Here is a 72089-nt window from a genome sequence, read left to right as displayed (position 1 = left end):
ACTATTTTGTCCATCACTGTATCCCCTAGTGCCTGAAAGAGTACTTAGCCTAGAATAGTAGATAGTAGCTATCAGAGAAATATTTATTCAATGAATAAATATCAAACACTGTGCAGAAAACCAGGTTGCATTGTGTCCATAGCACTCTCCTGATCAAAGAGTCTAGTAACAGACTTTTAAAACTCTTTTTAAATAAATGTTAAGGCATTGAATTTAGTTTAGCATGACTTGCTTTCAGTGCACAAAAAATTTTATACATAATAAAACAACTCTGTCATTTTGTACTACAGAGCATGTGAAGCCCTTTTAAACCCCACTCTGCTGCATTTGAAGATTTTTGCCACAGTCTTTGGCTCTGTCACCAGAAATCAACTCTAGCCAAATGGCCTTGCACCATCATTGACAGACATTTCAGTTCTGCTTCAGCAGGTCTTCACTGGCACCCCAGATAAAATAAAGGTAGAAATTTTCAGTACTCTGACCATAGGGTTAAACAAGGGCATCTTATTCCTGTTTCTATTCAACCTTCACATTAATGACCTACTTAATCTTGAAATCTGATTATAGGGTCTATTTCATTACCCCCATACAAATTCTAAATCACTCTTATATGCAGTAATAAACTGCTTTTAGCTTGTTTTTATTATTCAATTTATTTACTATGTTGATTCTTTCTGGTAAATTTTACCCTTAAATATTTGTGCTTTCCTCCTAATATCTGTCATTTTTTGAAAAGTTAGGTGGTCTTGGGTCCTGGTCTGTCCTGACAAGGTAATAGTAGATAGTTTTTCAATGTGTTACTTACTGAAGGGGTTCTAAAAAAACCAGAGTAGATACTGTTAATAAAGCTTATTCACATTATTGATAGAAAAATCAATAAAATACAGAATAAACAATCATGAGATTTTTTTTTCCTTTTGAATAAATATTACATAAAATAGTATGGAATAGCCTTATTCTATACAATCCAGGATAGCTTTTGAAATTTTGGTATTAGATTGTTATCTTGCCAGGAATTTTTCCTCTTTGCTGAACCTGGAAACCTCTATTTCTGTGTTTATAACTATTTTATAGAAGCTTGGAATATTTATATCCCTGGAATTTTTAAAAATTTTTATGTACTTTTTGTGTCTTCCTATGAGTTGCTTCCATGCCTTTGTGAAATAAGGTGTGATATAACTACATTTTTAAAATTATATATATAAAAAGAACCATCATTAAATATTAATTATCCAAAAAAGGAAATTTATGATTGGGCGAAGGACAAACACATAATTTGATGGTTTCTATACTATCAGTCAATTGATAATACTGGATATTTAAATAGCTAGGTATTTATTTTAGCTAAGCACTTTCCTGGAAATAACATGCTAAGACAGTAAAGGCCACAGTCACTAAAGCCATAGGAGCCAAACTCTCCTGAACCAAAGGGGGCCACTTAATTGATTTTCCTCTTCTAGAGTGTATGTAATTCAGTGGCCCAAATTCTATCTAAACAAAGGAATGGGGCTAGGATATAAAGAGTGCAAATCTGAAACATTACTAAATAATTTTCTAAAAGCAAGCTTATTTTATCACCATCACCTCCTCCCCAGTATGTTGGAAGCACAAATTTAACCATTTCAGAATCATATCACATCTATATTCCTGGGACAAAAACAAAATGCCTAAGGAAACTGTAATTTTCCCTTGAGAACCAGGTAGCAAATTGATGTCAGGATCAGCCTCATAACAGCAAGAAAAAAAATTTACAAATAATCTGTGCTGTGTCAATTGTATTTCATTATTGTTGATCTAAGGGGTCAAAGTAGTCACTGACCTATTGGTTCAATTCACTTATTGACTCTCTCTAATACATAGTGACCCACAGACTAGGGATACAAGAGGAATATGACACATTCCCTGTCCTCAAAATGATGACAATTCAGTTTGGAATAGAGAGAGATAGAGAAACAAACACTTAACCAATTTTAACTAATCTAAAACATGATCAATGTTAGAACAAAGATTGAGCAATGGGCTTCGGGAATCCCAAAGGACATTATAGGATCTAGAATGATTAATGCTGGGCAGGGAAGGATGAAAGGCATTTGGAGGTCAGAGCAGTGGGAACAAAATCAGAGGCATAGGAGCCCATGGAATGGAGTGCTGAGGGGGAATGGTGGTGGGTGGAGCATAAAAGTTGGCCAGGACAACATCTCCAATAATATCAATGTCTGACAAATGACTTTGAACTTCACCATAGATGTTTTGGGGAGCCAGTGAAAGGTTTCAATGAGAATATCATAAGATTATATCAGCAGAGAGAAGAGTACATGCTTGGAGGATGGGAGGGAGTGAAAAGTACTTCACAAGATGCAGATATCTTCCACCTTGGCTGTGGAGAGCCATGACAGAGGATGGGAGAGCAGTGACTGAGATGGGGGGTCTCTGATGCCCTCATGGCTGTGGCCTGCCCGGTGCCTGGGAATGTTCCTCATCAAGGGCACAGGATGCTCAGCTGCTGAGGCAATGCCCTGCATGAGGAGGCTGTGCAAGAGTCCTGTCAGCTCTGGCCTTGATCTCAGGCACACAGCTCCCGGGAAGGAAGGAACTCTTATGCTAGCCAACCACAATGTTTCACAAGATCTTTCCTGCCCACATTACAGTGACTTTTAACAATGGACTTTATTGAGAGATACACAAAGTTCCTAACATTGCACTTTGCAACTGTGAATTGCAACTGTGGAAAAGTTACATAGATGTCCTAGCTTCTGTAACTTTCCTGAGTACAAAGAATAATGGTCGCATAGTCTTTAACCTGATAATGAGACATATAGAAATAAAGATTGCTGGTGTTAATTCTTTAGATCTGCATCTCCATCAGAGAGCAGAGCTCCACCTGATCCCAGCTTCATCTTCAAGATCTGTGTCTGTGAATCTTTATTTTCCAATCCCCCTTCACCCCTTGCTGGACCCAAGAGTTTGGTTGCACTCATTGTGGCACTTGGCCACAAATGAGAACATAGGGATTTTTTTCTTAACATACCTCTGTGCTGACCAACTGCAAATCAATTGAATGCAGTATCTGGAAGTGATCTAAGATATCAGGACATTCTTGAAGCTCCCCTAGATGATTCCAGTCAATGATGAGACCTACTAGGACTCTAGTAGCAAGAGATAACAGATGTTACAATGGTGATGGAGAAGGAAGTAGGAAAAGTAGGCAGAAGACAGAATAAAGATTTCTCACATAGAATTAAAGAGGTTCTTACTGAATAGATGTAGGGGAGAGAGCAGAAAGGTGAGATCAGTTAGAAGTCTGGTTAGATAATGGTGTTTTTCACTACTGCTATAGAGAACTAAAAAAGTGAAAAGGGTTTTGAGGAGGACAAATTTGAGTGCAGGCTCAGGTCTGTGGAATCTGAAGTACTTAAATAACATGTAAGGTGAATCCATTGGACAACTGGATGGGTAGATCTGCAGCTGAGGTGAGAAGTGGAGACAAAGAGAATCTTGGGAATTGATCTTTAATCAGTTCCTCTGTTAGTTGGCATGTTTCTTTTGGAGGGATCTAGATTCAGGTTCAACTTGAAAACATATTGATGGAATACTTATTACATGTCCAGAACTGCTGTCATTCCATATATTATTACCCAGGTGGTTGTGGAAAAATGAAATAGAATGTAAAACTTAATTTTCAGGAACAAGTCTCCATAGTACAGTTCTTAATTTTAGATGCTCATTTGAATCATTTAAAAATCCAAATGCCCAGGATACATGCCTATTCAATAGAGTCAGAATTCTAGGTAGTGAGACCCAGGAAACAGTATTTTCTACAGCTCCTGCAGGTAGTTAACATATACAGGTAAGGTGGAAGACCACTGGTGCCTAGTACCCTTTTGCAAGTCATGTTTACTTTAATGATCAAAGGCAGAGCAAGCCAGAAACACCTAGCCTGAGAAAACTGTACATGTGGGCCAAATCCACCGTTGTACACAAAATCAACTATTTCTGGAAAAAAAAAAAAAAACAAAGTTTGGGGGCTAATTCTAACCACGTGTGTCATTTTGCAGGCATATATTTCAAGAGTCTATTTGTATTGGATTCTTCAAATGCCAAAGCATAAGCTAGTGAAAGCTCTAGTTTAAACAGTGGAGGAGGAGGATTCCTTTTATGAAACAATGCTAAAATGCTGCCAAGTCTTACACTCAGAGACTCAGTCTTAGCTCTGTTTTGATCTTTATAATTTCTTTAAAAATACATTGTATCTACCCTTTGCTCTATAAGTCTCACAATGGCCTTTGGCCAAAAGCAATAAAATTCTGACCTGAAGATATATAATACGAAATGCTCTGCTGTTCTTCCCCCAGCAACCCAATAAAAGCCATAGCACAGAGAGCAAAAGTCTTTATACTCTTTTATGATGCCAAATCAAGGGTGTCTCCCCGGGTTGGTGGTAGTGATTTTTAGAACCTAGAAAAACAAGCAAGGAGAAGGAGTTTCCTCCTTTGCACATTTTCCCTCAGAAGTAGGCTGCGTCTAGGACCTCTTAAGTCTGCACAAGGAAAATATTCCTGAGATGCAAGCCATTCACCAAATTCATACCTATTGAGCCCATAATATTAAGTTCAAGGGCCACTAAAGTATGTTTTAGTTCATACCAGCTAAGCCCTCTTGCAAGAGCTTTGAGCTGAAATGACCTTTTGAGATGATGAAGTCTTAGTCTCTTCTTACACACATGTCCAAATGAGATCCAGAGAAGGGAAAGAACTTGCCTAAAGTCACACAGGATTAGAACCCAGTCCTCCTGATGCATCACTCCTCTTTTTTTCAACTTGGCTGTAGGTAAATCCAAGATACCCAGACAGATAATGTGGTCTGGCTCTAGAAAGAAAGTCATCCTCAAAATCTGAAATATCTTCCAGTCCTATGATGAGTGTCTATGCACAATGGGAAGTGAAGAATCCTGGGGAAGGTCCTCAGGCTTCCAGCCATAATTCTATTATTCCTCCTTTAAAGCAATTGGACAGAAACTAAGACTTCAACATATGAGGTAATCAACTATCCAGGGGGTCCAAAGCTGACATTAAGGCCCACTCTGCTGATCTCACTGAGTGACAGCAGAGGGGAAGAAGGTTGGGACTGTGTCACACATTAGCTTGTGATCTTGAGTGAACCACTACCTCTCAGAACCTCAACTTTCCCACCTGTTAAATGACAAAGATAATGGCACTTGCCACATGGGATTATGAGCAGTGGCTCTCACGTGGTGATTAATTTGTATCCCCAGAGGACACAGACAATGTCTAGTGATATTACTGTTTGTTATGACTTATGGACTGGGTTGAAACTGGAATCCAATGTGTTTTAGTCAGTTTTTTGCTGCTGTGACCAAAAGATATAATAATAATTGTAGAGAAGGAAAAGTTTATTTTGGGCTCATGATTTCAGAGTTCTCAGTCCATAGACAACCAACTCCATTGCTCTGGGTCCAAGATGAGGTAGAACATCATGGCAGAAGGACATGGTGGAGGAAATCAGCTCAGGATATGACAACCAGGAAGCAGACAGAGCTCTGCTCACCAGGGACAAAATATAAACTCCCAAGGCACACCCCCAATGACCTATCTCCTCCAATCACACCCTACCTACATACAGTTACCACCCAATTAATCCCTATCAGGGTATTAATTCACTGATTGGGTTAAGGCTCTGTCTGATAACCTGATCATTTTACTTCTAAACTTTCTTGCATTTTCTTGCACATGAGCTTTGGGGGAACACCTCACAGTTAAACCATAACTATGGGTAAAAATCAAGAACACTGCTCCCTCCTACAAGACACAGAACAACCCCTCATAATAGTTTTCCAATCCCAAATGTCAATAGTGCTGAGGTTGGGAAATCTTGCACTAGAGACCTGTGTATGGCAATGAGGTCGATGTGTTTGGAGGGCTTGGTAATGGAAAACAACTTCCACTTTTTCTGTAAATATTCAGTTTCTCAATCTGCACAGGTGAATAATCAAGTTGTTTTTCCAAACAAGGATCAGAAAGTACATCAATCAGATAAGCATTCTAAAAAGTTATTTTCCCCCAACAGAACCTAATTTCTGGGCAAAGAAACACCTGTATTAGCTTGCAAATCAGGTAATCCCCATGCATTGTCACCAATTTCTCAGTATAGACATGACTTTTACTCCAGAATTAGGCACAAGTCTCTGAAAATCTGGCTCCAAGAAAAAGAGGACCCACAACCTGGTAGGAAACAGGCAAAGGAAATGTTTTCCTAGATAGAATAGTTGAAGAAATTCCCAATACTTTCTCCATATGAATTCTTTACAAAAAAATACTGCAGTTAAAGCTAGAAACTTCTGATCAATTTTTCTTAAAACACTGGCATAATTTTTTCATTCATGTCATTGAGGGGTGTGTTTATGTTGTTCATGTGTGTATGTGCACATGTCAAAAGCAACAGGTCTTGACAGTTCTAATGTGAAGTCTATTGTTTAGAATTGGCAAGCAGTGTTCATCTTCAATTTCTACAACAGTAAGGACTTTTTCCAGGTATGTGGGAGGCAGGCTGCTTGGAGCCATTATAATGCTTGTTCCTGGCATGATCTCCTTCATTAAATAATCTTTTAATGCACCATTAATAGCAATTACAAGATTACGGTTCAAAATATTTGATAACAACCCACTATGGAGCTGAAATGTTACCATTCTTTTCTCTAAAGAAGTCAGTGGGAAGGAGGCCTCCTGCACAGTGCCCCCAAAACAGTATCCAGATGCAGAGGAACTCAAACCATTTGCTATTCTTACACACAGACATACAGACATACACACACACACACACACATACATACACGCAGACACACAGACACACCCACACAACCAAATTGCTTACGCTCTGATGGATAGGTGGGCCTATGAAATATATCTGTTTCAAAAAATCATATACATACATAGACACATGGACATAAATAATTCTGTCTTTCCCCTTTCCCTATCTTCATGCCCACCCCCTAAATTTAACAATTTCTTTAAAAAAATGGATCAATGTATAGTAGCTTTAAACTTATTAAAGAAGTGATACCATACCACCACATTGTGCCAACAGTGACATTTTTCGTTTTCAATGCACTAACTTTATAATTATTATAAATCAGGACATGATTATTGTGCTCCATGCCTTTCTTCCTTAGTGGTTTGTGCATGTGAGAAAAAGTGAAAGATCACTTGATTATTTAATTTTGCTGACAATGAACTGGAAGGGGAAGAACCTCCCAATGCTACCAGCCAGTCGCCTGGTTCCTCCTTCCCCTTTGCTCTGTAGGCATTGTTGTACTTAAGGTCCAGAGCTGCACCCAGACTTTGCCAACCCCACAGAGTTGCCAGCTGCTTGTATAGTCACTGCCAAGTCCTCACCCTCCAAGACGAATTCCCTCTACGCCATCTTCATATCCATTTCTGGAAGGACAACAATGCAGCCTTTTGTTTCCTTTTGGTTGATCCTGGCCCCGAGGCATTTTCTTAGCCCAGAACTCTCAGGGGTCCAGGATCATCACTGCAAGAGTCTGGAGATAAACCTTTGTTCAGGTATCAAATAGATGAAATTTCTGCAGGTCCTACCCACACTGCCCACACTCAGTAAGGTTTTGAGGAAACACAGAATCTGGCACCCGGCAAGGGCACCACTCTCTTGTTAGGCAAAGGGGGAGCCGCTACTCAGGAATGATTGGCTCTGGCAGAGTTGTGGAGGAGAGACAAATACAATGCCAACCTTCATTTTGCCAGAATCTAACAAACTCCATCAGTTCCTGCCTTTGTAGAAAGATCCAAGTCTACTCAGAGAACCCCAAGTAAACAGTCTCCTAGATGCTGCAATTGATCTATGCCAGTTTCCCTGTCAGAGGGCAAAGCCTGCATTTCATACTGTCAACACAAGCCACATGGCTGCTGAGAGATGCCTAAACTCTGCCACTGGCTACTGTTTCCCAGATGCATTGCCACGAACAAATCTGCAGTCCATCCAAGTGTAATTAATCAACTGGGCCATTTTAATGTTCCCTCAGTATCTTAAGGCTTCTCATAAATGAAGATACAATTTCACAAATAAGGGCTCATTATACTGAGGAGTCCATACCCCACAACAAAAGCCCTAGGTACTAAGCTGTATTCATTTTATTGAACTGTGTTCAAAGAAACAGGATCTTTATTGGGCTCTTTAATCTATTTTCCCTCCTTGATATTCATGGTTGATCTTGATTTAACATAAGGTTACAGTAAAGAGATATCATAGCCACAAATACTCTAGAAACAAGAATTGCAACTTCCCCAAATGACTTCAACCATAAATTTCAAGATAACCATGATGTGGCAGCAGAAGTATTTGCATGTGTAGTATTGATCCATTCCAACTAGACTTAGACACACAAAAATACCTTAGTACTATACAATTTATCAAATCTTCCACCATGAGCCTGACTACCCTCAAATACCTAGATATTAGCAAAAATACCTTGCAGTTGAATAAATTCAATTTAGTCTCTTGTAACTTTAAAGGTCTGTTTTTAATTTAGTCTCTTTCAGATTCCTGCCTCCTTTCCTTCTTGTCTTTAAGGTAGTATACAGGTGTAAGAGGCTGAGGCTTCTGTGATCTTATATTTTCTTTATATGCTGCATAACAAATTATCATAACATCTGTGGCTTTAAAAACTCATTTATTATCTCACAGTTTCAATAGGTCAGAATACTAGAAATGGCTTTATTGGGCCCTGTTCTCATTCCCATTCATAAGGCTGCAGTTAAGGGTATTGGTAGGACTGGATTCTTTTCTGGGGAAGGATCCACTTCTAAGATGACACACGGTTGTTGATATAATTTATTTCTTTGTAGTAGTAGGATTCATGACATCTTGCTTCTTCAAAGCCAATCACAGAGAATAAGAGACTCCATCATTGATGTATTACAGAATGTGGTCATAGGGATGACATCCTCTGACTGCATTTGGCATAGACTTTTGGTTAGCAGCAAGTCACAAGGACATGATTAAGTGGAAGGGATGATACAAAGTTGAGAGCACCTACAGATAAGGATCATGGGGACCACCTTGGATTCTTCCTGCTATACCCATGATGGTGGGACAGAGAAGAAAATCTCCCTGTGTTGACATGGTATCTGTAGTAGAGCAACTATTCTATTCTGCTCTTTAGACTGGTGACATTTAAAGTACAATGGGTTCCATCTGACCTTTAATGGCAACCACGTGAAACCTGGTAGTATAGTCCATACCCTACTTAGTCCATAGTCATAGACTTGACATCGTCATTAATAGAGTCATATTTGAACCAACTACAGGCATTTCCAACCCTTCCTCAATCCCTCCAATGTATGAATCATCATCTGGTATTCCTCAAGGGGCCTGAGGCCTCCTCAAGCTATGAAAAGAGTATGCAAAACAAAAACTCCAACTTTGAACTCTTCTATCTTCCCATCGCCTCCCTTGTTTCCCCTACCCACTATGGCCAGAAGGAACAGAATTTCTTCTACTTTGCTCATTTCCTGAATTTTCTCTATTTTTAGAATATAGTAAACCTCCATGATCTAGTCAGCTATGCTCTGTTTGTCATATGTTAATTGAGAGCTAAAAGGATTTAAAAATTATCTTCATTATTAACAGAATTGGACTTTCAAGACAACAATATTTTCATGGTCTCAAAATGTTCAAATAGAAGACAAAGGGTACCAAGAACCTCTTTGTTTGGGGCAGGTTTTGCCATATCTTTCCTGGGAGCAATAAGCTTCATGATTCTGTCTTAGAAGTAGAAGGTTGAAAGAGAAATTATAGGGGGGAAATTGAAATGCTCTCAGAGAAATATACTCATATGTGCACAAGCACACATTCACAACACACACACACACACACACACACACATCATGGAGGTTAAGTGAATAAATGTTTCTGATAGAGCGATTCCTTCTAAGACATTTCTAAACAAACTGAATCCAATTTTGTTGAAATACTCTAGAACAGATCCCATAAAACTAGGGTGTTGGAGAGGTGTCTCTACATTGATCACTTCAGTTTTCAAGGTGTTTGGGTAAGATCTGGGACAGCTGGAACCTCCATAACTGTCACATTCAATAATTAACAGCCTCATCTGTTTACCCAAGGTGCTTAGACAGACATTCTCAAATCCTACTTGTTTCATAGCATGAAAAATTTGAGAATCACTGCTCTTTAATGTTGTTACTATACAACTCTAAATTAGCATAGTATTAAATTTGGTAAAATCACTTGTTCATTTTATAATTTTTATGAGACTAGGTTTTAATCATTTAACTTGCTACTACATTTGCTTTCCGGATGTTGGGAATAGTCTGCAATCTTCCATTTCCATTACATCTTTGATTCCTTTGTTGGTCATTAGTGGTATAAATAGTGAGGAAGCCATATTTCCTCTATGCAAAGTCAAGTGGACCACATTATAATATCATACAAGATTGGTACATTACAAGTGGGTTCTCACCAAACCCATGAATTTATGCAAACAAGCAGACTTACAGATCCAGATTGCCTAAAGCATGTCAAGAATAGTGCCATTGGAAAACTACAGAACACTAAAGAAAAAAATTGAAGAACTTAGAAGATAGAAAGATTGCCCAGGTTCTCAGATAGACAAAAGTAATGTTAAAATGGCCATACTACTAAAAGCATTCTAGAGATTCAATGTAATTCATAGTAAAATTCAAATGATGTTCTTCATAGAAATAGAAAAAAGCAGTCTTGAAATACATTTGGAAAAACAAAAGGGCCAGAATAGCCAAAGCAATCCTTAGTGAGAAAAGTAAAGCAGGCAGCATCACAATTCCAGACCTTAAATTATACTACAGAACAATAGTAACAAAAACAGCTTGGTATTAGCACCAAAACAAATATGAAGACCAATGGTACAGAATAGAGGACAGAGAGACAAACCCACATAAATACAGTTTCTCATACTAGACAAAGGTGCCAAAAACATACAATGGAGAAAAGATAGCCTCTTCAACAAATGATGCTGGGAAAGCTGGAAATCCATATGTAGCAAAATGAAATTAAACCTCTCTCCCTCACCCTGCACAAAATTCAACTCAAAGTACCTTGAGGACATAGGCATTATACCAGAGATCCGGTGCCTACTATAAAAAAAAGTAGGCTCAACTGTCCTTTTTGTTGGCTTAGGAACTGACTTCCCAAATGTGACTCCTTAAGCACAAGAAGTCAAATGAAGAAACAATAAATGGGATATGACCAAACTAAAAAGCTTCTTCACAGTAAAGGAAATAATCAAGAATGTGAAGAGAGAGCCTACAGAATGGGAGAAATCATTGCCATCTGCACCTCACATAGAGCTTTAATCTCAAAGGTATATAAAGAACTCAAAAAAACTTTACACCAAAAAAAAAAAATAATAACCCAAACAATAAACGGGCAAAGGAACTAAACAGGAAATTCACAGAAGAAAAATGAATGGTCACCACATATGTGAAAAAAAGTTCAACATCTCTAGCAATTAGATAAATGCAAATCAAAACTACTCTAAGATTTCATTTCACCCCAAATAGAATGGTGATTATCAAGAATTCAAGCAACAATACATGTTGACGAGGATATGGGGGAAAAGGTACACTCATACATTGCTGGTGGGACTGCAAATTGGTGTAACCAATGGGGAAAGCAATATGGAGATTCCTCAGAAAACTTGGAATGGAACCACCTCTTGACACAGTTATGTCACTCCCACTCCTAGGTTTATACCCAAAGGACTTAAAATCAGCCTAGCATAGTGACACAGTCATATCATTGTTTACAGTAGCTCAATTCAAAATAACTAAACTATGGAACCAACCTAGGTGTCCATCAAAAGATGAACGAATAAAGGAACTGTGTTATGTATACATAATGGAATATTAGTCATAAAGAAGAATGAAATTATCATATTTTTCTGTAAATTGACAGAACTAGAGACTATCATGCTAAGTGAAAGATGTGAATTCCAAAAAAAAAAAAAATCAAAGATCAAATGTTCTCTCTGCTTTAAGGGTGCTAACACACAATACATGGGGAGGGAAGAATAGAAGTTCAGTGGATTAGACAAAGGAGAATGGAGGGAAGGGAGAGGAGATGGGAATAGGAAAAACAGTAGAACAAATTGGACATCACTTTCCTGTTTATATATGAATACATGACCGGTGAAATTCCACATCATGTGCAATCACAAGAATGGGAAGTTATACTCCATGTATGTATGATATGTCAAAATGCATTCTACTATCATGTAGAACTAAAAAGAAAAATTTTTAAAAAATGGTGCCATTGGGGGTCATGTGCTTGCACTACTGGTATCTTATTGCCTTCCATGGGAATCACTTCTACCCCTACCTCACACCATTTTGATATATTTTTGTCTTATTTTTCTCTAATTTTCTCATCACTTCCCCATATTAACATGGAACTGTTGAGTCCCAGTCTAACCAAGCAAGCCCATGGAGAAGCAATACTGTTATCTCAACAACAGCAATGAATAGTTTTGCAGTGCCAGGATAATAATTCTTGGTTAATGGTAACATCATTGTGAAATCAGTCTTATACAAAATTTGGCTCACCTTGCCAACATTCCCACATCTACATTTTGGATCTGGAGTTTGGATGTTCAGGAAAAGTTAACATTTAAAATGATATCCAATTATTAACTTTGTGCATAATCATGTATGAAAAATGAAAACCATTGACAACTCTTCCCCCAAAAAACACACACCTCCCACATAAAAACACAAAGATTTGGGGCAGAAACATGAAGTAGTTCTACTCATTTTTAAGCAGATTTTATGAAAAAGGGTACCAATGGAATGGAGCACATGAAGTTCTAGTCACATAACTTGACTCAGTTCTCACATCTGTAACCACATCCTCTTGTTCCTCATGGCATGACAGTTAGTGCTGTCTGAAATCTCTGCATAATCTCATACTCCCTAAATATAATGAAAAACAGGAGAGGCCTTTGATGAAAATGAAAAAAATCCAAATCAAGGAAATCCAGCTGCCCAGATCCCAGGGAGCTCATAATCACAGTCTTTTTGTACAGGAAGCAGTAGCTGGAAATTAAAAAAAAATAAATAAAAAAGAAAAAAGAAGAGAAAAGAAAAGAGTGGGGAAAAGCCATGATAATTTATTTGTTATATACATAACACTGAGGATGAGGAATTCTTTCTGCATGAAAACCCAGCAAGTGGCACCTCATTAAACAGGACCTAGACTTGATCTAACTTGGAATAGATAAAAAAGAAAGGATTCATATGAAGTTCTCCAGCCTGGGGGCTTAATCTCAGAGCTTCAGAGTATAATGAATGAATTAAGTAGGGCAAGTGATTAACAACAAAGAAACAATTGCTTATTTTTTTTAGACTGAAATATTGAATCTAGAGTAAGAAGTTCATTGTTTATAGTCAGGGTCAGGCTGTGATTTTTTTAACTAAGAGATACACACTAGAAAAATCACAGATGGGTAGATGACTCTAAAAAGATAACATAAGTAATTTCCAATCTTTTTGGAGCACAGAATGTTATCTTGTTACTATTTTATTTGATGTCCTACTTATCTCCTCTCTCAAAGAATGGTTTTGTTTTGTTTTTATTTTAAGAAATACAGTCATTGAGAATGAGTTCTGTAGCACGTACATGGTAAAAAGTATGATAACATTCCAAAAGTTAAATTGAGACACTTAGGAATATAAGGCAATGGATGCTGGAAATGTCTCTGCTAATACTGAGATAAAAAGCCATGACATTGGGAATATAGTTAAGTAAAAATAAAAACTGCAAAGCAATAAGAATTATTTGATAACAGAATGAATCAAAAACTATTACCCTAGGTAAATGTATGCCTCTACTTCATGTTCAAACTGAGAAACAAGGTGTATCCCATTTGTTTACAATAAAAATGAATTTAAAAAAAGAATTATTTTGAGGCCAACCATGACAATTGGAGAAAATGATCAATTTGTAGAACAAATTATAGCTGTTTGTATGTGAAACAACAAGTTTGTTTATTTATCCTATAATTCTAACTAGTTATATTTTAACAAAAAGCCTATATCTAATATTCAAAGTATATCTGTTCTCAATTATCTTTGGAGCCCTAATGATTGAGTTCTTAATACATTTTTGTTAAGTACATAGATGTATAGATTTGTAATAATAAAGTGAAAAAATAAAGAAGTATAACTCCCACAGGTATAATCTCCAAGCAGCTATCTTGTTGAGGTGAGTCATGACTATTGATGTATGTTTTACATTTTCCCATTAAAGAGCCTCTGGCTATAGAATAGTATGTCCTTATTTTCCTTTGGCAACAACTTTAACTGTTTTAAAAGTGTCATAATTTGGCTTAAATTTGCACATGAATTTTGCTTATATCTACTTTACAAATATTTATTGAAAGCATTATATGTGGAAGACAGTGCCCCCACATATCAAGGGTGCATCGGTGAACAAAACAGACATAATTCTGGCCATCTTGGAGTTAACATTCTAGAGCCAAGAGAGACAACAAAGATACAACACAACATAAAAATAACAACTGTGGTAAGAGCTATGTGGAGAAAGAACAGTTTTGTGAGACATACAACAGAAAGATTTGAGTTAATCAGGGAAATGCAGCAAGTACAAAGCTCTTGAGGTATGCAAGACATCTTTTTGAAAATGACAAAGCTCAATAAAACTAGATCAAAGTGACAGAGTATAAGCAATTCTTTGAAGGTTCCCAGGACTAGTGGAAAGTATTTCAAATAGGCAGAATTTAGGAAGATTCAAAGGGTTATGGAGCAGGAAGTCCAGAAAGAGTTGTATAATAGGAATGGTCAGGTCTGGGTGCTGCCCCGTAGATGAATTTAATTTAATTCATTTCTGCTTTTTTGTCCCTCTGTTCAAATTCCAGAGCATTCTACTGGTCTTAATTTTAAGGAGTGTTCAACCCATGCAAAGGGTCTGATTGATGAAAGAAGTGATTTCCTAAAAGAAAATTTGGATGAAGTTACAAATGATGAATGGGTATTAAGCATCTTAAAACCAACAACATCCAGGGACCAGACCATGAGGATTATAAAGCCATATTAAGGATGTTGGCTTTTGCAGTAGGAAAGCTGTAGAGTCTGTTAGCAAGAGGGGAGGTGATATGATCAGGTTTACATTTCTAAAGGACACTCCAGTGGCTTTGGAAACACTGTATTAGAGGGAGACAGAAGTGCAGGTGGAAGAAAAACTAGGTTAGAGTGAATGAAGGTTTGAATTGCAGTCATAGCATGGAACTGAGAAATGGTCGTATTCAAAATATATTGGATGTAGAGCCCACAAAAGTTAGGGATAGGTTTGAATGATGAAGAAAGAGAGGTTTCAGGTTTGGTACAGATGATTTATGTGCAAAGTATCTGTTTTATTTGGAAAGTATGTCCTAGTTTGGGAACACAGTCTCCTGAGAGGACTTACATGACTTTATTCAATCAACTTATTCACTTGATGAGAGCAGACCCCAAAATGATTCCTAAGGGAATGTCTGGCTATCCCTGTAGATCCTCTACAAGAAGGTAAAGCATCTTCAACTTGAGAGGCAGGTCCCCAATTTTACACAAGAAAATGCAGTGTTAGGTCTCTAAGGCATATGGTTTTGTCTTCAACTAGAAATATAAAATTCCAGTGCTCTAGGCCTCTTCTGAGAGGACAATCTCAAGCAGTCTGCCATTCTGCACCTCTTGGAAGTTCAACCTTGGGATTGATTGTTAGAGAATAAAAAAATATTATTTGTGGTTAATATTTATTATATGTATAATGTGCTAGGCACTGTCATCATAATGTTCTAGGATATTATGTCACTCAATCCACACAAAACTCTTAGAAGCTACTATATTTTTCCCATGCTATATATGGGAAGATGGATGACCAGGGTGGCTAAGGAAAGAATATATAGGAAATGTCTCATTTATACCATTGATGAATAATTGTACATGCCAAATATTTTACCTAATATCATGTAATACTTACCTCATATAGTAGTATGAAGAGTATTATCTCATATTTATTTACAAATGAGGAGCTGAAAGCTTTGACATGGAAAGTCATTTGCCTGAACTTATCAAGCTAGTATGTTGCTATAATCAGATTTGAATTAAAAAACTCATGTCCTACCCCAGGCTGCTTCCCAGAATGCTTCTGTGTCTTGCCCTTGATCATGCAGAATCCCATCAGTGGATTCTGTCTATCCTCTACTGATTTGCATTAATAGCCCTGTGTATTTCTCAGGGTTCTCTGGAGAGACAGAAACAATAAAATACATAGAGAAATATGAGAGAGGGGACTTATAGGGAATTGGTTCACATGATTTTGGTGGCTAAGAAGTACCATGCCAGTCTGTCTGCAGTCTGGAGAGCCTAGAATTCTAGTAGTAAGGTTCAGTCCAAGTTTGAAGACCTCAGAACCAGGAAAGCCAATGATATGATACTCATTCTGAGGCAGAAAGTCTGAAAACCAGATATTGATGTAAGTCTTAGAATTCAAAGGCCAGACAGCCTGGATTTTTGATGTCCAAGGAGGGAGATGAGTGTATCCTAGATTTGGGGGAAAGAGACCAATTCACCATCTGTATTTTTTCTCCCCAGGCCCTGGTCAATTACATGGTGCCTACTCACATAGAAGGCAGGTCTTCCCCAGCTGGACCACTCAGAATTACATGCTGACCTTTCCTGAAAACACCCTCGCAGACCTATCCAAAGTAATGTTTTTCCAAGTTTCTAGATATTTCTTAATCCAGTAAATTTTGACACCTAAAGTAAACCATCACACCATTTTAGGCACAGTGATGGTCAACTTTATTAAATTACAATGCCCACTGATAACATCAAGCATTAATCCAGGTGCTGCTGTGGAAGTATTTTTGTAAATGTGATTAAAGTTAAAGTTGATATTAACTTAACTTTAAGTAAGGGAGATTATCCTTAAGAATCTGGGTAGACCCAATTCAATTCAGTAAAAGACCTTAAAAGCAGAGCTGATTAAAAAATAATAAAAATAAAAGGAAGACCAGCAGAGTAGAGGGAGGTGATCAGGGAGAGGGAGGAGGATAGGGAAAGGGGAGTTACTAGGGATTGAAAATGAGCAAACTTATGTTACATGCATTTTATGATTATGTCAAAATGAACCCCACTATTACCTAGAATTCTAATGCACTAATAAAAACAAAGAAAGCAGAGCTGAGACTTCCCTGAGGAATATGAAATTCTGCTTCCTGTGACCACAGCTTCAGCCTGTGCCCCAGAGTCCCAGCCTTCCCTTCCTAACAGCATATCCAACTTATTCAGACTTGACTAGCCAACTTCCACAAACATGGAAGCTCATTCCCTAGAGTGACTCTTTCAAAATATATCTCCTACTAGTTGAGCTTCTCTGATAAAACCATGAAAAATATGGCCATGTTACATACATTATCTTATTATTCCCAACATTCCTAATCATAGTTTATTATTATCTCCATTTTACAGATGATGACACAGAGAACCTAAGAAGTAATTTTTCCAAAGTTTCACAGCTCTTACATTTTAGAGGTAGGATTTAACCCTGGTTGTAAGAAACTAAACTCGTTTTTAGCACTATACCATGAACATAGTACAATATATTTGGAAAATGTACTTCCCTAAATTCATTCACAGAAAAAGTAGTAGAAAACATGTAATGAAGAATTTTAATGTAAATGGCATTTTGAAAAATCATTAGTCAACTTTGGAGTGCACTGTTAAATTCACTAGCTCACCAAAAATAAATGCTGGGTGGGTAAAAAGGAGTTCCTTATTAAAGAGGAAATGAGTACTGATAACAATGATGACCCAAATAATGGTCCATCATGCAAAAATGAATGAAAATGTCAAATCCACAAGTAGAAAATAAATGAGGCTAATATATCTTTCCAGTATTACGCCCAATATACAAGATTTAATTTTAGCAAAACATCACTATCTGCCTATTAAATTAATAGAATTATTTTTGATGCCATTCATGTTGTAGTTTTGCTTGTGTTTGTGTGTTTCAGTTTTATAATTGTATAAGGCCTACACATAAGAAGTTTGTACCCACTTTTATGTGCTGCATAGTGATATTAATAGAAGTAATTAGACTATCACAGAAGTTTTGTGGTAATTTTTTTTATATTTTAAAATGTTCTTAGCCAGGTATCATGTTGCATACCTATAATCCCAGGGACTTGGAAGGTGGAGGCAGGAGAACCATGAGTTCAAAGCCAGCCTCAGCAACTTAGCAAGGCTCTAGACAACTTAGTGAGACCCTCCCTCAAAATAAAAAGATAAAAAAGGACTGAGGATGTTGCTCAGTGATTAAGCATTCCTGGGTTCAATCCCTGGTACCAAAGAAAATGTTCTTTTCATGGCTGAATTTGAAAATTACACACACACAATAGTGAACCTGGAAATGTCTCTCTTTTTACTTTAGATGCCAGGAAGCTTAGAACAAAATTTGAGATTCAGTTATAACAATTTTGTTGATAATTTTTTCTATGTAATAATATTGCTTTCTCTATAATTTTAAGTTTTGTAAGTTTTTATTTGTATTTTCCCCACATGTGATTCATATGTGTATAAATGTGAATTGCCTCTAATCCTTTTGCAGATTGAAGTGTAAAATAAATTTTTGGCTTTTTAAAATAATGATAAAATTATCATTCAATTCCTGTCAGTGAAAGCTGCAACTAGACTGTTTACATGGATTGTAGCATCAATAGTACAACAAAATTTCTTTTTTTTATATTTTGTTTTTTAGTTGCAGGTGGACACAATACTTTTATTTATTTATTTTTTATGTGGTGCTGAGGATTGAACCCAGGGCCACACACATGGTAGAGGAGCATGCTACCACTGAGCCACAACGCCAGCCCGTACAACAAAATTTCTGACAGGTAATCCTGGTTTGTTGAGTTGTGCACAAATTTGAGGCAGTCCCTTCTGCTGAAATGAATAACAGTTCTAAGTAATACTTCTTTTGCCTGATATTTCTCTTCTAGAAATCAGAATAAAATGTCAAAAATATCCAGAGCAAAGATACTCAAAACTCCTAAAGGAGAGAAAGAAATTCTCAAGAACTGAATGATCTTCATTGTGCCACTGTCCCATAGCAGGTAGGGGTTTTGCACATTTCAGCAGAAATGTTCTGCAACCAGGCTATGATCTATTCCCCTTGAACTATGATTATCTTCATGAGCCTATGAGTTAAAGACAATTCTCTTCCCCAGGAGTGTTCCAAAGTTCTGATATCTCCCCCTGTACATCTATTCCTCTGTTCTGACTCAGTTTTGACTCAATAGAATCTACTGTTTATTGCAGAGAGATAGGGAGCAATTTGATGCATTGCTTCCCTGACAGAAGTGGGGGCGGGGATTGGTCTATTCTGCTGTATTTCTATTCTAGCCTACTCTAACATATACTACCTACTTACTCAGTCCCTAGCACTATTCTTGGTACTACAGACTGACTACTTTTCAAGTTTCACTGTGCATAGGAATCACCTAAAAATCTCTAAAGGCAGATTCTGGTACAATAGTTTTGAGGTAAGACCTGAGATTTTACATCCTTAATGAGTACCCAGGTAATGTCAGTATGCTGGGTCTTGGACTGCACTTTGACTAACAAGGCTACTGGGTACAAAAAGGTAAATACAATGAATTCCTTGCTTTCAAGGCATTTATGATTTCTTGGATAGATGGGAGGGGTGGATAAATATGAAAACTCATAATATGAGGCAGTTCTGTGATAGTACAAAGAGTTTCAGGAGATCCAGTTGGGGGGTGGGGAAAATTGTGATAGTGAGGGAGTGAATTGTGTGTGTGTGTGTGTGTGTGTGTGTCTGTGTGTGTGTGTGTGTGTTGGAAGTTGGAAAGTGAGGAAAGGGAAATATCACTGAGGGAACTACATGAACTTTGAAAGATGGAAGGAATTTCAACAGGTGAATGCATGAGAAAAAGAACATCAGGCCAGATAAAACTGTGAGAAAATACATAAAGGCAAGAACACAAGGGATGTGTTCAAAGAGCCAGTAGTACTGTTGAGATGGTACAGAGGGGAATTAATGGGAAATTCAGTGGAATAGGAATGTAGGAACAAATGGTCAAGGGCTTTGAATGACATAAAGAGTGGTTTGTTCCTATTCTTATAATGAACAGGGAACACTTGAAGGTTTTAGAGCAGAGGGTAATATTATAAAAACTGATGTTCAGGAAAATATGATGTGGCTATAGAGTTAGAGCTGTGGACCCTGATCCAGCATCGTCATGTTCACCTGAGAACTTGTCAGACATACAGGCATACTACAGACTTACTGAATTAGAAAATCTGGAGGTGGTGCCCAGCAGTCTGTTTAAATAAGGCCTCCAGGGGATTCTGATGCACTCCAAAATGTGAGAACCACCAGATTGGAGCTATAGATCATAATCTTGGCTGCATATTAGAATCACCTAGGGAGCTTTAAAACAAAAACCCCTTATGCACAAAGCCCCCTACCATTTCCATTAACTTGGAAATCTTTAGGGTGGGACCTGAGTATTAACATTTTCTAAAGCACCTCAGATGATTCTAATGGAAAACAATGGTTGAACACTTTTGAATTGAAATAGCAGCTTTGATAAGGATGGACCCAAGGATAAAGACAAGGCATAGTATTGCGTAATTTCATCAAGATATAATGAGGTAGGCTGGGGTTTTAGCTCAGTGGTAGAGCACTGGCCTAGCATGTGTGAGGCAGTGGGTTCAATTCTTAGCACTGCATATAAAAAAAATAAAGGTCCATTGACAAATAAAAATACATACAATGAGGTCCTCAACTAGGGCTGTGTCTTGGGACAGAAAAAAAATCAATGAAAAATAAGTTCCAGGGGAAGGTCTACGTTATGGGATTGGGCAACTGCCTGTACATGAAATGGGAGGAACCTAGTGGTTCCAAGGCTCCAGGGAAGAAAAAGGGCTTATGTCAAAGAATGCTCTTGCTACAGAGACATCTAGAAGGATGAACAGAAAAAAGTTACAGGATTTAGACTTCTAACAGTCATCATAATCTTCAAGAGAGTCTTCTAGCAACAAGATGAAACTGAAGCAATGTTAAGGAAATACAAGTAGAGAGACTAGAATACTCAATAGAAGGCTGTCATGTCTTTGGGGAAAAAGTCTTCTGATCCTCTAGACTATTATAACATTTTTTTTGTGGTGCTGGGGATTTGAACCCAGGGCCTTGCGCTTGCATGGCAAGCACTCTAGCAACTGAGCTATCTCCCCAGCCCTATTATAATATTTTTATTATAATCTTTCCCATTATCTTGTACACCTCCTTTGCTAAATTCTTTACCACAAACTCTATAAGAATAAAGATCTTGTTTTCCCTTTTCTTGTTGTATCACATCCCTCAGAAGACTATTGGGAGCACAGTGGGTATTCAGTAAATATTTGCTCCTTAAGTTGATAAATATCTCTTAAGGGAATCTATATTCCAAAAGCTATAAGTGAGCTGTAGTGGAAAGTATCTAGGCCCCAGTTTCAGACAGGCCTGAGTTCCAGTTCTGGCAGGACCCTAACTGTTTGACAACTTCTAAAATCAAGCTTAATTTCTGATGTGTAGCAAATTTCTAATATTTGAGTAAAGAAATGAAAACATACACTAATTGGTAGAGAGGCCCCAGGGCTGAAGGAACTTTCTTGGAAGGGAGGGAACTCAAAAGTATTTGGATACAGAAGGGAAGAAATGTTGAAAATGAAATAGAAGATATAATAGAATCAGTTGGGAGGAGATAGGCAAAGACAAGATCAGTAATGCAAGAAAAGTTGTTGTCTTAAAAGATAAAAAAGCACTATTGTTTAAGAGTTTGAAATTAAGAAAGGCATAGTCTTCTGTGTCAGTCACATTATGAACAAGATAGGCTAAATAGCCCTTCAACATTAAAACTCATGAATGCAGGATGAATTATAAAAAGACATTTTAAAATGCATTGCTGAGATGACAGTAAAGTGAAGGAAATCTAAAGGGTGGAGAGAGCAGGAGATAGAGGAAACCAGAACAAAGGAGTGGTAAGCAGACTTAAAAGTTAGGAGGTCCCAGAGTGAAAATACTCCTGCCAATAACCTGGTGTTTTGGAAGGTGGAAATGAAATCCTAATTTTTTGGTCTACACAAATGAAGAAGCTTCAACCTGAGATTCCTACATAAATCTGGCCCTTTTTAAGATGTTACATCATAAGTGAAAGACAGGCCAGAAATGAAATCTGTCAGCCATCAGTGAAAGCCCACAAGGAAACCTTTCTTCACTATAGCAGCAGATGGACAGAAATTAATATTAACAGGAAGAATATCTATCATACCTCCAACCCAAGAATTGTTTACAGAGATATGCTTGAGAAGGGAATGGAATTTGAATTTATTCAACCAGCATGGTTGGGAAACACCAAGTCTAGAGGTTATTCTATAAAAGTGCACTAATATTGACCAATAAAAAAGCACATGAGTCATCTCTGAAAAAGGCGTCCTCAACTTAGACCTATAGGAGTCTCACAGACTAAGTTTAGTCAAATGAAAGCACACAGTAATCATCAATAAGTTCATAAGAAAATAAGCAGCTGTGAATAATACTGAGAAAAAAACAAGAAAAATGACTTAAGAACTTAGGTATTATTGATAGAAGAATCTACAATAAAATGGATCTTCAGAGAAATAAAAGAATCAAAACATGAGCAGAAAACAAAACTATCAACAATGAACACAAATATTTGAGAATAAAGTAAAAAGCACAACTTACATATAACCACTGATAATAAATGTTAATAGAAGGCTTAAACAACAGATTAAATGTCACCAAAGAAAGAGTGGTGAACTAAAATATCAATCTGAAGACATTACCTAGACTAGATTAGAGAGAAACTGAAAATATGAAAGAGATGCTGAGAGATATTGAAAATAATATTTGAAGGTTGAGCACAATTTCAATCAGAATTCCAAAGAGAAAAAATAGAGAAAATATAGGAAAGCAATATTTGGAGAAATAGTGGCTGACAATTTTCCAGAACTAATTAAAAAACACAATTCACAGATTCCAGAAGCACAATGCTTCCTAAACAGGGAAAAAGAGAAATCTGTACCTAGAGACATCATAGGTAAAAGCAAAAACCTTTAAACAAGACAGAAAAATATGAACAATGAATACCAGCAGAGAGTGGAATAAAATTTCAATGTGCCAAAAGAAATGCTATACCCAGAAAAAAAAGTATTTCAAAAAGGAAAGGGAAATGAAGATATTTTTAAATTATCAAAAGCAGAATTTGCCACCAACAGAACCTTACCAAAGGAAATTCTAAAAGATACACTTCAAGGATAGTGATCACAGATGGAAGGTCTGAGATGCAAGGAGTATTTAAAAAGACAAATAGTAAATGTGTGGGCAAATATAATGAGCACTGATTGTATAAAACTGTAATGATGACATCTGTGGGCTTACAAAACAAGATGGAAATAAAAATCTAATGGTAATATAAGTTGGGAGGGGGACAGTCAAAATATCCTAAATTCTTTGTTATTCCCTGTGGAAGGGTAAAATTATTCATTACCATTAGACTTAAATAAGGTAAGTGTGCATGTTATGAACCAAAATAATAGAAATAAAGTATGTACATTATCATTAAAATAGTAGCTATAAGGTATATATTTTCTGAAAGAGAAGGGGGAAGGATGAAAATACATGTGATCATTTTGAAAGTTAGCAATTAATGAAAAGAAAAGAAAATAGGATGGACAAGTCTAGCCAAAAATTTAAGAACTGTACATTTGTACCCAAATATATCATTAATTACACAAAATGTAAATTAAATAATCTAGTTAAAAGATAAAGTTTATTAATGTCAATTTTTTAAAACTTCAACAGTCTACTGGTTACAAGAGACACATCTGCAACATAGAATTCCAAACAAGATGAAAGTAACATAAAAACAAAAGCTATGTTAAGCCAATGCAACCTCAAAGAAAGTTGGAGTTGCTCATTGATACCAGATAAGATCAACTTTAAGCCCCAAAGTGTTACTCAAATAAATTGACCAATTCAAATCATCCATAAGATTAGCCATCCAAAAGGAACAAGTAAATAATGTTATAGTCATTCTATGAAATACTTTTTCTAATGAGAATAAATGCACTGTAACTATATGCATTGACATGGACAAGTTGCACATATGCAATGTTGACTGAAAAAAGCAACATGCAGGAAAAAATAGGCAGTATGATGGCATTCATATACTTCTCAAAACATCAACAATATATTGCTAAAATATTTCCACTTGATAAAATGATAACAGAAAGCAATGGAAAAGACAAAAAGAAAATTTACAGTAGTATTTGCACCTTTGAGATGGAGGGAGCATAATGATGGTAAAGGTAGAACACAAGAAACCTCAGTGTGTTGAGATGTTTGCTTCTGAAATTTTAGAGTGGATACATGTGTGTTCATCATGGTTTTCTGTATACCTAATATAAAAATTGTATGTGCATATGTATACACGCATACTCAGGTATTCATCTACATGTGTTAACACTTCCATACCACTAGAAAAGAAGGAAAGGCTAATTACACAGAGAAGTCTGATCAGCTTTGCATGGTGAGGGACATTACAATGTGATTAGAGGTTAGGAGAGGATAGTGGGCACCTAAGGCAGCTGATGTGGGTAATGTTATAGGAAATCTATAATAGCTTTCCAAAATAAATATAAAGTTGGGCCCAGATGGCCCTCTTAGGTTCTGTGCTGCCAAAATAACAGCACCTTTGTTACCCCTTCCATTCTTTGACGCTATACCATATCTATACCCTGATATTAATAACAACTGTTTTTGAGTTCCAGTCATGTACCAGTGACCTTATACATAGATTATTGTTTTTCATTTTATAGGTGATGAAACTGAGGAATGGATATGTCCCAAGGTTTGCTCAAAGTCACACAGGTGGTACTTAGAACTGTAGTAGAGCTGGGATTCAAACCCAAGTATCTGTGACCCAAAAGCCTGTGTGTTCACCACACTACTGTCTTCTTTCCCCCCATCAACTTGAATCCCTTTATGTTGTTTCCATGCTATGATTTCTAGGCCTTCATGATATGTATCTTGCTTTGTTTATTTCTAACCTGCCCCATGATTAAGATGAATAGATTACCATTTCGGAACACACTAGGATACAAAACAGTGCCTAAATCTGATTTCTGCTTATGGTAGTGTTACTATAGGTGAAAGAGGTAAAATATGCCACATCAATTTAATAATCATCAAAGTTTAGGAATATAGTCCAAAGTCCTCTAGATTCTTCTACATTATGGGCAATGGTAATACTATTCATGACTTTTTCTATGTGTAAACATTTGGAGGAGATAGATGTGACTGATGTGAGCTTTTAAATGCCACCTCATAATTTAAAGGGAGATTGTTACCCACTACCACATCTTCTTTATAGACAAAGAACCTCCTCCCAGTAATGATTCTGCTCCTGATTTTTGAAAATCTATGTTTCAAACTCTGTCTTTCTATACAGCATAGATAACTGTAGTTCCCTTGTGCCTCATGTACCTAACCTGTAATGTAGTTTGAAACACAAAGGTGTAATAACACTATTCTGGAGTTAAGCCATGCACTTCAGCCCAGACCTGAGAGAGAACACTGGATAATAAATGACTCATTTTGGTCTGTCTCATCCTTGGTTGAAAATAATCATTCAATAAAGAAATAACAGATAATACATGGAACACATGCTTAACTAGGATTGCAATCTCTGTTTCCAGCAGATATATTCTTAACATACAGTAGATCATCAGACATGAAGCTGGTTGGTCATTTCTAAAAGTTATCTTTAATAACTGAGCCTCATAAGCTAGTGCCAATGCCATGTGTCTTTTAATTTTAGCATAATTTAGAATAAAGTTTAGTATTGCAGAAGGTGGACTTCAGACAATGACATGGGAAATACTGATTATTTTTTGGCCAAGGAATAGTTTTGTTCCTGATTTTCAGTATTCCCAGTCCGGAGTCAGAATGAATAAAGGAAAAGAAAAAAAAAAAAAAACCTTAATTGACAATATAATGCCCACAAGCATCAACAGATGTGATCCCTTGTAATGAAGCATGTGGGTCTAATTTGGCATCGCTAACCACTTGGAGGATCTCCTTGCTGAGTTCTTGCAGGCTATCCTTCTAAACCTATGTTTGGCTGGCACCTGTGCCCTGTTGAAACTGGCATACCACCCTATGGGTGGGCACAATGCCACCCTAACAGATGGCCATGAGAGTCATCATGCCAGAGAACTACTATTGTTTCTAGCAAGTTTAACTTAACAGCAATTGGCATCTACTGAAGAATGACAAAGTGGTGGTCTACCTTTCTGTAAACGATAAACTATGACCTAAAACTGACAAGTCTAAAATTAGTATTTGAGCTATTTCACAGACTCATTGTAGACCCACATGAGAAGAAATGGCACTCAAACAGTGGTGTATCTGTGCTAAGGTGCTAGCAAAAAGGAGGAATGTCACACTTTAAGATTTGACAATGAATTCAACATCTTGTCTCCTATAGCCAATAAATAATTCAAGTCCAATATCATTATAAGTAATGTTTTTAAACATAGTTTCAAGAATGAACTTTCTACTTGGTCAGCTACATACATCTGCTCCCACTGATTAAACACACTTGTTTCATTTACCACATTTATATGATTTGAGAACATGATTTTGAGGGAGAACATTTAGTTTTAAAATTCATATATGTATAAATAATGCTTGCAAATATTATATATGAAGCTGAGTGATTGGTTCAGTCACACCAAAAATTATCAAGATAGATAACCAAAATCAACCTGAAAGAATTGTACATACAATGATCATCATCTCCTTGATGACAGGAGAGAGTAGGGGGATATTAGAAGTTGAATGACCAATTTCAATCAACACTGAAGTTTGTACAAAGTCAACGTAGATCCATCTAATGTGGAAAGAATAGAAAGCCTAACTTTTATCAGAACCTACTATGCATCAAATACTGTGCTTTATACTTTACAAGAAGTTCTCACTTTGCACAATTCTAATATGCACAAATTTCAGTTATCACAATTTAGTTAAAGAACACTAGACCCCAGACTGCACAGTTGAAATTTTAATTATCACAGTATATTAACTATAAGTAATTGCATAAAGAACAATCTTAACTGCTGGCTCTTTAGTCCATAAATTTACTAAGAGGTGTGCATAATGACCAGTGACCAATTCCATCACTTCCTTCAAAGTCTGTCAAAGATTAGCCAACTGAGAATCTGTTAGTTCATGCACAAACAGCAAAGTAGGTCGTTGTGTTGCCTCCTTATTTCCCAGTGAGAAATTCACATGACATTTTATGAAAAAGGATAACTGAAACAGTGAATTGGTCAACAAAGACAAAGTGCAGCAAAGACACAACAAGTGATGACTATGTGAGGTTTGAATCAAACATAAATGGAGTTACAGAAAAAAATACATGACCGTGGAAATGCTGACACTACCACCATTCAGAGACCCTAGATATGAAGCCAGAGAAACTTAGTGAAGGTAAGATAATCAACAGAAATGAGGAAAGCATTCATAAGAAAAGAATGAGACAGACATCATTACCCTATGTATATGTATGATTACATGAATGGTGTGAATCTACATTGTGCACAACCATAGAAATGAAAAGTTGTACCCCATTTGTGTACAATGAGTCAAAATGCAGTCTGTAAAAATAAAAATAACAAGAAAAGAATGACAAGGTCTAAGAGGATGTAACACTGGAAAAAATCCTCACTTAAGTGAACTCTGGAGATATTTCATAATTCTGAAAGTGTTGAAAGCTGATCCAAACTTGGGAAAGGAACACAACATTCCTCCATTGCACAGAGAAATTGTTTGATCTGTATCATAAATTATTGACAAGAAGGCAAACACCATCCAAACTAATCTTGATATACATTTTCAAAGAAATAATACACTTTAATTTCTAATATTTAATGCTTTAAATTATAGTATATATTCCTCTATACATTAATAACCAACAATAAGAGAGTTGGTGAAATTCTGACAACATTTTTAAAGGTCAGAGAACAATAGTAATATTCCATTAATCAATGGAAATGCTGCATGATTTCAGCTTACATGGTCATTTTTACAGAACTGCACTATCGTGCAAAATGTGGACTACCTTTCACTAAACCCTAGGGAGAAGATACACAGTTCAAATTTCACAAGTGAAGAAGAAGAGAAAAGTTAAATGCTTAACTAAAGGTCAGACTGCTTAGAGATGATAGAGCTGTATATAAACTACCTAACAAATGGCAGACATTCAAAAAATCGGTTCTCCTCAAAGTGTGTCAGGCTTTTTCCTCTAAGTGACATAGCTTCCTAATATGAATGTTTCATTAAATACAATCCAGAAGTAGAACCTAATATATGTGATAATTTACTATATGATATAAAAATCACTTGGATGTAGCAACAAACATTACCATTATGTGTAATCACAACACACCAATAAAATATGAAAAAATGCCAAAAAAAACACTTTGGAAAAGATGAAACATTATTTAATTATATGGTATTTGGTCAACTGCACAGCAATATGAAGAAAATCATTATTAAAGAATTAATTCCAACTAAAACCACAGTTTGTATATAGGACAAAATCAAAAGCCAGATTACTAGTTCAAATTTTATCTAACTCTTTATATCAAAATTCAAGTCAATTTGATCAAAAATACAATATTAAAAAGCAATCTCACAAAGGCCATAAAAAAGATAACTTAACTTTTTTTTCTTAAAATCTTGGGGTGATAAATGCTTAACATATCTCAATAACCAAAAGTCAAAAATTTAAAATCTGGAAAATTTAGATATATAAAAACTAAAAATTACATATAAAAATATTTTCAACCACATATGATCACAAGAAGGGAAACATACCCAATATGAGTTCCTCCAAAAAAACCAAAAATCTAAAAAGAAAAAAATATCAAAACAAATAGCAAAGGGAATTTTATAAAATAAGAAAAGCAAAACATATGACAACAAGCATATAAAATTATTTTGAACCTCAATAATCATTTTTTCTCTATTTCAGTTTTTTGAATGATGGAAGTAGCTATAGAATTAAATATACAATATGCTACCATTTATAGAAAAATAACTGTATGCTCCATAGTTCCTCACTGATTTGCACAAATTGTACAGATTTAAGTGACTTTGTATTGTATTCTGAAGTACAAACCCATGATATTTATTTTATCATTGTTGGAAACACTTTTGATACATTTTCTCCAATCCCAAGAGACTAATTTGTTTCAAATAGATACTATCACAAATATCATTAAGGATAGAATTTAGCATAGAGTAAAGGTACAGAAAGTCATACTTGGGACAAGGAAAAGTATTCAACCTACCTAGGCAGCAAAATGCAAATTATGATCTGAATATTCATCTGCAATGTTGATGTAAGTAACGAAAACTCTTCTACTGCCCATAAGTCACTATTAAGTAAGAGGAATTGCTGGGCATGGTGGTGCACACCTGTAATCCTAGCAACTTAGGAGGCTGAGGCAGGAGGATCACAAGTTCAAAGCCAGCCTCAACAACCTAGAAAAGCCCTAAGCAATTTAATGAGATTATGTCTTAAAATTTTAAAAATAATTATAAAACAAGGACTGTGATGTGGTTCAGTGGTTAAGTGTCCTGGGTTCTATCCCTGGTACCAAAAAGGGTAGAAAAGAAAAGGAATGATGAGGGATAGTATCAAGGAGCAATGCCAGTGTGCTTTCTCACTGATAGCACCATCTTTTCTCATAGTCAAGAACAATGACTATGATCCTTCATAACAATGACTCATCATCACTTATAGACATGGAATCTGCCACCCACTTTTATGTTGATCTCTCCATTCCATTATATTTGCCCTAGGAAGAAGCTATCCTTTCTCAAATAAAGTTGCTTGAAGGGAGGATCTGATAAGATTGTGCCAAGTTAATTATTTGTAAAATTTTTTTAATTACAATTGAGCTATTGTTTTATTTTTACCGCATTACAGTTATACATAATTATAGAATTCTTTTGGAAATATTAATAAATGCATATAACAATTTTCTCAATTTCAATCCCCAGTAATATCACTTCCTCCCATCCACACTCACCCTAATCCCCTTCCTCTACTCTATAGGTTTTTCTTCTATTTTTTAATTTAATTGGTACATTATAGTCATACATAAAATTGGAATGCATTGTGATATATCCATACATGCACACAGCAGGAGAACATCATGGTAAGTGAATAAGCCAGACTCAGAAAGTCAAGAGTTGAATGTTTTCTCTCATATGCATAGAGGGAAAAAAAGGAACAAAAAAGGGGAAATAACACAAAAGTAGAAGGGATATCAGTAAAATAGAAGCAGGGGATGAAGGCAGAGGGAGGAGGGGACAGAAAGGGGAAATCTGGGGAATTGAATTATGCTATGTGCATATATTTTTTGCATAAACATGCCCATTTGGACCAGAAAAGAATTCAATTAATTTCTTTCCATCTTAAATTTAATGTAGTCTTTCTTTGTTCATTTGACAATCAAGCTCTGATTCTGCATAAGCAATACTGCAGGGTCTGAGTTTAGCATTATGTACAGGATTAAGTCATCACAAAATGAAAGGAGGCTGAATTTGTTTTCCTGGGTAATCTTTGTGTCTATGTCATATGTTTGCCTAACAAGAAACAGTGCCTGAACAGTATACTTTCAGTACAATCTTCCTACTTCCCACCTTCAATGCAACTTCTCCCACAAATTGTCCTCTGATTTCTTATTTTAAATTAGCAGACCATATTCAGTAAGTGGCATGATGAAAACAATCTAAAGGTGAGTTCCTGATAACAGCAAATGTCAATATGGACATAGAAAAGTTGTAATAGTTCCCTAGTTGCACATTTGCAGTGAGAAGACATAGCAGAAAACTGATTTTCCTACATTGGGATACAATAATCTATTAAAGTATGAAAAAAGAAAAATAATGCCTATTTGATTTTAACATGAAAATCATATTAGAAAAAGAACTTTGCTTTAAGTCAGGTCTATACCCATCTTTTACTGCCTCTGCATGGGTCCAGTTGTCAGGGCTGCAGTTTGAGGGGCTGGCCAGATGGTATGTCCATTTCAGGTACCTGAAAGCAGTGTTGCTATATGATATCAAACATGTTGCTTGATTTCTCTGAGCCTCAACTTCTTCTAGGTATAAAAATCAGTCACTGTAGCTGCTCCATTAATATCATATACATATATATAAAAGCTTTATATAAATGTATGGTCTTATTATTAAGATAAGATATTTTGTCACTTGAATTCACCCTTTTTAAAATTCTAAAAAGGATTACCCACAGAAATAAAATGTATGTTTTTCTTTCAGTATGAGAGGTAAAAGAAAAAAAATATTTTGAAACCTTTGAACACTGCCAATTTTCCAATGTTTCCTTGTATGGTAGTAGAAAAAGGGACATAGATTACAGTTTTCTCTGTTTTCAATTTGTTCTTTTTAGATATACATGACAGTAGAGTGCATTTTGACATATTATACATATATGGAGTATAATTTATTCCAATTAGGATCCCATTCTCGTGGTTGTACATGATGTGGAGTTTCACTGGTTCACTGTATTCATATATGAACATAAGAAAGTTATGTCCAATGTATTCCACTATCCTACCTACTCCTATTCCCTATCCCTTCCCTTCATTCCCTTTTATCTAATCCAGTGAACTTCTATTCTTCCCTCTTCCCTTTACTGTGTGTTAATATCTGCATATCAGAGCAAACATTCAGCCTTTGGTTTTTTGGGACTGGATTATTTCACTTAGCATGATAGTCTCCAGTTCCATCCATTTACTGGCAAATGCCATAATTTATTCTTCTTTAAGGCTGAGTAATATTCCATTGTGTATATAAACCACACTCTCTTTATCCATTCATCTGTTGAAGGTCACTTAGGTTAGTTCCATAGTTTAGCTATTGTGAGTTGAGTTGCTGTAAACATTGATGTGGCTGCATCACTATAGTATGCTGATTTTAAGTCCTTTGAGTATATACTGAGGAGTGGTATAGCTGGGTCAAATGGTGGATCCATTCCAAGTTTTCTGATGAATCTCCATCCTTCTTTCCAAAGTAGTTGCACCAATTTGCAGTCCTAACAGCAATGTGTAAGTGAGCCCTTTTCCCCACATCCTTGCCAATCAGTTTTCTCTTTATTTCAGTGTAGAAAGTAGGTCACCCACTCTGATGTGTGGGAAGCTTTAGTTTCCATCAATTTGGTGGGAGTCAAAGGAAAGGGGTCAAGAATGATATTCTGCTCTTCCTATTAATGGTCTTGAGAATTAATGGGAAAAAGAAAAATGTATAGGTTTATTTGTACACTGAACTTGTGGAAACAGCTCACACAAGTTATTGTATTGCCCCCTACTTGGCAATTTCAAGAATTTCAGTGCCACAATGTAAGTGCCATTTCTCATAGGGACAAAAAAGAGGGAACAGAGGATGGGTAAAAGAAAAGAAAGGACATGTTACTCAGCATGTGGAAGGCATGGCAGCATGAGGAAGCCTCGGTGTAACTTGGGTTTTGGGGCTTGGAGACCAATATGTGAAGTGTGGGAGTGGGTATGGGAAGAAGTAGATAGGGACACAACTAGGAAGGTAGGAGCAGATGTGAAAGACTGAATGCCATACAAAATGGTTCTCCTCTAGGACTTTGAAGATTTGCAAGGAAGGAAGTTATCTGATTTAGTGGGAGAAGGAGGAAAATCTCCACAGCATGACAGTGAAAATTACACCAAACATTTCTGCAATGTACATATATTTTAAAGTTTTAAATAGTTTAAAATCCCTGAAGCCAAATATCTCAGATGTCATTAGATTTATCTGATAATTGCTTGTAATATATTCAATGTTTTAAAATATGTACCTCAATCATCTTTAAAAATATGATTTTCTTTATAAAAAAGAGCATTGAGAAAGCAGGCAATATAAGGACAATACACAAGCAAGACTGCCTTTAAGTAGATGAGAGTAAAATTGAATGAGTTCTTTATCTTCATTTAGACATGTTTATTTAATTACATGCATAGTTATTTTAACACACTAGTGTGTTTCAATATCATAACATTTTTAATTCAAACTGAGATTTGCTGGGAGTGTGGTTTAGCACTCTACAAAGCAACTGCACATCAACCCATGCAGTCAAACCCAAAACTATGCTACTGGTTTCAATGTAATTCAAAGATTCTGACATCACACTTTGCTAGGAAATAGAACAATCCAAGTCAAGATCTCCAAGAAAAGCAAAAAGCAGAACTCCATAATTATAACCATATATTTCTCAAGAGCCACTGAGTTACATGGAGACAGGAACAATTGTCCTTGAGTATGATTTGCTTACATGATGTAGCAGAGAAATGGCCCCAACAGCTTCTGTAATAGGAAATATTCTTGTGTGTAATTGGGCTCTCTTCCTATGTATAAACTCAATGCTATAACATTTTGACTACCACATGTAACCTTTTATTAATGTTCATCAACCTTTGAAAATTATTGCCTTCTCCCAATAAGGATCCATTATAAAGCAATCAGGTTATATAGCTCTTTCCAATTTCACTCAAATCCAGAGTAACTGTCCTTCATGTAATGCACACATCATGAATTCTGGGTTCTGAGCCAATTACTTTCTTTACATAGAGTCAGATTAACATTGCTTTATATGGTGCTGAGGCCAAAAAGGCATGATTCACACTTAGAAACACATTTTTCACAATATGGAAAGGACTTAAATTATCTAAATCTAAAACAATTGCTTTCTTGAGGAAGTAACTACTAATTACAAAAGAAAGATATTCATGGAAAAAAACATGGTTCCTGTTTCTTTATTTTCTTTCTTTTTGAGAATTAACTAATTAAAATTTAAATTGACAAAAAGTTGTATATATTAATTGTCCATAACATGATGTTTTGAAATATGTGTCTTGCTTCTTTTCTATGAAGGCTCCTGAAGAAGAGCAGTTTTAAAAATAACTCTTGGGAAACAAAAAACATAAGACAGAATGGATGAAAAGGAAGACTTTACATAGATCAAGGTGCACCTTTCCATGGCCCAGACTACAAACAGAAGATTAGGTAATTAACATTAACGTGAATTTTCATTCTCTATTTCAAATTAACATGATGTTCTTCCATTAGGCTTGTAAGTGCCAACATAAATCAAACAAGAATAGAATCTTTCCCCAAATAATAAGTTAAAAACATGATAGAGTAGGAAAGTACCAAATTAGCTACAAATTTTCCATCTCATTGTTTTCTGTAAAATAAAATTTTATAACGAACATGCTCCATACAAGCTGTGCCGGTAGATCTTGCTTCCAAAAACACTCACAGAGCAGTAATAAAAACCAAGCATGAACTCTAGGACATCTGCTATGGCATTGTTATCAAATGCAATAATTTTGGTCACAAATCTATACTCGCTTCAACTTTTTGTTGAAATATTAGTTTGTCTGCAGCATCTCCAATCTGGCATGGGAGGACTGACAGATGCTCTGGTTTTACCTCATCTTCAACTTACACGGCTTCTCATTATACTAGCTATAGCTCGGCAAACTATTCCTCTGTTCTGGAAGGGGGACAAAATGCCATCTGTCTCTGCATGGTTATCAAAACGAATACTGCAGTATAAAGAAACTCAGCTCCAAAATGCGAGAGTGAGGAGTTGTACATGTCCATATCATATTACAAATTATATATTTACATATGTATTTACATATATATGTATTTGTGTATGTGTATATGCATATATGTGTGTATGCATATGTATGTATATATGTGAGTATGTGTCTGTGCATTTGTATATATATATGTATGTGTGTTGTGTATTAATACACATGCATACATATATATATATATATCAGCACTCATTTTCAAGTGATTCCATCATATGAACATTTTCAACCAAAAGTCACATCTCACCTTTCTTAGCTCTATTTGTAACCCATACAGTTTACATCATCTGACACTAATTACTAGCTAGAAGGCAAGAGAACTGTGCTCCCCCAGCAAGATTCCAAGGTCATTCTGCAACAGAAAGCAGGTGGGAGCCTTAGTGTAAAAAAATTCAGGCTAAATTCAGAGACAATAGAGAAAAAGAAAAGAGGAAAGACCTTTGCAGACATGTAAGGATAAGCAAATTTCAACTACATACTGTATCTATGCAAGGCAGAAGGTGGGAGGTGGAGGAAGAGGAGGAACAAGTAGAGGCAGAAAAGGGTGAGGGATGTCGGATGGCAACAGAGAGAACTTTAAAATGCTACTGAGAGTTCTGTTGGCACTAAATCTCAGTGTGGCTAGGAATGTGCCAGAGGTAACTGCAAAGCAGAATCATCAGATGTTTGACTCCTTATCTGCAGCAAAGTGTGGAACTTGAATTTTATGGGCAATAGCATGTTTAACTTTGATTCCTATGCTTCCCTAGATTTGAAGCACAGCAATGGAAAAGACCTTTCAACCTGGAGAGGAATTTTATACTTCAAGAAATTCAAGGGGCTCTTTAAAGCCAGTGTTTGCTTCAGCAGAGGTGCTAGAGATCAAGAACAATCATACTGAGGATCTTGAGATTTGGAGACTCTGACTTAGGGGATATTCAGCCCTTTACTCCTGAACCTTTTGACATTTTAAGTTGCGTGCTCAGGATCCACAGTATGTTCTTGACTAGCAAGTGATAGGAACCAAAGTCCTCCTGGCAACCACATGAGGGCTTTGTCATTTCCAGAGTAAGTCTTCATCTGAACATCTAATCCTGGACATTTTGTCTAAAAAATTGATGAGGATTAGAAATCAGAATGGATGCTATTTTCTTACTCCTAAGTAAATTGATTTATATCTGTTTATATAATCTTTGTCTAATTTTATAGTATGTATGACCTGAGGTTTTGAAAGCCTTATATGAAAGTTATCAGTTCAAATCCCACATAGGTCAGTTAACTTCACTTCATCATGTCTCAAAGCTATGAGCTGTCCCCTCACCCATAGAACCATCTGGCAAATCGTGCTGTTGGTCATAAGGAGAGTCAAGGAGAAAATGTGGCCATATCAGTGCAAATCCATCCTCATTGCTAGGGAGGAATGATCAAGAGTCAGGAAAGTTATGTTAGTATGCACAGACAGGAAGCACACTCAAGTCACCCAGGCTTTCTAGCTGCACCTTGCTATGCTTCCCCCTTCAGTTCCTAACACCTCTCTAGTTTGGACTTTGGAATTCTGAGGCCCCTCTAGCTCTTAGAACCTCCTCACCTTCATTTCTAATCAGCTTTCTGTATCATCATCAATATTACCCCTTTAAGAAGCATCCCTTGTACTCCTGCATACTTCTGGCTGGGCCCATTGCATTAGACACAAAAGCATGATAAAGCTGGAACAGCCTTGGGGAGAGAGTAAGAGAGCTGAAATACTAACAAGCAGCATGTCATGAAGCAAATTTGTTAATCTGTTCTTACACAAGCATTCTCCTTTGGTGAAAATAATTATACTGATCCTGCCTCTTTCATTGGGAGGAAACAGTACTTGACATAGAACAGACCACCAGTATTTATTAATATATTAAAAGACCAGAAACCTAAAATGTCATCAAATCATAAAGTAATATTAAAGTATTGTCACCACAGCAAATTATCTTAGATATCTCTTAGGCTTTCAATATTTTCATCAAATCTAAGAGGGTAGCAGTTGCTGATTGATAAGGTTTTACACAGATATATGAATCTAATAAAAAAGAGCTAATATTTTTTGAGTACATACTAGGAATCAGGCAATATTCTGAGCTCCTGTACAAATTAATTATTCTAATCCTCACAGTCTTCCTACTACATAAAAATATTATCTTCATTTTCCTTGTGAGAAAACTGAGGCCCAGAGAGGTTAAGTAACTTGTCTTAAGTCACCAACATAGGTAATGAGCAAGAACATTTGGATTTGAATCTAGCTCTGTCACTGACTCTAGAATCTGCTGTATTCTTTCATGATATTAATCTGAAAGTAAATTTCACAGTAAAATGTATATAAAAATATAAATTAGTTAATAACAAACCACACCTAGGTTTTCTGTGAAATTTCTCAATAGAAACAAATATCCATCTGGTGTAACTATACAGAAAAGTAAAAGCAACTTAGCTTTAATATCAGCAAAACAAGATCTACAAAACAGAGTTGTGATCCACTACCACTTTGGTGACAACCATTCATTTATAAGGAAATTCTTCTTTTGACATCACTCCACTCTCAGAATACTTAAGTACCATTTGTTTTGTGTCCTGTATGATTTGCAGTACATCTGCCTCATTGCTCCTCTATTCTTCAAGGCAGCAGTGGGAAGGTACAAGTATTCAACTTAGGAGTCAAGAGAGCTGGGTTCTTATACTGAATGGCACTAACTGGCCATTACTTCCCACCTGCCCATTAGGGAGGATGGAATAAATTCTGGAACAAGATCCTTCAAGGGCTACATTTGTATGGTCTTATAATGTTGAAGTTAATGTTTATCCCTGACCCCAAATGGGCTGAGGTAAATGGGTGACTCAATATGTTGAGAAATCAGAAAAGGCATTTGAAATTCCATAGAACCTCAATCCAGGGATCTTTCGTTTCAGCCTCAAACAACTTTCCATGACCAGCTTCTCTAAATATCTCATGGCAGTAACAGGATTCCAATGATAATGATGATAATGATGACAATGATGGTCTATCACCACAATTTGTTGTGTATATGCTATAAGCCTGATATATTAACATACATTATTTCATTTAACCTCACAAGAACATTGAAAGGAAGTGGGATTATACCCACTTTACAGATATAATAACCAAAACTCAGAGAGATGAAATGACTTTCCAAATTTACACAGCTGGCAAGTGGCACAGCTCTGTTCTTTAATCTCCAAGAGAGATCATGTGATCTTATTCATTGTGCATCTAGTACCTAACCCAGTGCCTAGCACTTAGTGAATGCCTAATTTAATCAGTGCTTATTGAATGAAGGAATAACTCCAAAATTGGTGCTCTCATTTCCAAGACCCAATCTACATTCTGCTCCTAATATGTTAGACATTTCATACATAGTATCTCCCATCATTTATTTAGTAAAGCTTCAGGAAAATATAGTAACTCCTATTTTAGAAATGAGGATACTGAAGTTTATAGAAGGCAATTAATTAACTCACTTAAGTCTACAAATGAACAACTAGAAAGAGGTAGAGTTGAATCCCGATCTGGTTGGTTTCAAATCCTCACCTGCTTGTAAGATTAAAGTCAAGTAATACTAAAATAAGTAAAAATGTAAATACTAAAATGTTGTGAAACATTACTTGTAAATGATGGAGCTGTGTGTTTTGAGTTTGTCCTCTTTTCCCTGTCATCTTCTCCACCTCTATGAATGTGGATACATATACCACTGCAATTGACCTTTTGGGCTATGGGTTTAGCATCATTTGAAACCCACATTCCAAACACCAACCAGGTGTCAGTTACTTCAAATACACACAAGAAACTCTCTTGTTCATCAGTCCCTTGCACTAATTTCACACTTTTCATATTAACCAAAAGGCAAATACATTCACACAGAAAGACATTTAATATTATGAATTTAAAGGATAACATTTTTAGACTTCATTGGAAAAGAAATGAAGAAAAACTCCGTTTTAAATTCCCATACACTCTGATTTTGTAAAACTGTCAATGTTGGTTATTTAGGTTGAGTGAATGCCTAATTTCAATTGAAATAATATGAAAAGCAAAATCAGCATTGGGAATTTCACAGATTTTCACTGATTAGCTTTGTAGGAGAAAGTCCCAGACATGATGTACCCTCCACAGGGGTTCTTCAGTATGACTTGCACTGTGCTACTGACATTAGCAAATACAGCTTACAAAGGCATATGACAGTCACACTGTATTTGGTCATCCTCCATTTTGTCTGAGTGAGGTCACCCAGAAGCACAATCCCAAAGCCACTCACCCAGTGTAATATCTCTTCTCCAGTGGAGTTTGCAACTGGTAACCAAAATGCCATCTCACTCCTTCACCTCAACTCCCCTGTCTCCCATATTCACCCTGTGTTCTTCCCTTTGAATCCTTCTCACTGCCCAAATGCAATGCCATTTCACATGTACACTCCTTTATACATACTACTCCCCTTTATTTGAATGTCCTTTCAGCTGGGTTTGTGGCTCAGTTGTAGAATGCTTGCTTAGCATGTGTGAGGCACTGGGTTCAATTCTCAGCACCACATATAAATAAATAAAATAAAGGTCCATTGACAACTAGAAAAATATGCAGAAAGTTCTTTCTGTTCCTACCCATTTTTTTCTGCAAAATAGATACCTACAGCATTTTTCATGACCTGGCCTTTCCTCGGGAAAGCTTCACACAATGTGGCAGCAGAAGTAGTTGCTTTCCACCTCTACACTGATGCTCAAGTTCACACACTTCTCTCTATACCTCTACTTACATATCTTTTGATTCCACTTGACTGTACATCCCTGAGATAAGAACCATCTTTTGTGAATCTTTGGACCTCTATGCTTAGACCCCATGGTATATGGTACCTGTTAGATGTTCTGTGGAAATACAGTGAATGAATGAATACATGAGGACTCTTGAGATGTGATTTGTCCCTTTTTCCTAGTTTTTTAAAGCAGAAAATTCAAAAAGGCATTTCAAAGGCATGTGGTTAATGCAGCTGCCTTGTTAAATCTGTTCACTTCCCATAGAAGGCTATCTTTTTGCTTCAGTAAGGCACATAACTGACAACATGAGTTTACCTTTAAAACAGAGTATTTCCATTCCAAATGACAAAAAGAGATGGCCAAGAGGAGCAAAGAGTTGCAAAGTAAAGTGTGATCCAATATGAGAGGTGAGGGTCAACCTCTTACATTTAATCATATGTGGTGCTCCATTTATTTCTTGTGATTTTTATTGTATAAAAATAAGTTAACTTATGTATAAGCATATATATAACTTATGTATAAGCATAAGTTCAGGTAATTGCTCCTCAAGCCTTTCATTCCTTTGTTTAGGAGATATTCCTTCTTATTTGTATTTATACAATAATAGTGTCTTAAAATACTAAAGTAAATTGATCCTCATGTACCCAAAATAAGTTAAAGTACTGCTAGCAAGATCTTTGGTACCATGTGATAGGCAAAATTTTAAGACAGTCTGCAATGGCTCATACCCCCATACAGTCTCCTCTACGTGACTATAGGTAGTATCTAGAAGCTATTTCTAAGCAATAGAATGTGGGAGAGGTGAAAGAATGTTAGTCCTATGCTTATGGAACATAGTACAGCAAAGGATAATGGATTTTGCAGATGTAGTTAAGGTCACATTAGTTGACTTTTAGTTAATCAAAAGGAATATTCTCTTGGGTATGTTGGAGCCCTTTAAAAGAGGGTACAGACCTTCCTGTCATTCAGAGACTCATAGGAACAGAAAGTCTGTCTCTCTTCTTTGTAGACTTTGAAGAATGAAGAAGCATGCTGCCTTGTGTTCTATGACCACAGAAAATTCTACCAGTGTAAAGATCTGAATACACACTTCTAAAGAGAAGACATACAAGTGATCAAAACTATATGAAAAAATGCTCCAACTAATTATCAGAGCAATGTAAGTCAAAACCATACCAAGACATTGACTCACATCTCCTAGTATGGTTATTAAAAAAAAGAAAAGATATATAAAATTTTGGTGAGGGTGTAGAAAGAGGGAACTCTTGTATACTGTTGGAGAAATGTAAATTAGTACAGGCATTATGAAAAATAGTAAGGTGGTTCTTCAAAAAACTAAAACTAGAAATACCACATGATCCAGAAACATTACTAACTAGGTATATATCCAAAGAAAATGAAATCATTATACCAAAGACATATTTGTACGCCCATGTTTATTACAGCATTATTCACAATAACTAAAATATGGAATCAACTTAGATGCTCATCATTGGATGAATGGACAAGGAAAATGTGGTGTACATACACAATGCAGTATTATTCAACCACAAAACTAATTAAATCCTGTCATTTGGAACAACATGAATAGAACTAGAGGTCATTAAGTTAACTGAAATTAGCCAGACACTGGAAGACAAATACCACATGTTCTCACTCACTTATGGAAACTAAAAAGTCAATCTTTGGGAAGTACAGGGTTGAATGGTGTTACTAGAGATGGGGAAGGAGAGAATAAATTAAATAAGGGGCACTGTGTTTGTCAGCTTTTCATTACAAACAAATACCCAAGAAAAACAACTTAGAAGAGGAAACATTTATTTTGGGTCACAGTATAAGAGATTTCAGTTCATGATTGACTGGCTCTGTTGCTTTGGGCCTGAGATAAGGCAGGCAGAAAATCATGGTGGAAGAACATGGTAGAGGAAAGCAGATCAGTTCATGGAAGCCAGAAAGGAGAGAGGAGAGGGACAGGGGTCAGGGACAAGATATAGCCCCTGAAGGCATGCCTCATTGACCTGCTTCTTCCAACCATGCCCATCTGCCTACAGTTTCTATCACCTCCCTGTAGTTCAATCAATTATTAATCCATTGATGAGGGTAGAGTCAATCATGTCCTAAAATCCCCACCTCTGAACATTGGTGCATTGGGAATAAAATCTTCATCACAAGAACTTTGGGGGGTCATTCCAGGTCCAAAATATAACAGCCATCAAAACATAGAGAAGAAAAAATAGTTCTTATTTTTTATAGCACAGAAGAATAATTATTGGTTCAAAGAGATATATATTTGAAAATAATTAAAAGGGTAGTAAATTCCCAACAAATAAAATGATTAGCATATGAAGAGATGGAACTATACATCACCCTCACTTGATTATTACATATTATATACATAAACCAAATTACCACAATGTATCCCATAAAGATGTACAAATATTATGTCTCAACAATGACAAAATAAAATGATAGATAATAAGAAAGGGAAAGGATGGATACAGTAAATTAATTAAAACAAGGGCAGAATGTAGCTAAATCTCCATGTATACTGCAATCAGAATGATTTTAATTTATGCATAAAAATAAATTCTGGCAACAATCTGAAACAATGTGGGAGTGAGTCCTTCCCTTGGGCAGCCTCCAGAGTGACAATGCTAGCACCTTGATTGCAACCTTGTAAGACACTGAGAAGACAGTAAAATCATGCCTGGACATCTGACCTATGCAAACTGTAAGATAAGAAACGAGTCTTGTTGTAAATTGTAAAGTTTATGACAATTGCAGCAAAAGAAAACTAACACAGCATCTCATATACTTGTAGTCTAATAATAACATCACCTGTTCCTTTGGTGTTACTTTGCACTTTGGACCTTAGCTTTTTCAAGTATATAAAGAAAATTATGTCATTTATCTGACAGGGCCAATGTGATATATATTGAATGAATATGTTTAGTCTGTTAATATACTTAATGAATATTAAGTACTTCTCTACTCTAGCTATCACTAGAAGGTTAAAATGTAAATAGATACTTATTGAATTCCACTTAATGCCAGGAATTTTTCCAGTTGCTGGGATTTCAAAACTTGACAAGCCAGCCAAGATACCTGCTCCTAAGGAATTTATACACTAATGGTAGAAAGATAGGTAATAAACAGCTAAATATATAAGTTAACAAGAATATATGATGAAAATAAAGCAAGACGATCTGGTAGTGAGTGACTAAGAAACACAAAAATTGGAAGACCAGAGAACTCACTGAAGAAGTGATATCTGACCTGAAATCTGAATGACAGGAAAGATTCTGTTGTTCATGGATCAAAGGACAACATATTTCAGAAAGAAAGAGCAGTTGCAAAACCTTCAAATAGGAAAGACTGGTGTTTTTGTAGAACAGCAAGAAGGCCAATGAGGCTGAAACAGAGGAAGCAGCAGGAATACAGGAGTGAAACCAGGCAAAGAGGAGGTAGTGATGGCCCAGATCACACAGAGCCTCCAAGGCCACAGCCAAGAATATTTTTCACATAATTTTCCAATGAAAGGTTGTGTCCCAAGTAAATGACATTCTCTGATATATATTGTTATTAAATCATTCCATAGCTGTGCATGGATGGATTATAGAGAATAAAAACTAAAGCATACAGCTATTAGAGTAGTTCAAGTAAAAGGAATACAGTATGTCAAGTGAAAGGTATTATAGTGTTTCAGACAAAAGCAGATTATGACTTGGACTGGAGTGAGGGGGAGAACATTGCAGATTGTCATTTAGCTCAATATGTTTTTTTCTGAACAATTAAACACAAATTTCACAATAAGTGAAATGTCATATATTTCCTTACTTCAATTCTTTATTCATCTTATTTTCTGATGCCAGAAAACCAGTGTATGTTTATGCCCAGATTATGGTCAAACAGTAAGTTTAGAGTAGGGAATGTACACGCACACCCATACACACACATGTGCACACACATATGCACATATACAAAATATATATATTTATGTTGATATAAATATATCAACAGAAGCACCAGAACCAAAAGAAGTCACACAACCTAGAACATTGTGCCTAATAATATACAAGTAGGAAAGGAGACTGTAGAAGAAATAATGTCAAAATCAAAGGTGGAATGGGCTCCTAATTAGAATAATATATACTCCATGTATGTATAATATGTCAAAATACTCTCTACTCTCATGTGTATCTAAGAAGAACAAATACAAAAATTTAAAAATTGAAAAACAAAGGTGTAACCAGATGCAGTGGCACACACCTGTAATCTCAGCAATTCAGGAGGCTGAGGCAGGAGGATCTCAAGTTCAAAGCCAGCCTCAGCCACTTAGCAAGGCCTTAAGCAATGTAGAGAGACTGTATCTCAAAATAAATAATAAAAAGGCTAGGGATATAGTTCAGTGGTTAAGCACCTGGGGGTTCAATCCCTAGTTAAAAAAAAAAAATAGTTGGCCAGAGATAGGTATGGCGGCACGGTATAGAATGAGGGACAGAAGAACCAAGATCAAGATCAAATGGGAAACAGGCAGGGAGATGGCCTAGGTGATCACTGAAAAATCTAGAATCTTTGAATCTTTTCTATTTTCAGGATATGGGACATGCAGTTGGGCTAACTGAATTTGAAGGGGCTAGGATCAAAGTAAACAGGTGTACATATGTACATATATGCAAATGCATATAAATATTTGTACATATTTATGTGTACATTAAGAAGCATAGTAAACATGTTTATTCATCATTCTTCTTGGGCTTCATATATTAAAACAAAAATATTAAGGGTCAAATGTTAACAAAAATGAAACCTGAAAAAAAAAACAGTTTCCCTGGGAAAATCTCTAAGAGTTTCAGCAAACTGAAGAGTGGCATTAAATACAGCTTTCTTTGTGTCTGATGTGTTTGTTTTCCAAGGTTCTCTGTTAATTAAAGATAGTTTATAATCTTACACCTAACCAGTGTTTGCAATTCCACCTTTAACCCTAATTGTGAACCAAAAAAATGGAAAGAAATCAATGAATTATGACTTAAAACATCTCAGTAATACATCTGACATATCCAGCTGGGGAACAAAGGGGTGATCTTTGACAACAATGAAGCACTAAACAAATGCATAGTAATGGAGGTAACCATCTCCTCTAGAGGACCAGGAGCCCAAATGGCAGCCTTCCTTTTTCTAAATAAAAATCAGGACAACACCCAAGAATACTACCTATTTTCTTTTTCAATAACAAGGGCACACAAACACTCCATGCTTGTTATTTTTAGTTTACAATAAACTTTCCATCTCAGAATATACTGATACTCCTCAACTGGCAGGTCTTTTTGCATAGTTCATGGGGACTACTGTCACGGACCTAAGTAATACTTTGTTAAGTTCTCATATAAATCCTACAGAATATCAAGTGAATGCAGGGATATTTTAATTTCACTGGAAAACTTACCAACCTGTATTTTCTTTTTGTAATTCTTTATCATGAAGTAATTTTGTATGTGTTATTTTCTTTATTCCCTACTCCCCCATACCCCATTCAAAGGCAATCCAATAACATATTGATTTTTTCATAATTGTAAATGAGTGTAATCATAGGTTACAAAGAAAAACCCACTAAATAAGTGCACACAAATCCACAGACATCTATTGGTGTATTCAAAACAATTACTCAGTCACTTTCATATATATAGTCTTATTGCAAAAGGTTTATTGACTATTGAAAAGAAATTAGTGAGTCCTATCCAAGTTTAGAAACATGAATTAAACTATTCTAGGCCAGTTATGTGAACTTCCATTTATATCTGGTTTTAGCTGAGAAGTCATATCATTACTGGCTAATAGTTTTTGATGTGATAGTAAGATTTAATCAATTATTGGAGAAGTTAGATTGTGTCACTCAAATTTAAGTGATAGGTACAAACAGGCATTTCAAAGGGCATATGCAAGTGAATATGCTTGTAAAAGCTATAAAACTGTTGCCTTCTCTGTTTCCTCTTCTATGCCATGAGCCCCATGAGGGCAGGAATTCTTTTACCTCTATGGTCCCCATGCCTAGAAAAGGTAACATATAATAGGTTCAAAAATTATGTTGTAACTAAGGACAATAAATTAAGGGTCTGTACCTTAGAGTCCTTATAATCTAATAGACAAAACTGGACCCACACAAATCCTGGTAATATAAGGCAGTCAATAAATTGGATTCTATGAATATAACAAATTACTACAACAAGCATACATTGAATGACTGGTCACTTTAGGATGAGGACACATATAGAGAAAGTCAAGCAGAAGATTTAATTGGGCCAAATTCCTAATTGTGGGTACAAAAATGGTTAGAAGACACATACTACACACTGGGAATGTCAAGGACAAAAGCAGGAAAGTAGAAAAGTTCAATGTATATTCATAAAACTGACAAATATGACAAATCTATTATATGCAATGTCACGAAAGTGGAGGGAAAAAAGGCTAGAAATGTATCTGAAGAACAGCTTATAGAGGTCCCACAGAGGTAAGAAGTTTGAACATTATGTGGTGGAGAATTTGGTAGGATTTACACAGGAGCCACTAATGATTAATAAGCATAAGATCCAAATTAATTAATTCAATAATCTACTTGTGAGACTTATCAGAATTTAATATTATATCCTAAAGTTTGAAAAAAATACAGAAAATCTCTGATGAATCTACATAGGGAAAACACAAAGTTTATACATGGGCAACTAAAAATAGAGAGCATTGATTAAAGCAGATGAAATACACCTAGGCATCAGTGTGAATGACAAATCAGATAGCACTAAATAAGAATGAGCACCCTTTAAGCCTGCTAATGGGAATAACCACAAGGTATCAGATAAATGCTGTTTTGAGACATTTCATATTTTTTCAGATACATAAAAGCAGGTTAAGTCTAACTTTCACATCCGGGGATAGGAAAGTTGAAACACATGGAAAGAAAATGGGTGTTATGTCAGTTCAACCTAGATTGAACCCTGGCTCCACCACTTACTGACAAAACAGTGATTAAGGTAATGGCCACTTACAGAACTGTTGTAAGTTTAAACAAATCACACACTTGCATACACACACACACACACACACACACACACACGCTGTGAATTGTAAGTGCCAGGCTCAGCTCTTCTCAGACTTTTCTGTGTGCCTGAAAATCTCCAGGGAGCATGTGAAAATGCACATTCCTAGTCCCCTTACACCAAACTTTGGTTTAGTATACTTTTAGTAGGGTTCTAGGATTTTCATTTTTAAAATATTTTTTATTTTTTATTTGTTCTAATTAGTTATACATGACAGTAGAATGCATTTTAATTGTGGTTTTAAAAATATGTATAACAGTCAAGTGGTGGCATGTGCCTGTTATCCCAGCAACTCAAGAGGTTTGCAAATTTGAGGGTAGGCTGGGCAATTTCAGGAGATCCTATCACAGAACTTTAAAAAAAGTGCTCAGTGGTAGATTTCCTCTGGGTTCCATTCCTAATACTGAAAATAAACATGTAACATGAAATGTACTATCTCACAATTTTTAAGTGTATAGTTCAGTAGTGTTCAGTATATTCACACTATTGTGCACTAGCTCTCCAGAACTCCACATACCTCACATGACCTCTGGTAAAAATACCATTTTACTTTATGTTTCTATGAATTAGACCACTCTGGAGAACTTCATATAAGTAGAATTAATGTAATCATATAACTTTATATTTTTGTGACTGGTTTATTTCACTTTGCATTATGTCTTCAAAGTCCACCTATCTTGCAATGTGTGTCGAATTCCTTCCTTTTTAAAGCTGGATAAAATTCCATTGAATGGATATACTACCTCTTGTTTATCTACTTATTTATGGATGGACACTAGGTTGTCTCTACCTCTTAGTTATTCTAAAAAATGGTGCACTAAACATGGGAGTGCATATGACTCTTCAACATGCTGATTTTATTGCCTTTGAACATATACCCAGTATTGGGATTGCTTGATTATATAGTAGTTCTATATTTTAACTTTTTGAGGATTCACCATTCTGCCATACTGCTTTCTGCAGTGACTGCACCATTTTATAACCCCAACAATGCATAAGGATTTCAATTTCTCCATAGCCTTGATAATTGCCATTTTCTGTTGTTCAATATATACATTTTATATTAATTTTTCATTTGTTCTAATTAGTTATACATGACAGTAGAATGCATTTATGCATTTTGATAATTCATAAATGGAGTATGATTCTCATTTTTCTGATTTTACATGTTGTAGGATCACATCAGTCATACAGTCATATATGTACATGAGGTAATTATGTCTTTTTCACTCTACTATCCTTCCTATCTCCATACGCCTTCCCCTCCCTTCACTCCCCTCTACCTAATATAAAGTAACTCTATTCTTCCCTAGCCCCACCATTATTGTGAATTAGCATCTACATATCAGAGAAAACATTCAGACTTTTGTTTTGGGGTTTGGCTTATTTTGGTTAGCGTGATATTCTCTAACTCCATCCATTTACCAGCAAATGCCATAATTTCATTCTTCTTTAAAACTGAGTAACAGAAACGTCACAGAAGAAGAAATGCAATCGATCAAGAAATATATGAAAAAAAGTTCAACATCTCTAGCAATTAGAGAAATGCAAATCAAAATTACTCAAAGATTTCATCTCACTCCTATCAGAATGGCAATTGTCAAGAACGCAAGCAACAATAGGTGTTGGTGAGGATGTGGGGAGAAAGGCACACTCATACATTGCTGTTGGGACTGCAGATTGGTGCAACCACTCTGCAAATCAGTATACAGATTCCTCAGAAAACATGGAATGGAACCACCATTTGATTCAGCTAGCCCACTCCTCGGTTTATACTCAAAAGACTTAAAATCAGCATACTACAGAGATGCAGCTATATCAACGTTTATAGCAGCTCAACTCACAATAGCTAAACTATGGAACCAACCTAGGTGCCCTTCAACAGATGAATGGATAAAGAAAATGTGGTATATATATACAATGGAATATTACCCAGCCATAAAGAATGATAAAATTATGGCATTTGCAGGCAAATGGATGAAACTGGAGAATATCATGCTAAGTGAGATAAGCCAATCTCAAAAAACCAAAGGAAGAATGATATCGCTAATAAGTGGATGATGACACATAATGAGGGGTGGGAAGGGTTAGTGTTGGGGTTGGAGTTGGGTTTAGGGAGGGGGGCAGGAATGGAGGAAGGGAGGACTGTATAGATGGAGGGGAGGGGTGGGAGGGGTGGGGGGGAAGGGAAAAAATGGCAGAATGAATCAAACAAAATTACCCTATGTAAATTTATGATTACACAAATGGTATGCCTTTATGCCATGTACAGACAGAGAAATAACATGTATCCCATTTGTTTACAATAAAAAAATAAAAATAAAAATAAAAAAAATAAATTCTAAAATAAAAAAAAAGAAAATGTGAGATATATATATGATGGAATATATACATATCTTAATATGTGAAGTGACATCTCATTGTGGTTTTGATTTGCATTTCTCTGATGGGATCTCCACTTCAACATGTTCTCATATAATTCCAAAGTAGAGTCACACTCTGAGAAAAGTTGTTGTAGGTTAACATTATTTGCTGTTTTTGAGTGAGAAACATGAGAAGCTTGAAGGTATTTTCAGAATGGATATTGTAAGACTATCCTTCCTCCTTTATTTCCATTTAACTAAGAACTTTTATTTCCTGTACATCATCTAACAATTGACACATTCATTTTGTAATTAATTTCCTGTTATGAAGTGCCTGGCATGATACTAATGCAAGTTCAAATCTTCCATGAATGCACCTGCCATTGCGTTTCATCAGTGCTATAGGCATAGATATGTATGTAAAGAATAACTTGAAGGTCCACATTCTTATTCATAAAAATAAGAATATCTATAATACCAATATCTATAACACCAATATTTCCTGACAAAGATAGAATTTTGTCATTTATTTGTTTTCTTTTGGCCACACACTATTTTTAATTCCTTTGCACCCTGACCCCACCAAACTTTAATTCCATATAATTCATATGTGTCTCCAGTTTTAACACTGAAGTTGGTGTGTCAATCCAATTCATAATATGCGCTTTACCTAATGCGTTATAAGACTTTCTCCCTTTGTATATAAGATCACTTGGTATTTCCACAAAGATTCATGTGAATAACTCACAAAAGAGAAGAGAGTGATCCTGAAAGTTGAAGAATAGCATTAAGATCTTCATTAAAATGTATAACTAATTATAACAAATAAAAAATATTTTTAAGATAGGCAGCTGAGCGATTAAAGTAAAATACACTTTGTGATTACTTTGAGCTCCTAGCTGAGCTCTATCTTGAATAAATTTAATAAATCTGCATTGATGCAATGAAAAAAAAAAGCTGCATTTAGGCCAGGTGTGGTGGTGCTGGCCTGTGATCCCAGCAGCACAGGAGACTGTGACAGGACAATTGCAAGTTTAAGGCCAGCCTCAGTAACTTAGCAAGGCCCTAAGCAACTTAGCAAGACACTCAGAAACTTAGGTAAACCCTGTCTCAAAATAAAAAATAAAACAGGCTGGGGATATGACTCAGTAATAAATCCACAGTACAAAAATAATAAAAGCTGCATTTAAAAAATATTTTTTAGCACCTATTATGTGCCATCACTTAGTTATGGAGTCAAAGATCAGTAAATTTTAGTCACCTACTTTCTGTAAAAGGAATCCTTTTGATCTAAAGTACTTTCAAGGCTGAAGATAAAGTCATATCCAGTGTTACAAATTAATTGGAAGAGTGATTAATCCACTATTTCTTTGAATATTCACTTAGCCCCTACAAGGTCCTGGGTGCTGTGCTATGTGCTGGGGACAAAATAGTGTTTTTGTACTGAAGAATGGTGTTTATTGAAGACCCATGCTTCACCTAATTGGAAGACACCTATTTGCCAGTCTACAAGTTGCCAAATTAAACTTATTCTGCTAAACTCAAACCATATGTTATATCTCTGCCTTCTTAATACTAGTCTACTTACATTTAACTCTTTCTTTCGAGTTATACAGATGAATCATCCATTTGCCATTAGTGGTAATATCCCTAGGTTTATGCACTGACCTTCAATTGGCAATTGTTTTTCATTCTATAGAATTCAAGCCCATTGTGTTGAAAGTAGCTCTGGGTACATCAAAGCAGTCTGCCATATCTAAGTTAAGATAGTTTTTAGAAATTTCTTAAATTCAGGGGCAGAAATATTTAAAAATTAGTAAAAACTACATTATGAAGTCAACTAGATTGGTGAGAAAGCCAGAAGAAGTTAACATGAAAAAAAGATTTAAACAAAGACCATTCATTTAGCGTCCCAGATAGAGCCTCCTTCAGCCTACACCCCTCCAAATAAAGGATAGCTCTAAATTTCAAATCCATAATAAACACTATATATTAAGAAATATTTGGCTATAATTCAAATGGATATTTTCCCAGGGAGGTGATCTTAAATTTCACTATTTAGTTTTAAAATGTTCTAGCAGCATAGAATGAATTATGTGTTTCTTTTTGAAGAAGTATGAGGATGGTCCCCTGGGGTCAAAGTTCCTAGAAGTAAGGTAGAGAAAAAGTCAGGCTGCTGGTAACCATGCTGTGAAGAGAATTTTAGGTCTCAGTGTTGTCAAAAACCACTCCATAAATCAGTAACTTACCCAATGTTTAAAGGCAAGAAATTATTCTGAAATAGGAGGAGCTCTTTTTCCATTTGAAAAGACAATACTTCATTATCAGCCTTCATTAATTCCCTCTCTGGCATCCTAGCTCTCCAAAGAGCCCACCATAGTGGATATGAATCAAGGTCTAGGATTTATTTTTGTTGGTGACATCTTCAGTAATAGAGTAAACACAGAGTATACCAGTTACTGCTATTTCTCTTTATTTAATACCCGGCACCCTGATGTTTCAATGAGAAACCAAAAAGCATTATCATTTTGCAGCAGAAATTTAAAAATCAAGAAGCAAGAAACGTGTTCAAATTTAAATTTCACATTAATTTACTGCTGAGGCTGGGAAAGCACTTGACTAATGACTCTGTGTTTTCAGTTGAAGTATTTTAACATAATCTTATTTGTGATTGAAAAAAATACCTATCTACCAATAGGTTCTGGTTGTCTATGTACTTCAAGGCTCAGAGAGAAGCTAGAATACCTGAATGGCTAAGACAGGAGGCACAGGGGCTTTCTCTGCAGAAAGCCTTCAAAAGCACAGAGAATGTAGCCTGTAATGATGTTAAACAGTAGATGGCTAAGTGTAACTAGTGATTTGTGAATGGCAGTGTACCTGCCTTTGCTCTTTGGCCTGTGCTGTTATGCCTGCATGAAATACCCCATACCCATTGGATTCAATTATGCAAGGCTTTCTCTTCTTTCAAGTACAGTCTCTTCAACAAATTCCTCATTAATTGTTTTTTCTTTGGGGCTACTACATCCCTCTAAAGTGTTACAAATTTGATTTATGCTATACGTATCATTTGACACTTAGCATGGTCTCCCATTAATAGTTATCTCCTTTCTATGTCCTCTTTCCCAAATAGACAGTAAGCCTTTTAAATGAAGTGGTCCCCTTTACAACATCCTTAACAAGTGGCAGTGATTCTCTGATTAAGCACCTCAAGTGACATGAAACTCAATACTACCTAATGGAATAAAAACAGCTTTAATTGGCGACCCTGCTGCCACCACCATGCATACTTCTCTTAGACCAATCAAAATCTGTCTTCTAATAATAAACATTCATTGGCATCTAAATTGGACTAATACCTGGGGTTATACAGAGTGCATGGGCACAGTTTTGATTCCATGGACCATGTCTTTATATACCTGAGCAACAGCCATGACTTCCCTTGTGATATCCTCTCTGTTCCATCCAAACATTTGCAACTCTCTTGAAGGTTCCTTATAAGCCATAAATTTCATACTTCTCACCTTCATTCTTGTGACTTTAAGAAGGACTGGGATTAAATATGTCCAAATTTTCTATGTTTCTGTAGGTATGCTAACCAGAATTAAGTTTATCATGCCAATCCATTTGTTTGTTTATTCATAGATTTACTCATTCAACCAATATTTATTTAGTATCAGCTCCCTGTCTACCATGGTAATATGCATTGAAGATATAGTGATAAGAAAGACATGGTTTCTATACAGGATGTAAACATTTGATTTCATAAATAATTTTATTGATTTCATAAATAATTATTCAACAGCAGTGTCAGTTTCCAATGATGTGTAAAAGATTACCACAAATTTAGACACTTATGAACACACTCACTTACTGTCTCAGTTTCCTGGAGTCTGGACACATCTTACCTGGGCTTTCTGCATGGGGTCTCTCAGAAAGTTGCAATCAAGGTGCTGATCATCGCTGGAATCTAATGTGGAAGGTTGACTGAGGGAGAATCTACTTCCAAAGTTCCTCAGGTTGATGAAAGAACTCATTTTCTCACAGCTGGCCACAGGATTCTTCACAGCTTGGTTCTTCAAACCCTGAAACAGATATAGAGTCTTGGGTGATATTTGATTATGCAATCATATACACATAATCATAAACAGCCTGTCAACTTTATCATATTTGACTAATTAGAAGCAACTCACAGTACATACCCATATTCACAGTACATACCCATATGCATATATACACATATGCACACATTCACATATAATCACATATAATATATATCTGTGTGTGTGTGTGTGTGTGTGTGTGTGTGTGTGTGTGTGTTTGTGTGTATCTCACAAGCTATAGGAGAGTAGGTCCGTTTACCCAACCCAACATCTGCCTCTGACCTTTACTACCGAGGAGATCTATAGTTCAGAAAGTTTGGACCATAATTTCTGGAGTCAAGAAAGGCAGCCCTGGGGAGATGACACTTAAGTTGAGGCCATGGATCTAGGTGAGCAACTGAGGGGACTGTTGAATAGTAAAGAAAGATAGAACTTTAAAGAAGGAAACAGAAAAAATGGTGTGAAGGTCCACATTGGGACAACCTTGATGCCCATGGTACAAGAAGTAAGGAAGGAAGATACTTAAGAAGTATGTGGGGACTTTATGATCCAAGGTCAAGTTTGGGATAGCTTCCTCTTTATTTACTTCACATCCTCAGCAATGTGAAAGAATTTGGAGGAAATGAAATAATGTGCAAGACTCACTCAAGTTTTTTTCTGTGATTAAACACAGAATATTGGAGGTCATATAAACTAGCAAAGAATCAGAATGAAAGTCTCCCAGGGTACTAAATTGCCAAACAAGCATCCTAGCCCATGAAAACCAATTTTTACCCCTCTCTGTGTGGTTCCTGATGCATGTTCTAAGTCAGTAGACACATAAGAAGTTGCCAAAGGACTAATGGAGTAGGAATTTCCTGGAGCATCATTAGAAAACTTGACATAAAATGCATTCCATAGGAGTCAATACAGGCAGGAGAGCATCATTATTAGGCCCTTCTGGTTCTTAAGAGAACTCAAATTCTTGCATATTCTAGTGTAGTAAAATAAGATTCTTGTGAACATCAGCTCAGAGGCTGATGCTTGTTTGGCATTGCTACCAATTACTGTAATATTTTAAGTATCTGGGAAGGTTGCCCTCTTTAGATGTGCCCAGAGCAGTGAGGAAGAAGACAACTTTCCAGTCAGAGCAGATGAATCAACTCTGGTGATAGATGTCACAGCCCTTACATCTGAAGCTCTGTCAGTAGAATACTTGCTGGTGTTTTGTTGACTCAAACAAATTAGGAGAGCAAGAATTTTATGTTATTTCCAGTGCTACACAAGTTCGTATGAGTCTCCACTGAATAACCACTCAGACACTGGAATATGGTATCAAATAATATAGGACTTTCCAACACTACAGAGCAAAATATCTATCGTGGAGAATCTAGAGGCCTAAAGTAGAAGCTAGATTCAATCACCCCATGGAATTTCTACTTCTAGGATCAAAAATCAATATATTTCAAGGTGGCTATATATTTAGAAGGAACAATGTTCAAACCAGATTTTACTACTAATATATCAATATTTTAAAATGACTAAATAAGATGAAATGTTTAAGATCAATTGATCCCTTCGATTATTTTACAAGGGCATTTCTTATTTGGAATAGTCTCAGAATCAGCTTTGGACCCAAAGCAGAGAGACTTTGGATGCAAAAAGTAGAAAAGGGTTGATATTGGCTAGTAGTCAAATTAAAAACCCAAGGGCAATGGTATACACTTAATGAGGGGTCACTTAATCCAATATTCTAACCAGTGCTGGTGTGAGCAGAGAAGAGCCCAGGGAGATCATCACACATGTTAGCACTGTGATAAATAATTGGAAAATTCCTAGGATTCACTAGGATTCAAATTCAAAGTTATATCCAAGGAGAATCGGAGTTCTCCATCTGCATTCTGAACTTCCTCATACATAAACAGACAGTGAAATCCAATTGAATCCAATTTAGGACTGAAGAGAGTAGAAACAGGGCCTATTGCTGGTTGCAGATAAAAGTGTTGCGATATGTTAAAACAAAGGGGCACAGAAGGGCTTCCTGATAGACACACCAGGAAAATGAGAGCCTTTCTGTTTATAAATCAACATAAGCATTCTGCTTATATGCACTCATCCCAATATAGGAAAGTACATTAGGATTAATAAGGAGGGTATTGGGGCTAGGGTTGTGGCTCAGTGGTACAGTGCTTTGCTAGCATGTGCGAGGCACTGAGTTTGATTCTCAGTACCACGTATAAATAAATGAATAAAATAAAGGTCTATCAACATCTAAAATATATATTTTTTAAAAATGAGTGTGTTTTGCTAGTCGTAATATAACATTTTAAAAAACTGAATTACTTGTATAGTCAGAAGCAAATGACCATCGTTTTCCATTCATTTCTTGCATTAATATGTAAATGAAATAGCTTGTCTATGGTATTGAAAGAAAAGTTGATTAGTTTCCCTTAGGGGATTTCCCATAATGGAACAAGTTCACATGAACCTAGCTGCTCAAACCACTCAGGAGTGCCTACATTGAGGCAAGGGGAAGGGTCAGTGGGTATCTATATCTTCCTGAAGACAATGGTTCACCAGAAACAAAATTTCTTTCCTCTTTTGAGCTTTCAAGATTTTCTAATGAAACTTGCTTCTTCAGACATTTCTACACAGCAGCAGCAATGGCCTAAGCATCTATGCAGGTCAAAGTTTGGGAATTAAAAGTGTCTATGACTCCAGAGTAATTTTTCTGCTATTAATCACAATCTCAAATGGGTAGAAGAGGATGAACACATATTCAGCAGGCACACAGGCACATATGTGTACATGCAAACACACATATTTTCATCTCACACTGGGTTACCCCAGGACATAAACTGAAGCTCACTGGTTAGCTAAAATTTATTAAAAATTGATGTCAGGTTATTTTAATACATTCAGGAAGCAAAATGTAGAAAGAATATTATTCAAGAATAAAAGTGATAAAGCAGACAGGAAGCCATATGTTAATTACAGCTGACAAGCTGACATAGTTGATGGAGCATCAAGAACTTATGGGTGCAGCCTTATTTTCCTGTCTCTAAATTTACTATTAAATTAGGATAGTGACTCCTCAAATGCTATCCAGAGTGCTCCTTCAGGGGACGAAAGTTATTCTAAAATCTACAGGACACAAAGGTAGAAAGTAACTTGTCATAGGTCATCCCTTACGTCAAGAAACATAATGTCAGGTAGATGTCAGTGTCTAGAGGCCAGTGTTCATCCCACCTAATAGACAATGCTTCTTCTATAAAAATCCAAAAAGAAATAGAACAATAAGTACAAAAGTAACAGAAAAGGCTTTAGGGAAATATACATAGCCTCCTAAAGAAAGGAAACTTTTAGAACAGTATTCTGAGTATGGAAAAGATGAGCACATGAGAAGGAAGAGCAGAAGGGGAGGTAGACCCCTGGGGAAAGAGGGCTGTGATTGCCATCTCTGACATGATCTGACTCTCTGGAGTCAAGGGCAGGGAGGGTGAAGGGAAGAGACCATCTGCTCCACCCTCAAAACATCTGTTATAAAATAAGACTGATGGCATGTGTCATGTCAGGAGGATCTTGTGAAAGAAACTGCTGAGCCGTACATGATCTGAGCTAATGGAGAAGTCCCCAAGGTTTGAAGACCTAGATTCTAATCCCAATTCAACTGCCAATTTACTGTGGAACACTAGGAAACTGCTTAACCCTATTATGTCTCAAGTTCTCCACTGGCAATGGGGGATACTCCAAAATCATATTCTCATATTGATCGGTACAATATATCTACAAAGTCCTAAGGCAGTTCTTTCCTTTCCAGTTCAAAGTGGTCCCTTCACTTTGTTCCAAAGAGAAAACTGAACTATTATTTTGTGTCAACTTTCAGGGGAAAATGCAATAGATCAGTCTTTTATCAAAAGAGAGAATTTTAAGGAACTAAGATACATTCACAAACATAATTGGATATGTTTATCCTCGCATTGGGAGAAACAATATCCATTTTGTTACATTTATGATCACATATTGAATATTCCCTGATAAAATATAAAGAGTCCATGTTGTAGGTCATACAATTATAACAGACTACCTGTTCTTCCAGCTGTAAGTTCCTTTGGAAAAACTAAAGAATGGACAATTAGTTTCGCCTGGATTCTTCATGCTATTGAATTGCTCTACTCAGATTGAACATATTTTTTAAAAGAGCTCATAATAAAATAAAGTCAAATGAATTGACTAAACATTTACTAAGTATTTTTAGTTGCAGGCAGCCAACCCTAGAGTCGCTGGCAGTATTTTGAAAGAAACTGCTCATCATTATCATTTCCAGAACAAAGAAAGAAATTAAAGCCACATTAGTTTGTTTCTTATCTTACCTCTGATTAGCCCTAAATATCCTACTTGCCAGTATGAAACAAATTTATCTAAAGCAAAGAATAATTTTTCCATCAATAGCTAGTTACTCATGGGGCAGAGTTGGATACAGGAAGAGAGTCTATTGAGGAAGCATTGGAATTGTTTTGATTTTTTTTTATAACTAGAAAACAACATCACGTTTGGTGGTCACAACATTCTAAACACCACCCTTAGGTTCATAATTTGAGTTAACTGTCGTTCTCTGTAAGCAATACATTTTAAAATACAAACATCCCTAAAAGGACCAACACATTAAACTAAAATCATATTAGTATAAGTTATTTTATTGGATGACTTTGTTACTCAAATAAGCCTGGAAGAGGATGATTTGAGTGCATTGGATTTATAAGTGAGTCTGGGCCAAAAGGGAGAAAATGTGTATTTTTTTTTTAGAAAGGGAGCTATATGAGAATGCCCCAGATATTGCTTCATGTCTTTGCTATTTGTTTGATGTCAGCAATGAGAAGCTTGGTAAGATAACAACTCATTAGGTGTTATTAGCCTTAGGAGTTATGGTGGATGAAGTTGAGATACCAATTGGGGAATTTTACTCCAAGTCAACTCCCATATTCTTGCAGCATTATTCACAACAACCAAGATTCAGAATCAACTTATGTGTCTATCAGGGAATAAATGGATAAAGAAAATGTGACATACAACAGAGGAATATTGTTATATATAATGTAATAATATCAGGTCTAAGAAAACATGAAATCCCATCATTTGCAATAATATGTAAGGAAACTAAGTGAAGTAAACCAAACACAGAAAGACAAAAACCACGTGTTCTCACTCAAATGTGGAATCTAAAACAAGTTGAACTCAAGAGAAGCAAAGAGAAAAACTGTAATTGTCAGGGGCTGGGGTAGGGGAATGAGGAAATATTGGTGAAAGGGTAGAAACTTTAAGTTACAGCAGATAAAAAAGTTCTGGATCTCTATTGTACACTATAGTGACTATAGTTAAAAATAATGTGTAAATGAAAATTTCTAGAGAGATCTTCAGTGTTTTCACAAGAAAAAAAAGATAACTATGTAAGGGGATGGATATGTTAATCAGCTTGATTGTGGTAATTATTTCATAATGTGTATGTATATTAAAACATCATGGTATATACTATAAACATCTATAATTATTGTCAATTACACGTCAATAAAGTTGGGGGGAAAGATGCATATAATACAGTAGAGAAAATAACGTTATTCTACAGCAGTATCCTCCATTAGAAACACAAAGTAAGTCATAGAATTAATTTAAAATATATACCAGTCACATTTTCAAAAGCTATAAGGAAACAAGAAAATTTACTTTAATATTGCATTTTAACTCAATAAATCCAAAATTACCATTTCAACATGTAATCTGTATAAAAATTAGTCAGGTATGGTGGTGCATGCCTGTAATCCTAGCAGTTCGGGAGGCTGAGGCAGAAGGATTGGGAGTTCAAAGCCAGCCTCAAGCAAAGTGAGGTGCTAAGCAACTCAGTGAGGCCCTGTCTCTAAATAAAATACAAAATAGGGCTGGGGATGTGGCTCAGTGGTTGAGTGCCCATGAATTCAATTCCCATTACCCCCCCAAAAATTATTAATGAGACACTTTACATTCTTTTTTCATAAAAAAATTCTTGAAATCTGGTAAATATTTCATACTTGCAGCTGACCCAATTTGGAGACTAAATACTCATTGGAAATATTTGATCTATATTTAGATCTCATAAACTTTATAACTGACAAAGTAGATTCATATACCCAAGTTGTTCCAAATATACATTATTTTTTTCAATAACTGGATCAAGTATTGGCTTTAAAGTATAATCAAAATTAATTTTAATATGAAATTCAGTGCCCAAGTTTCACAATCATTTTTTCAGGTACTAAAAGGCCAAATCTGAATACTGTATAGAACAGTACATGTCTAGAGTATGAGAAATGTGGTGCGGGGTCATGTGGAAGCCTTGGTGTGAGTCACGGAGTCACAGTGAGTATTCCTAACCTCATTTTGTTCTTTTCTTTTTCTCAGAAGCTCAGAATATATCTGTATGCCTGGACAGCCATTGCATACATGTCATTCAGTAGTCACAAGGCAACACTATCAGAGGATAATAATGATTCTCATGACATGAGCCCGACTGCTTGTAACAACAACTCTAACACAAGCTTCTTGAGGGTAAGATCCAGTGTAGATTCAATGCACAGTGCTTCATCAAGCACTGCCACAAAATAAGCATTCCATCAATTATTAGTAAATGAATGATGTAACTGCTCTCCTGAGAATTGACCAATAGTCTGCATTTCATGTGCTTTATGATGTGAGCATGACAATGCTCACACAGGACATCACTTAGAGTCAACAGAGTATGAGCTAAGGACCACTGTCTGTGATAGGCACTTACAGCAAGTCCACTGTCTCCCCTACACCTCCTGAAAACATGCCTACTAACTAATGTTGGAAATATCCTTTAGTTAACCTGTTAAAATGTCATCCGGAAGGAAATGCTATACGCACTTCTTAAAGCAAGTAAGTTAAACCTTGAGCAAGGCAGACACTAAGTATATGAAAAGAGGGAAGAGGCGCCCCTGAAGTGAAGGAAGGATTTAGAATGAAAACATAGAACCATGAAGGTCAAACAGTACCTCTTTCACCATTTGTCTTTCATCTAGCACTGATGGTATATAACATTTCATGTGTGCACTGCACAATACAGCACACTTCCAATGTAGGGACATGAGAGGACATTTAGAGTAAAAAGTGAATTATACCCACTAGGGTGACAACAATTTTAAAAACAAAAGAAAAATAAGAAGCATTGGCAAGGATGTGGAAAAGTTGGAACATACCTATATTGCTGGTGAGACTATAACCTGTTACACTGTGAAAAAAAAAACTGTAATGGTCCCTTGACAACCCACATTTAGAATTACTTCATGATCCAGTGTATTATTCAGGCAGATTTTTGAGCATTCCATAACCCATCAAAGTAGATATATAAAATTATCCATCACACCCAAAAACTTAACTCCTGTGTGTATATATATATATATATATATATATATATATCAAAAAAATCAAAAACTGGTATTCAAACTAAAATGTGTACACAGATGTTCATAGCAGTACCATTCACCACAGCAAAATGATGAAAACAATTCAAATGTCTAAGAATGAATGAACAGATAAACAAAATGTATTCATTCATATGATGGATTATTATTCAACCATTAAAAGAAAAGAAGAGCCAGGTGCAGCGGTATATGCCTTTAATTTCAGCCACTCAGGAGGCTGAGGCAGAAGGATGACAAGTTTGAGTCCAGGCTGGGTAACTTAAGTAGATCCTGTCTCGAAATTTAAAAAAAGGGGGGCGGTGTTCAATGGCAGAGAAACCCAGGATTCAATCCCCAGTAGACCCAAAAAAGGAATGAAGTACTGAGTACTTATGTATGCTACAACATGGATGAACCTCGAAAAATTTATGCTAAGAAACCAGTCAGGATGACCACATATTGTGAGATTCAATTTATATAAAATATTCACAACAGGCAAATCCATAGAGACAGAAAATAGATTAATGATTTCCAGGGACTGGGTAGGAATGGAATGGAGGATGACCTCTCAATGGTCAGGGGGTTTCCTTTTGGGGTATTACAAATATTCTTGGAACCATAAGCAGTAATTGTTGCACAACATTAAGAATACACTGACTACTACTTAATCATTCATACACTTTAAAATGATAAAAATGGTAACATTATACTCAAGTTCAAAAAGTCAAATAACAGGAATTATGAACATTTACTTTTGTCTAAAATGGGATGAAATTTTAACAAATAGGAAGATAAACCAATTCTTCCTTCTCTTCTTCCTTCCTCAATTTTCCTCCATTTCACCTTTTTTTCTAAACAATAAGGCTTATCTGCATCCCTACAGTTCTTTTGTTTGCATTACAGTTCACAGATGTCATAATTAGAGTTCTTCAAGTTTTTATTTTAATCAATGTAAACAAACCTACCAGTAGAAATCACCTTATTTTCAACAAACTTGGATTCTAACAGTGCCTGTATACCAGGTGCTAGGCAGTTTATTGTAGATGTTCAGAGACTAGGGGTCCCGCAGAGGGTGAGGACGTCAGGGTCTACCCCAGTGCACTCAGACATCAGAGACCAGGCTCTGAAGGCACGGATCTAATTTTACTTAGGATTGTGCAGGACATATATAGGCACGTTATCCAATCAGGGGTTAACATGCTTGTTAAAGCTTAACAGAGTCAGCCTATCAGTAAGCTATACATCGAACTAATGTAAACAAACCAAGTATCCCTAAGTGATTCTGCCCAGCAACAGGTCTGAGACAAAGGACTGGGGGATGGCAAGCTCCAGGACACAGCATGAGGTGAGGCAGCGAGGGTGAGCTCACATCACAGCTTGCTGGGATGCCTGTTGAGTGAGTCTTTCCCTCAGCTCATAGCTCAGCCTCAGTAACTGCAAAGGCCTTCAGTCCATGGTGAGTCTTCACCATTACCTCAGTTTCTCTGTCCAGACAGTTTGGCTTACTTAGACCATAGTGTCAGTAACTACTGTCAGATAAGCTTGAGGAATGTTTCCTACACTTTCTATACATTTCCTCTATTAATATAGGAGTTGGAGACTTTAAAAACAAACAGCAAAACTGTGAAAGTACTGGGGAATGAGATTGATTGAATTATGTTATGTCCATGTATAAGTATGGCATAATGAATCTCACTATTATATATGTACTAATAAATTTTTTAAATTGCTTAAGATTAATTTTCGGAGAAGAAATTTAAAGATACTAAAGATGAAATACCAACCCAACGAACCTAATTTAGAAATCCCTGTTTTATCTTGACAGAAGTACTCATTCATTAGTAAAATGAATACATACTGAGCGCCTACTATGTGGATCTGCATGGGATGGCAGAATAAGATATGAATTTTTCCTGAAGTTGTTTTTGAGTGAACATTAAGATTCATATAGTCACTGAAGCAACCATAATACTAGTCTGCAAATCATGAAGGAATGAAGAGAAGACTGTGTTTAAACCACTAAGTGGTAGAGGGGGTGATTGACAATACCATTCCATATATTTCCACATGTATCTATTTTCCTATCAGGCTTTCTTGCCATATAATACACTGAAGTCCCACTATTACACCATCTTTGGGCTAGAGCAATGAAACTGCTTGATAATAGTGAGCCATGATTCACTAAAATGTTTCCATCACTGCCAGTGACTGAATACCACTGGACTTCATCCAATGGTCTTGTGCCAAATTCCATGCTATGTACTATACAGAGAGGGTTTCATGATGTTTGGAGGTCTATATAACATGTTCTGGTTCCAAATCTTTTATTTTTCTATTATTTTGTAATCAAAGATCTTTTGGACAAGAAAAAAATATTGGGTTGACTTGAGTTCCATTTACTACTCCTGAAACCCAGGAGTTTAAGCTGTATGTTAATAGGATAAGACATAAGAAGGCTTTTGAAAAGCCTCATCCAGGTGTATTACTAGAAACTGAAATCAGGAAATACTGTGAAAAACAGCAATCACAAGTTCTTGGGAAAATGAAGCTGGGCTGTAAAAAGAGCAAAAATTACATAGAAGAAACAAGGGAACCACATCCCAAATCTGAGTTTTTTTGCTTATTGATGGGATTGCTATTAAGTTTCTCTGTTCATGCTTTTATTTATCATTCATAAGCCTAACTGTGAAAACAAGCTAAGTCAAATACAAAATAAAAAATGATAAGCAATTGTTGAACCAGCCAACAAGAAGAAAGAAAGTATAAAAGGCTGGGAATAGCAAGGGATCTATAATTTGCAGAAGCCTTGGGCTACTTTCTGGATTTCCTTACCCTCTTTTCACAAAGGCTGAGTGGCAATGCCTGGTATTTGTCACTTCAACTTATCAGTTAACCTCTGCTATGCCCCTTCCTTTCAGAGATGCTCATTCATATGTATAATTTTTAACCCTGATAAGAGATTCAAAAAATCATTACAAAACACTACCTTACTATGGTGAGTCTTGAGTATAGAAAGGGTGTTTATATCCATTATTTTATCCCATATGTAACACAAATAATTCAAAAGTTTCTCATCACATATTCTTCTGATATGAATATGTTCACACTAATATTCTCTAGGTAAATGTATTCTGTATTTCCTGGATGCTGTCCCTCTGTAAATCAACTTTGGCAGTAGCCTTAAAATGTCAAGACTTACATAAAAGGCAAAATTTAAAAAAAAACAGCTCCCAAAAAAAGTCCTGTTGAAGATGATAAAAATATTTGCTAATGATATGAAAAATGGATTTTATACTCAATAGCAACAATGGGCATAGGGTCTCAGTATAAAAAAATAGAGAGAGCCCCTCTGGGGAACTAGAATGATAGCACCTATGTTTAGAGGAACTGATCTTCATGTCAGCAGTGAGCTTCCTTGTACTTTTTAAAATTCGAAATCCTCACCTCCATGTGCAATGCACCTGGTTAGCTAACTAACCTCTGACTGTGACAGTAAGTCTGTCTAATGGCACCTGTATAAACAAAAGCCTTCATGTGATCATATTCGAAATGGGGCTCATCCAACATGCAAGTATTACTGTAGACATGCCGTTCCTCATTCAAACAAGATATGAGGACTCAGAGGAAAGAGCTCTTTTTCTAAGAGGATAGAAGCAGAGCATTCTTATCTGCTGTGATAGAGGAGGAAGCAAAGGGAGAGGGCCTTTTTCAATAAATATACAATTTATATGAAAACTTGAATAGTGAAACAAAATTGAAGAGGGAAACACATTTACCAGTGAGGTGGGGAGGAGAGATTTATTCAAACATTAAAGCTCTCATGTTACCACTGTTTTCGTTTGAGATATTTGTATTTTAATATCTCTGCATTCCAGCTTCTCCCCTTACTGGCTGTGAAGTGAAGTTTCTACCCCATGCTCATGATTATGCTGTCAGCTAAATGATCAATCACGCTATCACCAATTTTGCATTGAGACTTCACGGCAGGGTGAAATCAGAGAACAAAATGGCTGTGGGGGAAGAATTTGTTTAAATACAGCTAGTTTGGAGAACTGGCAAAAGGGTAAGAAAAATGATGGCAAACATATGAAGTGTAAATGTATCTATCTTTAAGGCAGATCCATTTCAAAGCTTTCCACAGCATGAAAGTCATTGTGTGATGCATCTGACTGTTTAGACTAGTAAAATACTATAATCGGGTTGCAACTAAATGCCAGTATTTCAGTTCATCGACTGTGGGCACTGATTTGTATTTACTGTATGTCTCTGAACTATCTGAATACACCGAAGGCTACTTAGGAAATGAAGACTGATTTTATATTTACAACCAAAACAATGTTTTAAGAAAACCCAACAGCTGCAATTCCCAAGTAAGAGAAATAAAGGGATCAGAATGAAGACTGCTAATATTTTTGACCAAATGATGTTAGAGCCTATTCTGCTTGTGTGAAGACCTTATGCAATGCAAGAACCAGGAGAGAGAAGGAGCTGTGTGCTATAAACACCTTCGCATTGGTTTGGAGGCAAGGTGTTCAAGAAGACAGGCAAGCCTGGGTTCTGATTCAGGATGGAACCTTTTGCTAAACTTCAATAAGCAAGCAAAGCCTACTTCTTTTAATATTGATATTACATTTAAATGGAAGCTTTGATTTAATGATCTCTAAAGATTCACTGATGGAAATGATATACCAGTATAAGGGCAGATCATGCTTGCTAAAAATCAATCATTTTAACTCTGCTTTTGTAATATATTCATGATGCAAACAATCCTTTCTTCATGGAAGGCCTGCTATTAATTCTAATCATATAGTGCTCTCTACTGGTGATAAATGATGTGAAACCTCATTAGATATGGAAAGGCCTAATTAACTTCTCATCCTGGATTCACACTAATAATCAAGTTCATTGTGCCACCACCCAATTCTCTACACAGGGTTATCAGATGCCAAGGTTCCCCCAAGAACCTCCCTCATGAATGGAGGGCTTGGCGCTGAACCTCTTCTATCAGTCACTGCACCCTCTTATCCAGAGCAGGAACACTTAGGTAAGGGGGCTGCAAGATCAATAAAAATGCTGAATGAGGAATCAAGAGTTGCATTGGAATTCTGACTTTGGGTCACAATAGCCTTATGACTCTAAGTCATTTTTACCTTATTGAATTTTCATTTTCTCATTAGTAAAATAGAAACAATAATTCTGACCCTATTTTAAATGGCCATTGTAGCAAATGAGATCATAGGTGAGATAGTATTTCATAGAAATTATATTATCATTTCATTTAAAGAAACACTATCTAGATTGATGAAACAAACAGTTTTTATCAGTAAGTTGGAATTTTTAAAACATAATCTCACATGGAACATTAATTCATAGAACATATTTTATTAGCACAAATTTATTGTATTAAGATCAAATGTGGGGCTGGGGTTGTGACTCAGTGGTAGAGTGCTTTCCTAGCACATATGGGACATTGGGTTCAATCCTCAGCACCACATAAAAATAAATAAATAAAGATATTGTGTATATCTACAACTAAAAAATATTAAAACAAGAAATCAAATGTTTATCATTTTCATCAAGTCAGTCAATGAAACTAACAAAACCATCTGAATATACATGAAGTTTTAAAATTGGGTAATTATCCAATGCACTGCCATTTGCCTCCATCTTGAATTTATTTATGGGCATTCATTGTTTACCTTGTATTAGAAAAGTTATGATTCACAAAGATAATTATCTGTAAATGATATTGGTTTCTTTAAATCTTCTCAAAATCTCACCATATTCTGTAACTAAAATAATCCAGAAGTTTGAACAGTAAGGAATAGTTAAGTGGTGATAATAACTATTGCTAATAAATATTCCCTATGTACATCTTGTAGTTGTTTCTGTAAGGGCTTTATGTATATTCACTCCTTTAATTCTTACAAGAATCCAATGAAGTTGTCTAAAGTCACCAAGATTTTTTTTTTTTTTTTTACAGACAGGAAACCTGAGACAAAAGGAGATTGAGAAATTTACTCAGAGCAGAGTCTGAGGCTTCTACAGAGGACATGTTGCTTTAGAAGTTGAATCACCAACATTTAGTACCTGATGGAAATCCATAACTGGAATGTACTAAATTTAGAATTAAACAATGAATGTGGTTGTCAACCAATTTAAATCTTCACTATTAGGCAAAATTGCTTTCCTAAAGTATCTTGCTCCCATAATATCATTTTTTAAATGTGCGAGATACCTCAATGCCTACCTGCCAAATAACTTTTGGAAACTTCAAAGCAGGAAATTTTATTTTGTTTTCCATAATAATTCCAACTTGAGGTTATCAATCCATTGCTAAAACTCCAACAATAATCCTAGTAACATGAAAGACATACACTGCCAGATGAAGTTCCTTCTGCTTATTAAAATCTAGCACTAAAGAGGAAAATGATATTTTATACCATAAGATGCATGCCACCTTCTCTCATTCTTACTGTTCAACTATCTCTTGCACTTGGAGAGTACACACCTGATTATCACTTGATAATTTAATTACTGTGCCCAGCAAACATGCTGGAATAACGATTTCAAGTAAAAAATCTATGTTCCAGAACATGTATCATTTTGAAATTTTAATCTTCTTAACCTTAATTTCAGTTCTTAATCAATATATACAAAAGTGTATATATTGCTTTATTGCAAGGTCTGCACAAAAAATGTTCTACAGACAGCACAAGTGAGTGGACTGGTGGGCTCCATGTAGCTTCCCTACATTTCCTGCTTAAGCATACCCTATGCAAAGGAGACCCCAAAGAACCAAGTCCAGCAGCCTTGAGAGGTACTACTAACCACCCATATTATAGGTATTTAGAAAATCTATTTAAGTTCTACTATAATATTTTAGCAATTATTGGCATCAAGTTATTAATCTTGGAAAAATGGAAATATATGTTATATTTTAATATTGATCACAAAACAAGTACTTGATTTAGCAACATTAGGAAGTATTATTTACAATATGGCAAGCTCTGAAATAATATTTGGTCTATGTACAGATATGAAAATATACAAAAACAGAGAACCAATGGGAAAATGTATTATCTGATAATAACATTTCCAAAGAACACTAATTTAGAAATAACTTAAATTTGAAATTTTGACTTTATTAAAATCAATGTTATCTACCTGTTCTATTTAATTATAAATGTGAACTCTTTCATTAAAATATATACCTCATTTTGCCTTGTGAAAATCACTACTTAATAACACTACAATAAAGTTTACAAAATATATACAAAATTTGATACTATGTGATATTCCTAATCACCAGATTAGAACCAGAACTCGAACTAGTACTTGTTAATGGTTAGTTGTTTCAAGAAGTGGAGGCACATATGACTAGGTTGTATACTGTTAGTTTTATTAGCTAAGACTAGTAGCTAATACTTTCAATTTTTTAGAGACTTCCAAATATTCTAAACCAAAACCATCCTCTTTCTGTCAAAGTATGAACTTTTGGGTATCAACACACAGAAAATTTCAGATGAACAGCATGTTGAGGCTTCTTCAACCTGTTCAAGTGAAGAGGGAAAATAAGACTACAGCAGGTCCAAGCAAGGTAAAGGGGACCTGACCCAACTGTACATTGCTTGTTAGGACTTTGTACTGCCTGCTGCTCTAAGTTTAAAGAAACTTTTCAATGTAGAGCTTGGTGCAGGAAGAAGTCATTATCTAGGTGTGAGAACCAGTTAAGTGGGCATGTTAGGGAAAAACCTAGTTCCAGTGAAGATCTTGAAACCAAAACATGAACTCAGGCATGATTATTGGACCAATATGGTAAAGTGTGAAGGCTATAAATTGGAGAGCACATGAGGAACAAGAAGCTCCTGTAAGCACACAATGTGTTCAGGGTCAATGGAAGTTAGGTTAATTCCAGAATCCTACAACTACAAGAATCTTTTGGTTTTCCTCAAATTGGACAGGCCCAGACACTGAACTGGACATGGCTTTGAAAATTTCATAGATAGCTGCAAAAAAAATATTTCTCTTCAAAAGATGATATCATCAGGACATATATCACATGTTTGTACATGTACACAAGTTCATGCACATGTGATTTGGAAGTTTCCCAAATCATGTTATATTCTCATTCCAACTATTCAAACTGATTCCACGAATCATACTTAGGACATCTTTTCTCGTATAGATACATCTCCATTCTTATTTCCATCAACCTCAACCACTCCTTTGGCATTTTTGTAGTTGTTCCCTTATCTTCCTAATGGCCTTCAAGAACCCTAAATTTAGGCCTTCTCTTTTCATCAGTAGAGAATGACATGACCCTATTAAGAATGGGTGACCCACAACCACTTGACCAGAATAGGGAGAAAGCAAGTACATATTTCATTTGATGTCCTTGGATCTTCCTTATTCAGAAGAGTCTGAAATTCTGTTGATACAACCCTGGTTGACAAATTTAAGGCAGGCACTTAGCAGGATTTTCATTTTGCTTTACTTCTCAGTTATACATCCACTTGACCTACACTTAAGCTCAAAAAGCCACACCTCAAAAATACTCTCCTTAAACTCCAAACTTGTTTTCAGAAATTCCATGGGGCAAGGAGGGGACTAGATTGATACAGAGAGTAATGGAAACTTGCAATTTCAGCCATGCCAATTATTGGCTTCAAGCGCATTTGGATCTTGAAAAATGAGTTGATGCTAGAAAACTGACTAGATATTTCTATGAAAATGTTTCTCAACCCTTAGATTCTGCTCTAAAACCTTTATTTTCATATTTGTACCTCTTTGTGGGTAGATAATATATAAAGCATTAAATGCAAAATCCCATGAATCTGTATGTAGGTTTACATTGTGCTTTCACAGGACCTTTGAGGTATTCTCACTTTACTATGGGTATGGTCCTTTATCATCTGCCAACATATTTTCTCTCAAATGGCTCTAACTAAAATAACAACTGACCATTGTAACCTGGTACCAGAAAAAGAAGAGAGAGAAGTGAATGGATTTACAAGCAGAAGTTTCTCCAGGACCTGATCTTCTCCTCTAGAAGAGGGTGAGTCCCCTGTGGATTTAAACAGGAAATTGGCTAGCTGAAGGGTCATGGGTGATATGGCCCTAAATGAGACTTAAAAACTACAATTCCAAGTTCAGGGTCACTTTTCCCTTGTTCTTTGGTGTTTATGAAGAAATAAAATATTTCTTTTAATTTTGTTTTTATTGCATTTCTGTGCAAGGAAAGATTATATCAGTTTGTTGGGTATAAATATTTTTACTCATTATTTATTCATATGCATATTAAATTTCATAAACTCAAGTTACAAAATTCCAACCTGCTGATGAGGGTGAATCTCCATGATTTCCATCTTTTCAACTGAGTCAACAACATGCTCAGGCTTTTGCCTGTGTTTTCACAATCAGAAGCCAGTTGGGGCTGCATTACCAATCTTCCTTGCATACGATATTCACTTCTCTTCAAACACAAGGAAAGAGAAAGAGGTTAAAGCTTCAGGCACAACCCAGCAATAATCAGTACAAAACGTCTTCTCCCCTGCTCACACTGACCCTGTTATAGATCAGAATCAAGCCTTTTTATCTAAACAGGAAACGAATTGATTGTTTTCAATTTCCAGCTGCCTTAATGTGATTGTACATTAATTCCATGTTGGAAATAAGAGTTGGTAGAGACAAAAGTATTTTCTCAAGCAAAATTTTCAAAGGACTTGAGCTTCTCATCCAAGGCAGACTAATTGATTTATAGGCAGCATGACGCTGGTAATGCTAACAGGAAATATAAAGAGAGGAACTAGCATTATGTCTTGGGCTCAGGCAATTTGCATTAGGTAAAGAAAAAATCATTTCCAGAATTGTCTGCCAGCTGAAGTGCAGTTTTTAAATCATGAAACCAAGTCACAGATGCAAAGGTCACCCAACCCAAAATTATGAGCATAACTAGGGGAAAAAAGCCCTTTATGTGTCAAGAACAGGAAGTGGTTTTGTGTTTCTCTATGAAAATTTACAGCCAGCAGCTGAAGGCAGAAAAAGCAATAAATTATGACAATTAAATCAAAAGTAACTTGCTGTTTCTATTCAGGGTCACAGAACTTGATACAAACTCATGGCACAATATGGACAGCAAGTTATATGCAGAATAAACAAAATGCTTTTAACTTTTTGTACTTATTTCTTGTATATAGCTCCTGTTAAGGTCACTTATGAGGCAAAAAAGAGAGGATTAAGAAAAGATCCATATCTTCTCACATGGTATCCACTAGCAAAAGTCAGTTGGTCTATAAAGAAGCAAATAGCATTTATAAGTGTTAAAGAATCTTTCACTCCTGATATCTCTCCTGGTAGTACCACAACAGATGTATTTTGTTTTTTAAGTTTATCTCCTTTTATGTTCTGGGCACCATTTGATGTTGTTTTCAAACCATCTCCACAAAAGCCTGTGAGGTAGATAGCCATTCATTTGTCTCATGGACCAGACATGCACACAAACATACAGGACAGTTGTTCCTAGATACAATTTGAACTCAGTTGTGCCTGACCCTAAACTCTTATTCTCAGCATCATGTTCTTGAGTACAGCAGCAGTGGGTTCTTTCCCTGGGTCCCGACAGCTTAGAACCACAGGGTTTATAACTCATGGTTGAAATTATTTCTCTCAATATGATTTATACTTATTATATACAATCTTTGATTTCTTCTTCCAAGAACAATGGGGGAGAAAGGTCATAGTGCTATTTCTGCAATATTTCAATGAGGTTATATACTCTTAGAAGACAGACACTGGATCTTAAGAAGAAACATCATTTTCTCTCCAAGTTCTTCTCTCAGGTAGGATATTTCCACTCTATTGGGAGCATATCAGAAAACTTCTATCCTTTTCTCTGTCCCATTCTTGGCTCCTACCTAAGGAAAGAGGAATGATGCATCAGGTTACTTGGTATGAGGCAGAAGTCACTGATCAGGCAAAGGATATTCTCTCTCTCTCTCTCTCTGAAACCACCTTGAAAGCCAAGTTCTCTTCTTCACTTCCATGCGTCTATATTTCTGGGAAGGTATTTATTTTTATTTTTATCTTATTGGTTCACACCATTTATGCATATCATTAGGTCTTTTTGAGTGATTTTATTTTATTTATTTTTATTTGTTCTTTTTAGATATAAATTATAGTAGAGTGTATTTTGGCATATTATACATACATGGAGTATAAGTTGTTCTAATTAGGATCCCAGTCTTGTGGTTGAACATGATGTGGAGTTACATTGGTAATATATTCATATATGAACATAGGAAAGTTATGTCAGATTCATTCCACTGTCTTTCCTATTCCTATTCCCCTCCCTTCCCTTCATTCCCCTTTGTCTAATCCAGTGAACTTCTATTCTTCCCCTGCGCACCCTTGTTGTATGTTAGCATCCACATCAAAGAGAACATTCGTCCTT

Source organism: Sciurus carolinensis, chromosome X (assembly GCF_902686445.1).
Source record: "Sciurus carolinensis chromosome X, mSciCar1.2, whole genome shotgun sequence".
Lineage (NCBI taxonomy): Eukaryota > Metazoa > Chordata > Mammalia > Rodentia > Sciuridae > Sciurus > Sciurus carolinensis.
The sequence above is the reverse complement of the archived record's forward strand: the minus strand, read 5'-3'. Positions refer to the sequence as shown.